Below are 72,089 nucleotides of genomic sequence, written 5' to 3' on the forward strand. Positions count from 1 at the left end.
AATTAGAAAGAAATTTGGAGACAAAAAATATTTTATACCTCACAAACCATGCATTGTTAGTGGCTGACTTTTCACTCTATGTCTAGAAATACGCTGCTTGTGCACTAGATATAATATATGCATGGATGTGAAAATACCATACAAGCCCAAATCTCTGCTTTTATTTTATTATGAAAATGTAGTAAATGTCATTTATTTGTTGGGTGAATATAAATGAGCTCTCTCAACATGCTAATTCTTCATTCACTGTATGAAGAACTTGTGGTTCTTTTATATCTCTGCTGTTAGTTTTAGAGCAATGTTCCATTGTCAAGAGAGAAATTTAAAAGCTGTAGACATAAAACCAGCTGAACTTATACGGCTTTTGTTTAGTTTACATACATTGGTATGGCAATGGCAATTCACCATCTGAACTATTTCTGGGAAATCAATTATTACTTTCAATATTTTACAGGGATTTTTAGTTTTCATTGGAAAATATTAAAACAATTTAGTGTATACTCCAATGCCATAGTGATGGCTATTCAGAGATTAATGTAGAAGGACAGATATTTTATAATAACATTTTTAGTAAAAGAAAACAATACAGATACTTGTTTAAAAGTATCCAAGATTACTGGAGCCATCGGCTATCCCTTTAGGTAAATTTTATTTACACTGAAAGAGTTCATTACAAAAATTGCCCACGTTAAAATAATGGGAAATATTCTTTCAGATGAGATTAAACAATTATCCAGTTCTTTAGAAATCAAAAGTAAAATGTGATATTAAGCCCACTTGGATAGAAAATTGATCTAAATAAATTTCCTTTCTCCTGAAAGTTCATTCAAAAACATAGTGATTTCGAAATGCGTATTTTGCATTTGCTCATTTTAAATCATTATCTAAAACATATATAACAATTCTGTAAATACACAAACAAATGGTAGAAACAAAAGCCTAAGGTGATCAAAGTGAAAGTGTTCTTTCTTATTTCTACTTTATATCTACCAATTATCTGAAGCATTTGTCTCCCTAAATGAATAGCCATGTTTGGAGCCAGAGGTCTGAAAATAATTAAAGCATATCAATCTGATATTTCCAAAAGAGGGAATTTTGCTGCCTTTAAATAGTCTAATTATATTTATAATCACCATCTGTCTATTCCTACTTTCTATTTGCTGGAACTTTCCCTAGAGTTTCTCAAAAACACTGTTCTAATTAGATATACCTACAAGGTAATTCTAGACAAGATAATTCTGTTGTAGGAATTAGGGTTGGGTTGGGGAGGTTGGTGACTAAAACCACCCTTATTAGATAGTGTCCTACAGTATTTTTGCAAAAGAGGATATTTCACATCCTATCAAATTTTAATTTTTGGATTGACCTCAATAAAATGAGTTTCTGGCACTAGTTGTGAAACAAGTGTTTTAGAAACAATCAACTTTATGTAGTAAAAACAAAACAAATAAAAAACACTATAATATAGCCTACTGTCCACCAATTGTGGGCTATTTCTAGACATAAATTTTATTACAGCTCCCAAATAACAATGACAATCAATTGCTCTTATGACTCCAAAGCTGCCTGGTGTCACACTTAATAATTTTTTGTTATGGTTCCTTTGCTTGGAAATTTTCATAACATTATAACATATTTTCTTTTTTTATTATACTTTAAGTTCTAGGGTACATGTGCACAACGTGCAGCTTTGTTACATATGTATACATGTGCCATGTTGGTGTGCTGCACCCATTAACTTGTCATTTACATTAGGTATATCTCCTAATGCTATCCCTCTCCACTCCCCCCACCCCACAACAGGCCCCAGGGTGTGATGTTCCCCACCCTGCATCCAAGTGTTCTCATCGTTCAATTCCCACCTATGAGTGAGAACATGCGGTGTTTGTTTTCTTTGTCCTTGTGATAGTTTGCTGAGAATGATGTTTTCCAGCTTCATTCATGTCCCTACAAAGGACACGAAGTCATCATTTTTTATGGCTGCATAGTATTCCATGGTGTATATGTGCCACATTTTCTTAATCCAGTCTATCATTGATGGACATTTGGCTTGGTTCCAAGTCTTTGCTATTGTGAATAGTGCTGTAATAAACATACATGTGCATGTGTCTTTATAGCAGCATGATGTATAATCCATTGGGTATATACCCAGTGATGGGATGGCTGGGTCAAATGGTATTTCTAGTTCTACATCCTTGAGGAATCGCCACACTGTCTTCCACAATGGTTGAACTAGTTTACAGTCCCACCAACAGTGGAAAAGTGTTCCTATTCCTCCACATCCTCTCTAGCACCTGTTTTTTCCTGACTGTTTAATAATCGCCCTTCTAACTGGTGTGAGATGGTATCTCATTGTGGTTTGGATTTGCATTTCTTTGATGGCCAGTGATGATGAACATTTTTTCATGTGTCCTTTGGCTGCATAAACGTCTTGTTTTGAGAAGTGTCTGTTAATATCCTTTGCCCACTTGTTGATGGGGTTCTTTGTTTTTTCTTGTAAATTTGTTTGAGTTATTTGTAGATTCTGGATGTTAGCCCTTTGTCAGAGGAGTAGATTGCAAAAATTTTCTCTCATTCAGTAGGCTGCCTTTTCACTCTGATGGTGGTTTCTTTTTCTGTGCAGAAGCTCTTTAGTTTAATTAGATCCCATTTGTCAATTTCGGTTTTGGTGCCATTGCTTTTGGTGTTTTAGACATGAAGTCCTTGCCAATGCCTATGTCCTGAATGGTATTGCCTAAGTTTTCTTCTAGGGTTTTTATGGTTTTAGGTCTAACATAAGTCTTTAATCCATCTTGAATTAATTTTTGTATAAGGTGTAAGGAAGGGATCCAGTTTCAGCTTTCTACATATGGCTAGCCAGTTTTCCCAGCACAATTTATTAAATAGGGAATCCTTTCCCCATTTCTTGTTTTTGTCAGGTTTGTCAAAGGTTGAACCCATTGCAAAGAAGCTAAAAACCTTAAAAAAAGATTAGACAAATAGCTAACTAGAATAAACAGTGTAGAGAAGTCCTTAAATGACCTGATGGAGCTGAAAACCATGGCTTGAGAACTACATGATGAATGCACAAGCTTCAGTAGCCGATTCGATCAACTGGAAGAAAGGGTATCAGTGACTGAAGATCAAATGAATGAAATGAAGTGAGAAGAGAAGTTAGAGAAAAAAGAGTAAAAAGAAATGAACAAAGCCCCCAATAAATATGGGACTATGTGAAAAGACCAAATCTAAATCTGATTGGTGTATCTGAAAGTGATGGAGAGAATGGAACCAAGTTGGAAAACACTCTGCAGGATATTATCCAGGAGAACTTCCCCAACCTAGCAAGGCAGGCCAACATTCAAATCCAGGAAATACAGAGAATGCCACAAAGACACTCCTCGAGAAGAACAACTCCAAGACACATAATTGTCAGATTCACCAAGGTTGAAATGAAGGAAAAAATGTTAAGGGCAGCCAGAGAGAAAGGTTGCGTTACCCACAAAGGGAAGCCCATCAGACTAACAGCACATCTCCCAGCAGAAACTCTACAAGCCAGAAGAGAGTGGGGGCCAATGTTCAACATTGTTAAAAAAAGAATTTTCAACCCAGAATTTCATATCCAGCCAAACTAAGTTTCATAAATGAAGGAGAAATAAAATCCTTTACAGACAAGCAAATGCTGAGAGTTTTTGTCACCACCAGGCCTGCCCTAAAAGAGCTCCTGAAGGAAGCAATAAACATGGAAAGGAACAACCAGTACTAGCCACTGCAAAAACATGCCAAATTGTAAAGACCATGGATGCTAGGAAGAAACTGCATCAACTAACAAGCAAAATAATCAGCTAACATCATAACGACAGGATCAAATTCATACATAACAATATTAACCTTACATGTAAATAGGCTAAATTCTCCAATTAAAAGACACAGACTGGCAAATTGGATAAAGAGTCAAGACCCATCAGTGTGCTGTATTGAGGAGACTCACCTCACATGAAGAGACAAACATAGGCTCAAAATAAAGGGATGGAGGAAGATCTACCAAGCAAATGGAAAACAAAAAAAGGCAGGGGCTGCAATCCTAGTCTCTGATAAAACAGACTTTAAACCAACAAAGATCAAAAGAGACATAGAAGGCCAATACATAATGGTAAAGGGATCAGTTCAACAAGAAGAACTAACTATCCTAAATATATATGCACCCAATACAGGAGAACTCAGATTCATAAAGCAAGTCCTTAGAGACCTATAAAGAGACTTAGACTCCCACACAATAATAATGGGAGATTTTAACACCCCACTGTCAACATTAGATAGATCAAGGAGACAGAAAGTTAACAAGGATACCCACGAATTGAACTCTGCTCTGCACCAAGCAGACCTAATAGACATCTACAGACCTCTCCACCCCAAATCAACAGAATATACATTCTCCTCAGTCCCACATTGCACTTATTCCAAAATTGACCACTTAGTTGGAAGTAAAGCACTCCTCAGCAAATGGAAAAGAACAGAAATTATAACAAACTGTCTCTCAGACCACAGGGCAATCAAACTGGAAATCAGAATTAAGGAACTCACTCAAAACTGCTCAACTCCATGGAAACCAAACATGCTGCTCCTGAATGACTACTGGGTTCATAACGAAATGAAGGCAGAAATAAAGATGTTCTTTGAAACCAATGAGAACAAAGACACAACATACCAGAATCTCTGGGACACATTTAAAGCAGTGGGTAGAGGGAAATTTATAGCACTAAATCCCACAAGAGAAAGCAGGAAAGATCTAAATTTGACACCCTAACATCACAATTAAAAGAACTAGAAAAGCAAGAGTAAACACATTCAAAAGCTAGCAGAAGGTAAGCAATAACTAAGATCAGAGCAGAACTGAAGGAAATAGAGACACAAAAAACCCTTCACAAAATCAATGAATCCAGGGCTGGTTTCTTGAAAAGATCAACAAAATTGATAGACTGCTAGCAAGACTAAGAAAGAAGAGCCTCATAGGTGCAATAAAAAATGATAAAGGGGATATCACCACCAATCCCACAGAAATACAAACTACCATCAGAGAATACTGCAAACACCTCTACGCAAATAAACTAGAAAATCTAGAAGAAATGAGTAAATTCCTGGACACATACACCCTCCAAGACTAAATCAGGAAGAAGTTGAATCTCTGAATAGACCAATAACAGGAGCTGAAATTGTGGCAATAATCAACAGCTTAACAACCAAAAGAAGTCCAGGACCAGATGGATTCACAGCCAAATTATACCAGAGGTACAAGGAGGAGCTGGTACCATTCCTTCTGAAACTATTCCAATCAACAGAAAAAGAGGGAATCCTCCCTAACTCATTTTATGAGGCCAGCATCAGCCTGATACCAAAGCCTGGCAGAGACACAACAAAAAAAGAGAATTTTAGACCAATATCCCTGATGAACATCGATGCAAAAATCCTCAATAAAATACTGGCAAACTGAATCCAGCAGCACATCAAAAAGCTTATCCACCATGATCAAGTGGGCTTCATCCCTGGGATGCAAGGCTGGTTCAACATACGCAAATCAGTAAATGTAATCCAGCATATAAACACAACCAAAGAGAAAAACCACATGGTTATCTCAATAGATGCAGAAAAGTCCTTTGACAAAATTCAACAGCCCTTCATGCTAAAAACTCTCAATAAATTAGGTATTGATGGGATGTATCTCAAAATAATAAGAGCTATTTATGAGAAACCCACAGCCAATATCATACTGAATGGGCAAAAACTGGAAGCATTCCCTTTGAAAACTGGCACAAGACAGGGATGCCCTCTCTCACCACTCCTATTCAACATAGGGTTGGAAGTTCTGGCCAGGGCAATCAGGCAGGAGAAGGAAATAAAGCGTATTCAATTAGGAAAAGAGGAAGTCAAATTGTCCCTGTTTGCAGATGACATGATTGTATATTTAGAAAACCCCATCTTCTCAGCCCAAAGTCTCCTTAAGCTGATAAGCAACTTCAGCAAAGTCTCAGGATACAAAATCAATGTGCAAAAATCACAAGTATAAGAATTTATACACCAATAACAGACAAACAGACAGCCAAATCATGAGTGAACTCCCATTCACAATTGCTTCAAAGAGAGTAAAATACCTAGGAATCCAACACACAGGGGATATGAAGGACCTCTTCAAGGAGAACTACAAATCACTGCTCAACGTAATAAAAGAGGACACAAACAAATGGAAGAACATTCCATGCTCATGGATAGGAAGAATCAATATCACGAAAATGGTCATACTGCCCAAGGTAATTTATAGATTCAATGCCATCCTCAGCAAGCTACCAATGACTTTCTTCACAGAATTGGAAAAAACTACTTTAAAGTTCATATGAAACCAAAAAAGAGTCTGCATTGCCAAGTCAATCCTAAGCCAAAAGAACAAAGCTGGAGGCATCACGCTACCTGACTTCAAACTACACTACAAGGCTACAGTAAACAAAACAGCATGGTACTGGTACCAAAACAGAGATATAGACCAATGGAACAGAACAGAGCCCTCAGAAATAATACCACACACCTACAACCGTCTGATCTTTAACATATTTTCAATAAATAAAAGTGAAAGCATCTTTGGTAACTCAGTAATCCCATTCAGAATAAAGGCCTTATGCTACTATCAAGGGAAAATTTTACTTCATAATTGCATTAAACCAGTGTACAAATGGACTGGATCAGTCTCAGCAAAAGCTGAAAATTTGTGAAAGCACGAATTTGCCATCTGAAGCCTTCTTATCAATGTTATACTGTTGTACAGTGATACCCAATGCTGTATGTTTTATCCTCATCTATCACCATATCCACTTTGCTCCATTAAAGCCTGCTTCTATCATCTACACAGTGAATTGAACATGACAGACAATAGACAAGATACTTATTGAATAAAGTAATGATTAAAAGATAGATCCTGATACCTGACATGAATACTCTAAATTTGAATTTGAGTCAATGTAGTATCTCTCCTAAGGATGCTTGTATGTTAAGAATTATTTCTAATTTTAAATATTTAATGTGCTGATCAAAGAATTTTGGACAACAGAAACAAAGTAAAAATATTTAGTAGAAAGGAGGCTTTTTAAAGGTTGTTTGAAGGCCATAAGTTACGGTGCAAAGCATCAGTCAAGAGTCTGAATTCCTCACATGGCAACTTTAAGAAGATGATTCTGAGTTACTGTGAATCTGAGTTTTTTCCATCTATAATACAATGCTAATAACAACCTTCAAGGATGTTGTAATGACTAAATGAAAGAATAGTCTAAAAGATGAACAAATGTCTAAAAGATAAAAAACACTTAATAAATGCAGACTTCCTTTCCTTGAAGTGATATTATATTAGCAACCACTATCACAATTAACATGTATGATTATCCTTATCCAGAGTTTAATAGGCAAATATAAATGAATATAATTTTACATTTTATGTTATTTTGAATTATGTAGATGAACTTTACGGAAATGATAGGTTTTTCCAAATCTTTTTATTCCCATTGAAGTTTTGGCTATCATCGTTGTCATCAAAATATCATTAGCCAAAATGCTTTGTCCTACACTAGTTTATTTGTTGGCACAACCTGACAGAGAGCAGCAGCTTTTAATTCCTTGTAAGTCAGTGGTCCTGACAACATTAATCTCAGTATTACTAACTTAAAATAATTTTAATGTATATTTACTCACAGCCATACTTTTCGTGGTAAATTATGTCAGCTCAGTAAATTACAGTTGTTGGTCACAACTCAGGGAAGGTATCTAGGAGATTTATACTGTTTAGGAAAGATTAAACCCTTGTCTTACCATGACCCAAAAGAGTTACACACTATTTTTAATAAAAAAATAGGGTATAGAAAACCCGTCAGACAACAAAAAAATACTCATAAAAGGCATTTTAGAAAAACAAAGACTAAAGAGAAAGATGATTCTTACCTATATCTTCAATGATCATTAAATGAACTATGCAACATTTACCAAATCCTGAAAAACTGTTGAATAGACACCCTATGCATGTTGAGGCTCTTCAGAGTGAGCAAAAGCAGGCAGATTTTGTAGGGGGATGGAAATTTGGAAGAAGCAATTGACATGGATTGAATTTCTCCACGTTATGGCTTTATTGTGAGAGCAGATTGCAGTACAGCAACAGCAACTATATTGAGATAAAAGCCTACCATTGTATTAACCTGATGAACTAGAGGACAGAGTCTATGACAACCACTACAACCACTGCCACACGAAAGTGATAAGACTGCAAACTGTGCCCAAACCTCTGCCTGATTCTGGAGCTGCTCATGCACCAGGGCACAAGGGAGACTTAAAAAAGACTAGCTAAAGAAAACAGAATTGGTAAGATTTAAGCTGCTGCCCATTGCATACAAAACAGAGTTTTCAGTTTGATTCTAAATAAGTTATTGTCTTGCTAAAACCAAATGAAATTTTTCAGGGAGATGAAGAAGAATCTATATTCTCCATGGCACACCCTGTACAAGTTCCAAAGTATAATTCAAAAATATTAGATGAAAAATATTTTTAAATGATGCTTCTTCTAAACAGTAAAGGCAGTTAATAGATGTCAACCTCAAGATTACCAAGATCTTGAAATTATCAGACAAGTACTTTAAAGTTGCTATTATTGCTATGCTCAACTAGACAGATTTGTAAGCTTATAATGAATAAAATGATAAGATATATCAGAAATTAAAGCTATAAAAAGCTCCAAATGAATACTCTAGAATTGAAAAATACGAGTGTTTTAAAAAAAATCACTGGAGAGGCATAATATCAAAAATTCAGTAAACTTAAAGATACAGCAATTGAAATTATTTAATCTGAAGAAGAGTAAAACTGAGAGCTATAGCTGTAGTTAATATTATGATATTTACATATTATAGTATATATTATATTGCATTTTATATTATATTGTATTATTATGCATACATTAGAGAGAGAAAGATTGACAGATTGCCTCAGGGACCTGTTTGACAGTATCACATGGCCAGAAATAAACACAATTGCAGTTCCAGAAGGAAAAGTGAGCAGGAAAGGGGAAGAAAACAATTATTTGAGGAAATAACAGTCAAAACTTTCCACATTTGGTGAAAGACATAAATTTACACATTAAAGAAGGGCAGCAAACCCGAAAATAGATCAATATGAAAAAAAATCCTAGATTCCCACAAATTGCTGAAAATAAAAGGTAAAGAAAAATATCCTGAGAGCAGCCTCAGAAAAAAACAGCCATTATATAAAAAAAAAAACCATAGAATTTAGAGTAACTGCAGACTTCTCATCATAAACCATGTATAACAAAATGTTTAATGTGTCAAAAAGTTAAAATCTGTCAATACTGACAGATAAAATAATGAAGTCTAAATAAAATAAAATTCTACTTCACACACCATGTAATAAAAATAAGGTTTTTATTACAGAAGGATGTTATTGAATTACACATCTTGGCAATCAGAGGTTGCAGGGTGTGCTATCAGAACTATAGTAGATTGCTTGGAGCAAAGATCAACCATGCAATTTCCATATTACCTTATTCGCATTTATCATTGATACATATTCAATTTTAGACTGTACTAATTTCATGCACATGTATTACCTTTCCTACATAATAAATTGCATGAAGAATGAGCTGTGTCTTCTTTTTACCCTTTATGATCCCATAGAACTTTGCACTTAGTAAGTATGCAAAAATAACAGTTGAATAACTAAACCTCATAAATAAATACTATCATTATGTCATGGTGAAATAGAGAAATTATTCTCTAATATTGACAGGTATTTGTGCATGTGTGATTTTCCTCTCTAATGTAAATATCCATTCAGATGAGACTAAAAGGTAAATTATTTGTTTAAGTAATTGATAGTCAATCAAAGATGGATTTTATGCATTTTCATTAAATCACAGGTGTGTTAGTCTGTTCTCACACTGCTAATAAAGACATACCCAGGACTGGGTAAAGGAAAGAGGATAAATTGACTCACAGCTCCACATGGCTGGGGAAGTCTCACAATCATGGTGGAAGGCGAATGAGGAGCAAAGTCACGTCTTGCATGGTGGCAGGTAAGAGAACTTGTGGAGGGGAACTCCCATTTATAAAACCATTTGATCTCATGAGACTTATTCACTATCACAAGGACAGCACAGGAAAGACATGACCTCAGGATTCAATTACCTCTCACAAGGTCCCTCTCACAACACGTGGTAATTATGGGACCTTCAAGATGAGATTTGGGTGGCAATACTGCCAAACTATATCAGTTAGTACCCTAAAAGTATATGTCACGAAACAAAGAAATATTAAAAACCCAAGAACAAGTGGTTAAATCTTCTAACTAGTTTTATTCATTCCTTCAGCTATGTTCAGTGGCTCACACTGCATACATGCATTTACCTTCTCAACTTTCTTTCTTTTTGCTAATGGAAGGCAATCATAGTGCAGTGACTTAAAGACTGGGCTCTCAAGTCAGAATGCCTGAGGTAAATCCTCAGTTTATAACTTCCTCATAGCACTGCTTGAATCATTTCCCTAATATATATGCCTCAGTTTTCCGATTTGAAAATAGTTATAATAATGGTACCTACTCTGGAGGGTTGTTGTGAGTACCTGGTACAAAATATATATGTAAAGCCCTAGAGAAGTGCTTGGCATATGTTAAGACTTTAATAAATTTTAACTATGGTTGTGAGAGTAGAAGTAGTGATAACAGTAGATTACCTACAAGAGCAGAAGAATTAGTTGAGTTCATTTCTACACTTGCAGAAGCAACAAAATGCAGGTTCTGTTGGCTTTACCTCTCTTGCTTTTTTTTTTTTTTTTTTGATTCGGAGTCTCGCTCTGTCACGCAGGCTGGAGTGCAGTGGCACGATCTCGGCTGACTGCAAGCTCCGCCTCCCGGGTTCCCACCATTCTCCTGCCTCATCCTCCCGAATAGCTGGGACTACAGGTGCCCGCCACCATGCCCGGCTAATTTTTTTGTATTTTTAGTAGATACGGCGTTTCGCTGTGTTGGCCAGGATGGTCTTGATCTCATGACGTCTTGATCCGCCCGCCTCGGCCTCCCAAAGTGCTGGGATTACAGGCGTGATCTCTTGCATTTTTAAAAGATTTCTTTTAAACTACAGGCTGTGTATATACACACTACATACATGACTCTTGGGAAAACATGAGGGTTTTTAAAGATGCTTTTGTATATATCTTTCTAATTTAGTATCTCTTTTGCCTATATTTTTAAAGTATAATAGAATAAGTTTGAGAGCATGAAAAATTAATTTTTACTTTTTAAAATTTATTTTACTAAGACAGAGTATTTTTGTATAGTCAGAGTTTGTTTTGGTTTGGTTTGGTTATTAATGCTGAAGTCTCTTTGAATATTTGTGAATTCCTTTTGTATTTTTTGTGTGAGAAAATACAAGCTTCCACACCATGGAAAGGAGAGAAGTGATTCCCTCCTTGCAGATAACTGGAAAGAGGATTTATGAAAAAGAATTAAGTGAAACAATATGTAGTGCACACATCTTAAAACCCTGTTTATGACAAATTTGGTTTGGGAAAAAACAAGAGAAGCAGACTGTGAACTGTTTATGAGAATTTTTCTTTCTTTAGAAAGAAAACAAATCAAACTGATGATGGTCTGACTCCGATATTGTGAATCAAAGATTATTTTGTGCTAGCCAACACAATCCAGCCATCCATCTATTCTATTTTATTAAACATCTTCCATAATTTAGGTAAATTATTTGAGTCCCTACTAATTAGACCTCACTTTCCTCTGGAAATAAGCCAATGAGAGTTAAGAAAATTATCATCATCCATACACAACCAAACACTCACACACACACACACACATTATATATATATATATTTATTTATTTATATATAAATATATATATATTATGTAAATAAGAAAAGCACAGGAGAAACATGCTCTCATGATTCAACTACCTCTCACCAGGTCTCTCCCATGACACATGATAATTATGGGAGCTTCAAGATGATAATTATGGGTGGGGGAATAGCCAATCCATATCAATAGGTAACCTAAAAGTATACGCCATGAAACAAATAAGTATTAAAAACCCAAGAATAAGTGGTTAAACATTCTAACTAGTTTTATTCATTCCTTCAGCTATGTTCAGTGGCTAACATTGTATATATGCCTTTACCTTATCAACTTTGTTTCCTTCACATATATATATATATAGAGAGAGAGAGAGAGAGAGAGAGACAGAGAGAGAGACAGAGAGAGAGACAGAGAGAGAGAGAGGGAGATTTTGCTCTGAAGTCCTGATATAGGCAAGGGCTTCTACAAGTGGCTTTATATTACTTTCATCAGGAGTCATCCTGAGAACTAATCTCAGCCCTCTGACCCTCTCCAGTGCAGGAAGAGAGTGACCCATACAACTAAGGCATTGCTCAGAGGGAGGCATTGCCATCTGGCTCAGTTAAGGGGAAGTGGAGCTAGGCCCTTGAGAAATTTCTGTTTCAAGGCCAAGGGTGAAGGGATGGCAGCAGGAAGATGGAGGAGGTGGATATCTACTGCTATTGCCTCCCATTTTTTCCACTCATTCGATAAGCTTTTATTTCATCTTCATTAGGTACCTGATGATACGAAGGAGGGAGCCTGTAAATTTTTGAAGTAAATGCTCAGCAACAGTTTTACAAAACAAACTTACCTAACCAAATAGTTAAGAAAAAGTATATTTTCTTAAAGTGAATAGAAACTGATGGTGAATATAGATTAAATTGCCTTCTTGAGGTTATGCTGGTGTGTGCTAGCACATGCAAATACTAAGAAAGGGATTGATAATAAGGAGCCTTATCTCAGTGGGACATACAATGAAAAGTAGTAAGGCCAGGGTCACATGTAGATGAAGAGACAAATTCAAGCAAGCATGGTCTTGCATCTGCTTCTTGACCAACTCCTACTCATCTCATGCCACTTTCTCCTCCTTTCATCTCCCTAACCTCAGCTCTTCCCTTCTTCAAAGCTTACAACTCATCAACCTTGGGCGTTTATTTCATTTTCTAGAATGCCTGGAACTCATCTTGAAAAGGATTCTCAAACTTTTGTTGTCTTTCCTTAGATTGCTCTTCCCCTTTTCACCATTTTTCCAGCTTATTTTCAACAATCAGGTTTCAGCTTACGTATCATTTTCTTAACCTCCTTCAAAGGGTCCTTCTCGAAACACCCTTGCTACAGAAGCCTCCCTCCTTGATATTATATACTGCAGATCTTTCTTCTCTTCTCTATAGCACTTTTCACAGATTTCCATTACTGTATTTAATTTTCTATTTATTTATACTTTTTCCCCATAAAAAATAGCTTTATCTCCACAAGAAAGGCAACATTTATGCCTCTTCACCATTATATCTTGGTGGTTATCACCATACCTAAAATGCAGAGAATGCTCAATAAACATTCATTTAATTTACAAAGTAAGAATATAGAAAATCCTGATTTATAGTAAATATAGTGCCAATTCTAGAATTAAGAGGGATTTGAGGATAACATAAAAGCTCCAAATATAACATTATTGTGGTTCACTCTCATATTGATTTAACCAAATAGCAAACTTTGTAGATTTAATTCTGAAATGTGTTTTTAATCATATTCAATTAATTCTTCTTTTTCACAGAATTATAGGACAAAGAAGCCTTTTAGCCATTTTTATAGATGACTAACTGCCCCCACAAATACATCAAATAATTTACATTAGGTATATCAGGTAAAAAATATTCCTTTGAATAATGTTTAATTAGCCAGGTTTGTTTTTTACAAACATTTTACAAGGATATCTTCTCCATACTTGCTTGGTTATTACCATTGGTCTTTTAAAGAAATATCTAGGCTAAATGATAGATCATAAAAGGAAAAGATAAAAGAAATACAAAGTATTAAATCAGTGATCTCATGCTATGCCCAGAAAAGATGAAGACTTGATCTTTACAAAAAGCCTGAAAAGAGATGATGGCTAGAATATGTTTCTGAGTTAGAACTGAGTACCCAAAAGGAATTTTTAAAAGCAAGGAACTAAAAATTAATTTTGAATACATTTTTAGAAAGATGAAAGCAGCACCAAATGCCAAGGAAAAAGAATGGATCTTCCTGTCTACCAATGAGCAGGCAACAGATGCCTTTGTACTGTTCATGTCTTCTTACCCCAGTCCCATGTGGACTCTCTGCAGTAAATACTGTTTAGCTTAACAGTCCATCATTTTCCCCAATGAAGCCTCCATTTAGAAAGGTAAGATTTTGCCCCTGGCTTGCCGGACTCTTGCCCTACATAAAGACAATGAGATTCTAACGGAACAGAAGCTAATTTGTGGGTTTAATATAGTGCTGCTTTTAGATAGTAATAAAATCCTTTTCTAAAACACTAAGTGCACATCAGCATTAACATAAGTCAAACAGTTTCCAGCCTCACATCTGAAGGGTGTTTTTTATTATTTAACTCCCTAGAGATGGCTTAATATCTACAGTGACCTAATAATGACCTGTTTTAGATTCAGATGATACTACTTTACATTTGAGTGGGAATCTAAAGGGTCTTTAGGAATTAGAAAATGTGGCCTGACTTGATGGGTTTGTCTGAGCTTTTCACTTTTAAGTCTTAACAGGAAGGAGACCACTGAATCATTGAATTACGCAGAGTTAAATTTGCTGTATAAACTAGAGACCTTATTTATGTAAAATTAGATCACATATTTCTCCTTAGCAATATAAAAAATTTATTTCTATACTATACAATATAATATTGTGTATCCAATATATGAAAGTTATCCTTCAGTTTGCACATTTTTTTATGATCTAACACACAAAAGGTATGAATTCAAGTCTCTAATGATATATGAGAGATCTATAACATCCAGAAAGACCACTAGATCCATATTCCATTCATAATGCCAAATAGCTAGGTCACTGATGAAAGAAGAAATAACCTGTACCCTGTCATGCAAGGAAGACAGGTGGATGACTCTCAGATGAGGATTTTCCTTTTCTTTTCTTTTCTTTTCTGTCTTTTTCTTTCTTTCCTTTCATTTTATTTGATTCACTGCATTTTTTTCTCATTATGTTTTCTCAGTTTTAAACCAGAGGCTACACTACATGGTGAATATATTTGGACTGAATTGTAGGTTTTGGTATCACATGATCAGAACCATTCTTATTTTTCATAAAATGATAACTTTCCTCACCCACAGAAAAAGTCAAATCTTTGATGGAGAGAGCGTTTGACAAGAATGAGCTCATAAATGGTGGCATGCAGCTATCATCCTAGAATATTATTGTTTGGAAATGTAAAAGGAAAATATAGTCATATGACACATGCTGTTTATGTCTAACACATTTAATTTAAAATGCTGTACCAGTCTACTCCATCTTTGAACATACTTCATTGTCTAGGAAGTTTTTTTTGTTTAACAGCTTCATTGAAGTATAACCAAATTCAGTTAACTACACATATTTAAGGTGTACGATTGGATAAACTTTATTATTATTATTATCATTATTTTATTATTATTGTTATTTTGAGATGGTGTCTTGCTCTGTCACCCAGGCTGGAGTACAGTGGTGCAATCTTAGCTCACTGCAACCTCTGCCTCCCAGGTTCAAGCAATTCTCCTGCGTCAGCCTCCCAAGTAGCTGGGACTACAGGCGCAGGCCACCACGTCTGGCTACTTTTCGTATTTTTAGTAGAGATGGGGTTTCACCATGTTGTCCAGGCTGGTCTCGAGCTCCTGTCCTCAGGAGATCGCCTGCCTTGGCCTCCCAAATTGCTGGGATTACAGGAGTGAGCCACCGCGCCCGGCCGGATAAACGTTAAAATAAGTACACATCCATGACACTATAACAATCAAAATAATGAACATATCCATCACCTACACAAGTTTCTTAGTACTTCTTGTGATCCTTTCCTCCCCTCTTTTCCCTACCCGATTCCCAGGCAGCCAGTGATTTGCTTTCTTTCACTAGATGATAGTTTGTACTTCCTAGATTTCATGTAAATGAAATCATAAAGTATGATGTTTTTTAGGCTTGCCTCTTTCATGAATCATAGTTATTTTTTTGTATATCAACTGTTTATTACTTTTTTATTGCTAAATAGCATTTCATTATATGAGCAGATAACAGTTTATTTATTCATCTGTGGATGAGCCTTTGGTTTGTTTCTTTTTTCAGCTATCATAAAAGTACTATGAATATTTCTGTATAAGCCCTAGTATGTACAAATGCTTTTATTTCTCCTGAGTAAATATCTCCAAGTGGGGTGATGTAAATCATATGATATGTTATGTTTAACTTTTCAGGAAGTTGCCAAGATAATTTCCAAATTAGTTTCAACATTATACATTCACCAGAAATGTATGAGAGTTCCAGCTCTTCCATATCCTGGCCACATTTGGTATGTACAAACTTTTTATTTTTATTTATTTAATAGTTTGTTTTCATACCTCAGTTTTGTATTAATTTGTGTTTCCTCAGGTTTAATGAAGTTGAGTATCTTTTTATGTGTGTACTTGATATTCTAATATTTCCTTTGTTAGCTTCCTGTAAAATCTTTTGCCTGTTTTTAATATTGTATTCTGTTTTGAGAGTTCTTTACCTAGTATTTACAAACTTTTTCACAGATATGTGATTTGCAAATATTTACTTTTCTTCTATGTCATTCTCATATATTTTATAGAGCAAAAGCTCTGTGGCAATACTTTTGGTGTTATAGCTAAGACACTTTTGCCCAGCACAAAACTATAATGGTTGTTTCTTATCTTTCATTTCACTTTGCTTTTCCCAATTTTAAGACCTGTGATCCATTTTCATTCAATTTTTGTATATGCTATGAGAAATGAATTAAAGTTCTTTCTTCTTGCATGTAAATGGTAAATGGCCAATTGGTTCAACATTATTTTTTCAAAAGACTATCACTTCTCCACTGAGATGTTTTTGCATATTTATGAAAACACTTATCCACAAATATCTATTTCTGAACTCTCTATTTCATTTCATTCATTTGTCTACCTTAATCTTAATTCTGCATTGTTTTGATTACCAGAGGTTTGTAATAATTTTTGATATCAAGTTGTATTAGTCCTCCAACCTCATTCTTTTTCAAAATTGTTCTGGATATTCTGGGTCTTTGCATTTCTATATGAATTTTATAATCAATTGCCTAATTTCTACAAAAAGAGGCCACTGAAATTGTTATTGGGATTTTGTTGAACCTATAAATCAATTAGGAGAGAATTTACATCTTAACAATAATGAATCTTCTGACACATGAACATGACATATCTCTACATTTGTTCAGGTACACTTAAGCTTATCTAAACAGTGCCTGGTGTTTTCTGGTATTATATGTCTTTTATATATGTTTTCAAGTTTTTCCTAAGTATTCATTTTTTGATGCTAAATAATATTTTTCAAATTTCAAATTTAAAATGTGTGTTCCTTATACAAAGAGATCAAATGGATTGTTGTATATTAATGTATCTGGCAACCTTACTATACTCGTTTATTAGTCCTAATAGTTTGTTTGTAGATTCTGTTAGATTCCTAAGAAAGCATTCATATTGTCTAAGAATAGACAATTTTACTTCTTTTTTTCTGATGAGGATGCCTGTTATTTCTTTTCGTTACTTGATTGCACTAATTAGAAAGTCCAGTACAATAATGAATAGAATTGAGAAAGCAGATATTATTGTCTCATTGCTAGTTTTTAGGGTAGGACAGTCTTTCAACATTAAATATATTAGTTATGGGTTTTCCATAAATGCTTTTTATCAAGTTGAGGAAGTTTCTTTCTATTCCAAGTTTGCCATGAGGTGTGTGTGTGCGTTTGTGTGTGTGTGTGTGTGTGTGTGTGTGTTTAATCAAGAATTGATGTTACATTGATTGATTTCTAATTGTTAAACCAACATCTTATTAAAAAGCATACTTGGGGTCGGGCACGGTGGCTCACGTCTGTAATCCCAGCACTTTGGGAGGCCGAGGCGGGCAGATCACGGGGGCAGGAGATCGAGACCATCCTGTCTAACACGGTAAAAGCCCATCGCTACTAAAAATGCAAAAAAAAAATTAGCCGGACGTGGTGGCAGGCGCCTGTAGTCCCAGCTACTTGGGAGGCTGAGGCAAGATAATGGCGTGAACCTGAGAGGCGGAGCTTGCAGTGAGTCGAGATCGCGCCACTGCACTCCAGCCTGGGCAACAGAGGGAGACTCCGTCTCAAAAAAAAAAAAAAAAAACAAGAAAAAGAAAAAAGAAAAAAAAGCATACTTTGTTATGATGTAGTATCATTTTTATATATTGTTAGATTTGCTAAAATTTTATGTAACTTCTTTTTTTTTTTTAATTTTTAGAGAGGGGGCTCTTTCACCCAAGCTAGAATGCAGTGGGGTGATCACAGCTCACTGCAGCCTACAAATCCTGGGCTCAAGCAATCCTCTCACTTCAGCCTCCCAAATAACTAGGACTACAGGCACGTGCCACCATGCCAGGCTAAATTTTTACATTTTTCGTAGAGACAGAGTCTCTTCATGATGCCCAGACTAGTCTCAAACTCCTGGCCTCAAGCAATCATCTCTCCTCAGCTTCCCAAATTGTTGGCATTATAAGCATGTGCCACCAGGCCTGCATTCATATTTATAGGATATATTGGTCTGTACTTTTCTTCGTTTGTAACGACTTTTTATAACTTTGATATCAGAGTAATGCTGATATCATACAATAAATTATAAAGTATTCCCTCTTCTTCAATATTCTGGAAAAGTTTGTGTTGAACTGGTATTATTTCCTCCTAAATGTTGCATAGATTTCACCAATAAATACATCTGGCCCTGAAGTTAGATTTCTTCATTTGCCCATAAGGTAATAGAATTTTATTTAGTCTTCCAATATTTGGGGTTTTCTAAGCATCTTCTATTATTAATTTTTAATATAAATCCATTTTGGTCACAGAATATACTTTGAATAACTTGAACTCCCTTAAACTTATTACAACTGGTTTATAGCCCAAAATGTGGTCAATCTGAAGTGTATTCATTAGAAAGTAACATATATTTTATCCTTGTTGAATACAATGTTCTGTGAAGGTCAATAAGGTCAAGTTGCATAATAGTGTTGCTCAAATCTTTATGTTTACTAATGTTCTATTTACTTGTTTCAGCCATTATTGAAAGGTGCTATTTAAACTTCTTAGTGTAAGTTTGGATTTGTCTGTTTCTCCTGAAAGTTCTGTTTTAATTGCATGTATTTTGAAGTTCTGTTATTAGGTACATAAACATTTAGAATTTTTATGTCCTGTTAACAAACTGACCTTTTATCAGGGACATTTTTTGTCTCTGTTAATATTTTTTCCTCTAAGATACCTTTTCCTGATCTTACAGGCATGCTAGCTTTCCTTTGATTGGTGTTGGCATGGCATTTGTTCCATCCTTTAATTTTTAATATATTTGACTCTATATTTAAAGTGCATTACTTGTAGCCAGTATAGGCTTGGACTTGTTTATTTTTTTAATCAAATCTGACCATCTCCAAATTCGTTGGAATATTTAGACATTTTCTATTTAATTGATTTCTTGGTATTGTTAGGTTTTATTCTATAAGCACACAGTTGTTTCTATTTGTCCCAGCTGTACTTTGTACAGGTTTTTATGTCATCTTTGGAAAGAAATTGAAAATATTTTATAATTCTGTTTTATCTCCTTTCATAGCTTATTTGCTATAAATCTTTGTTATGTATGTAGTTGCTTTAGCATTTATATATGCATCTTTAACGTTTCAGTCTACTTTCAAGTGATATACCATTTTACATATAACAACTTTACTATAATGTACTTCCATGTCTCCTTTCCACATGTCCATGTTGTTACTGGGATACATTTTACTTTTAAATGTATTTTTAAAAATCCCATATTACATTTTCTTTTTTGCCTGTTTGTTTAAACAGTATATTGCCTCTGAAGGCCTTACGCTGGGGCAATCAGAGCTTACCTGATGTGTTTCCTGTCTTGTAGTGACCACTGTCCTTTGTTGTTTCATTTACCTTTTCTTACAAACCACTGAATAGTTATTTTCGTTGGCTTTTTGGTTGCTTCGGATGTAAAAGCGAAAAGGCTCTCTGTTACTCCGTTCTACCAGAAGCTGAGTGGCTGAGGCAATTTGATTCAGCCACAGAGGTTTGGAACCATTGTAATTCAGAGCCATTATTTTTCTCTGTGCAACTTCCCCTGCTGATCTTAGCTTTATCTCCTGATACTATATGCAAGGACCTAATCTGTCTTCTGTGTACTAACCTTTAATTTTTAAAATAATATAAGTTAGGTTTCAGCTTTTAGATCTTCTACATTTCTCACTTGTATAATTGCTTACATTGGTCCTAGTTTGAAAGTGTTCAAGGTGATCATCTGCATTATATCCTACTTTATAGTAGACTCTTTGGTTATATTCCTCATCTGAAAGATGTATATTTTAGCTGCTGTGCTTCTGATATTGTACCAATTTTTGGTATACATTTATTTAAACAATTTTCATAATAATTCTTCAGGTGATTGTTCTGTCTTCCTTTTAGGAATGTACTTTACCTAGTGACATGTAATGGATAATCTAAATGTACATCATTAAAAGAAAATTTCAGTAAATTATAATTTAGCCATATAATGAAATAGTATGCAGCTATTTAACTGATGACAAAGATTTATTTTTATTGTCAGGCAAAAATATTTACTACCTTTAGTCAAAAATCAATTTGGAGAGCAGAATTTTATGTATACTAAGAGCAAGCAGTATATTTGTTTGACGTAAGTTGTGTTATCTGAGAGAAATAGATGGACATATAACAGTGCTGAACTGCTATCTCTGTATGTGTACCTATACAAATAAGTATCTGAATGATACGCAATATGCATAAAGTTTTACTACAGTTTTTAATCTCTTATTTGATTTTTTAAATCAAACAACAAATAAGAGATTAAAAACTAGTCTTATTTACTATTAATACTTAGTAAATATATTCCATATAACATAATATATATTATATAAATACTTAATAGTAAATATATTATATATAATATAATATATATTATATTATATATAATATATATTGTATTATATATAATATATATTATATATAATATAATATATATTATATATATGCATGTGTGTATATCTGTGTGAAAGTGTGGTTACATAAATACCTATCAATTATATCGACAGGGAAAAACAAATATTGATGCCATTTTTAACCTGTAATTAAAAGTAAAAACATAAACACTTTCCAGCTTATAACTTAATTCATATTTTAATTTATATTATTAAAATGCCTTTAGTAATAATGGCACAAATAAATTCAAAATTCTATAAGAAAAAAATGAGTTTAACTATACTTCTGGCTTTTATCTACTCAGTTCAGCCATATTTTATCTTCCGTATTACAATATAAACCTCAGAGGGTTAGATGATACGGGTTAAGTTTCAATTGCACAGCTGAATATTTTGGGGCTTATCCAACCTGAGCCTTTCAAGACTCATTGAGTATTGGTGTAAGTTGACCCTGTGGCTTGATCGTCTTCCTTCTCAGCAGTATTCAAAGCTAGACTCATGTAGGCAGAATATGAAGGTTATCTAGCCAAGTTTTAGGTTTTTACATTTGTTTTGTGTGCTTATTTTAAGTGTTTAAATACTATCTATTTTTATTATAGAAATCACACAAATGTAAGAAATGAATTTAAAAAACAAATTTGGAAAATACATGAAGTTATAAAGCAAATAAATATTATATACAGGCTTACCATCAGAGATAATTATTGTAAAAATTTTTATTTACCTCAGACAGCAAAAGTTTGATATTCTTTTTGCTTTTAATCTGCCTTCTTTATTTACTACCGTGTGATATATTTAACCACCATAAAGCACTTGTCTCACCATAAATACATATAGAAGTGGACAACATTTCAGTTTCTTCATCTCCAAAAAGAATATAGGCATAGAAACTAAATGATAAGATGATGGTAAGAATTAAATGCCTGCAAATAGAATTATAAGTTTCAAGAACATAATAAATAAGGTATTAATGCTAGCTACTATTGTTAACCAATATACTGGAATATACTAAGATCTTTCCCACCTCAATCTCTTAGTACATTATTCTTCACATAATTTGGTCTCTCTTATAACTCAAGGGGCTCAATAACACTAGTTGAATGAATGAATGAATGTGTGGATTATCATTATTCATTTTCTTAGTAGTAATATAGTAATAATATTAGCATTAGGGTTTATTAATTCAATACTCAAGAATTTTCACGATTTCTTTCTAGATACTTAAAGTCCTCTTATGAAGCATTACTGTTTTCTCAAAAATCTGCCATTAGCATTGGAAGGAATTGTAATTCAGCCCCCATCTTGCCTGTGGTAAAACTCATTTACATCATTTTCCAAAAGACAATTAATGATGAACAGAAAAATATTACATTCAGAAGAATCTGTTTCAAAAGGCTTTAGGCAGGACTTTCAAATCTGAAAACAATTCTCAGACAACATTTTAAAGGGAAAACACTAAACTGTTCATTGCAACACTGCACTACTGACTTTTGCAGACCTTCAACTGATTCAACAACTGGTATTTGACCCAGATATCTTTGTATGATTTGTCTTCACAAAGGCCATAAGTAAGAAAATTCACTATAAAAATGGATCTGCAAGTAACTGTGTTAACTTCTAAAGAATTTGTTGCGGCAATTTGTTTAACTTATTTATTTATTTTATACCTGCCTTATTCAAGCAAATATTTCAAGCAACTTCTTCAAGATATAAGCAGAAATGTAGCACAGGATGAAAATATCAGGTGTGAAATACGGAAATCGGAAAAGCACAACAGTGTGGTGGAAGGAGCACTAGATTAAGTACTAATTCTGCTGCCACATCGTTGTTTAATGTTTGAAGAGTCACTTTCACTCCTGGCCCTCTGGTTTTATACATTTTATTTTATTTTATCTTATTTTATTTTATTTTATTTATTTTATTTTTTTTGAGACGGAGTTTTGCTCTTGTTTCCCAGGCTGGAGTGCAATGGCAAGATCTCAGCTCACTGCAACCTCTGCCTCCCAGGTTCCAGTGATTCTCCTACCTCAGCCTCCCAAGTAGCTGGGTTTACAGGCGCCTGCCACCACACCTGGCTAATTTTTGTATTTTTAGTAGAGACGGGGTTTCACCTTGTTGGCCAGGCTGATCCAGAACTCCTGACCTCAGGTGACCCACCCACTTCGGCCTCCCAAAGTGCTGGGATTATAGGCATGAGCCACCACATCCAGCCTGGCTCTATACATTTTAAAAGGCAGTACTAGGTAGTATAACCTTAGTTGCAACTAACAGTAAAGCTCACTGAAATTAAACAATGTGGGAAATGTAGCTGTTCATATACTTGTAAGTTTCAGACACAGTGTAGCTCCAGGTGAAGTTTTCCAAACAGCTCAGCAATGGCATGAAACAATAGTTTCCTTACTTACCTTAGTTATTTCCATAGACACAGTATCATTTTCTGGTTGGGTGTCTTCACTGGCCCTTAACAGCAAAGGCATTTTTAAACTTCTTTTATTCACACTACATCATTTAGAATGGAAAGTTTTCCTTTGGATTCTAGACAATTTCTTTGAAATCAGACAATGATTCTAACTGTATTTTTATGGTTAATTGCTTGTCTTGTAGTAAATTAAAGCTAGTCACAGATACTCTGATATTGCTCCTATTGAAAAATGGGGTACCTGTCCTCTCCTCTTGAATCACAGGCAGGAGCTTTGCAACTCCCTTGACCAACAGAATATCCCACAAATGATACTGAGCCAATTTCTTGTCCCCAAAATGAAGATACTGACTGTTTTTATTTCTCATCATTTGGAACAGTCACTCTTGAAACCCAGCTGCCATGCTATGAGTAAGTCCAATTAGCAAAAGTCCCTGATAGAGAGGATTTGAGGCCTGCTGACAGCCTTGACTGAGATTTCAGCCAACACCCAATATCAATTTTGCTAACCGGGTAAGTGAACCATGCTGGAATTGGATCCTTCAGCCCTATTTGAAATGCTTTAGCTGATGCCGTGTGGAACAATGAAAGCCATTCCTTATGAACTTTACTCAAATTGAAGACATGTGAGTAAAATAACTTATGGCTGTTGCTGTAAGCCACTGGGTTTCGGACTGGCTTGTTTTGTAACAAAAGTTCACAAGAAAACCACTCCATCATTAGGACAGATTCAATATTTATTTTTTCCTAATTGTGTATGCTTCTTCCTGATGTGTGATGTAGGAACTTCCCTGAGTAGTGTTGAAATAACATTTTCATTGTTGGCTTCAAAATTTATTGGCATAATGTTTCAAAACATTAGCTTGTTTTATTTTTGATGAAAGAAACCAAGAGATTTATTTTTATGTTCACTGTGTTTGCTTCAAAATGACATTGTACCTTGTCAGGTATCACAGATCTATTGTTCAAATGTGTAGCATGAATCACATTGAAGATTGTATAATTTTTATCAACAGGAAAGTTAAGCTTTAATGGCATGTAATCAGGGTTGCCCCTAGAGTATTCAAGACCCTGGACAAGAACTTTTTGTGGTGTTCCTATCTACATATACAGTTTGAGCCACATAAGTTAACCTTGTCAGAACCATACTGGTGACTCAGTCTTAACATGGTTCCGTCAAAGTGGTACTGTACTACAATTGAGACCTGACTGCAAGGTCTTTGGACAGCCCCAGAGGAATGAATGTGTCCCAGAGTTCCCAGGGTAGCTGGCCAACTTTACACACGGGACAAAGGGTTGAAGAGCTCCCCAGGGCCCATGTGGCTCCTAGTCCAAATATGAGGTACCCTATCCAGAAAGTACCACTAGCCTGGCCCTATCCCAGACACTGAAGGGGAAGGAATTTAGAAAACTTCAAAGAAGGTATTCTGAAACATGAAGCCCCCAGAGGCATACGATCCGAGACAGAAGTCCTGCTTGCCTAGGTCTAAGGGCAGAACTGCATAAAATCTACAGAGCACACATGCTTGCTTTGAGAGACTGTGCAGAAATATGGGATTTATTGTGTTCTTTCATTTTATACAGATTTTGTTCTATCAGCACTCGTTGAAGAATTAACAGGTCTTCGTAGTGTCACTTTATACAAATTTTAATTGACCTTACCCCCTCATTATTTTTTAAATCTTGTTCAAGGAAAATTATTTTATTTACCTCGGTGAAATATCCTCTTTTAAAGTAATTCATTGCACACATATTTTTAAACTTTAAAAATAATATTTATATAAATATTTGTAGATAATACATATTTAGATAAGAAGCTTCTAAGGCCAGGCGCGGTGACGCATGCTTGTAATCCCAGCACTGTGGGAGGCTGAGACAGGAGAATCACGAGGTCAGGAGTTTGAGACCAGCATGGCCAGATGGTGAAACCCAGTCTCTACTAAAAATACAAAAATTATCCGGGCATGGTGGCACGCACCTGTAATCCCAGCTACATGGGAGGCTGAGGCAGGAGAATTGCTTAAACCCGGGAGGCACAGCTTGCGGTGAGACAAGATCTTGCCACTGCACTCCAGCCTGGGCAACAGAGCGAGACTCTGACACACACACACACACACACACACACACACACAAAAGCATGTAAAGCATCTAAATAAAAAGCCCCAAACGTTCTATAATATCACCTTATCACAACGCAACGCAGTCTTGTTATTGTACAACCCACACTGATAAGTATTCTATTCATCAAAGTGCCATGGCAGATATGCATTAATCTTGCCTGGCATCAACTGAGCCTGGAACCAAAGCCTGGAGTCATGTCCCCGTTTGTATAGGTTACGACACAGATTCTCGTTCTAGATTTTTAAAAAATCAGTACAGTGCTCATCTTTGACCATGTACAAATTATTTAAAAGTGTGAGAGTTGTGAAAGCACATTCAGGGATTATTTTAACAGAAGAAAACATTCTAGAATAATTAATTCATGCTTCTTATTCAAATATATTAATATTTGTTAAATGTATATGAGGGAAAATGTTCATTAACATTAAAAATAATGACAAATATATTTTTAAAAAGTGGTAAATTAAAAAAAGATAAATTCTAACTAATTTGCAGATTGATGTACCTTCCTACACACTTCATAACATGAATTATTCTGCAAAACATTGTATATCAGATCCTATCTCTCTACGATGTCTATTTTTCTCCCTTTGATATATGGAAGGGCACTGGCATGAACAATTCACTGCTTTGCCTAATGTTTTCACTTGCTGTTCGTGAAGAGGGAGCACTAATAGCACCACAAAATATTCAGAGAGAAAACTGTGCAAACTATAAAAATAGTTATAATGTCAAGAGTCCTAATTTCTTTTCTAAGTTTCATTACAAATATTGATGAACATTCTCAATTCTAGAAATATTTGTACCTGAGTAAAATGTTGACTTCAATAGCATTCTGATTGTGATTTACAGCAGTTAATACAAATTATCCTATTTAGATGTTTAAGAGGCTTTTCTCATTTCCTTCATCAGGTTCAATCATAAATGGCTTAATCATTCAGAAGACATTACTGAATTAGATTGCATTAACCGCATAATAACAGAAAAAAAGAGCAATATGGAAACCAGCCGAAATGCTATTAGGAAGGAACTAAGTTCATTCCCTGTAATGCCTTTGTTGATTTGTTGAAATTGTTGATGTGACCTCAATCACAATTTCTGTTCTACTTTGTTCATCGGTTTCTTTTCACTTTAGTAAACATGCATTTATATTTTTGAAACAGAAATCTAAATGTTATACACATGGACAGGGTTTCTAGACTACTATATGAGTTTAGAACTTAGCGCAGGTTCAAATATTAATATAAAGAATCATAAAACAAATATGAGGTCATACACTAGGCATAGAAATTTTATCATTGTCTTCCTACGAGCCATACATAAGAAGGTGCTATTTTATAATAAAAGGAATAACCAGTTGATAAACATTAATGAGATACAGGAAGTGAAAATCTGCAAGGATGGTTAAGATTAGACAAAAGACAAAATATTCATTATCATTTATTTGAAAGTTTTTGCAAGAAAGAATGATGGGCAAGTGCTAGACTGTACTGTATATGTCCAGAGTTTTAAAGCAGAATATAAACTTTAAAAATCACCGATTCAGTTGCTTATTCCTTATACATGTGTCTGAAATCCTTAAGTGACTTACTCAAAATCACTTGTTTCTAGCAGAGTCAAACCCATCATCTCAGTAGACTTTGCTGGAACCAATGTTATTTGCACCTCTCTTTGCTTCTCTTTCCTTCTAAAATGAATGAATGCCTTACACTTAAATCATTTTTATCTTATCTGAAGTTATTTTAACATCTATTATTCGATGCTTACAGGTAACCCCATGACTCTCATTTCCCTCAGCTTATTCTCCAATATCAATTCATACTATGTCCCCTCTCCACTAACATCCTTCATCTAAGCTAAATTCTGTAATTTCTCATATTCATCATAGTCTCTCTCATCTCTCTTGTCTCCATAGAAAGTTTTTGCAAATGTTTCTCCTGCTTGGGAAACCTTTTTCCTTCCTTTTGGCTCATTCACCTTTTAGACTTTTAGTATCTTAAAAACAAAGGAGTAGAATTTTTCTTGATCAAATCGCTTCCCATTCTGGGGTTAGAAAAATCTGAAGTGTGCTGTGGATCCCTTAGTTTGAGAAATTTTATAGCTATTGGCACAGGCCTGCCTTTTGTCTTTCACCTTTTAATATATTATTAATGAGTAATGACAGCAGAATATCAACCAATAAAAAGTACATGATTATAGATTATGATGAGTACCACGAATGTAACAAACAAGTTGGTGGGTCAGAACGAACTAGGAAGTCATTGTATTTGCACAGGCAAAAAAGGCATCACTAAGGATATGAAATTTGAGTTGAGATCTAAATTTTGTGAACTATCCAGACATGGAAAGGACTAAAGGAAGAGCATTTTAGAGGAAGGGAGAAACAAGGGCACAAGCCCTTAGGAGAAAAGGAACTTGATAAATTTGAAATGCAGAAAGACATCCAGAGAGGCTGTAAGACAGTGCATGGGACAGTAGTACATGGCAGGTTTGGTAAAGTAAGGGGGTATCACATCACACAGGTCATTAGGCAGGGTGAAGAACTGTCATTTTGTTGTGAGCACCAAGTGATGTGAGTGATATATTTTAAGTTGCAGGGGAACAATCTGCTTTACATTCTTTTCTTATTCAAATGAAGAAATAGATTAGAAATTTAATGATTAATAGGCTTGGATGGAGACAAAGAGTAACAGTAAAATGTGTAACACATATTGAAAGCTTATCATATGCTAGGGATTTTAGCAAATTGCATAATTTAGAATCCCTACAGGGACTTATGAGGCAGATATTATCATTTACTTTTAGCAAATGGAGAAATGACTCTCAGAGATGTGAAGTAACATTCCCAAGATCACACATGACTTCAGCTGAATGGAGTCATGTCAGGATTTGACTTAGATTTCAAGGACTTCATACTTCTCATTATACCATACAGTTTCCATGGATCAAAGAGCTCTACTGTTAAGGTATTCATTTTGTTTCTCCACCAGAAAATATTCTTCGATTATTTAAAAGATATGATAGAAAATTATGCAGAAAATTGGCAGAACTAATGCTATTTATGATGAGTTCTCTTACCGTAGAAACATAAATTCTGGCCTATGATTTCAACTATTGTATTACAGTTATTAACCTATTAAAATAGGCCTGCTTTATATACATAATACTTGTCTAGTAGCATTATCACATTTTATTACGAATGTTAGCATGACATAATAAACTCTATCAAGTAAAACCTGCAAATGAAGAGAGACAAAGCCTGACTTAGTTCCCTTTGGAATAAAGTAGACTGTCTTACTTCATTGGATTTTTGTTTTTTCTATATAGAAGAGTAGTTTACTGGGAAAGAGGCAGAAAAAAAACCTATGTAATTTAATAATTGAGAAGATTTTCCTCAATATATTTACACTAATATTACCTCATTGCTTCCTCTAGTCCTGCATTGAATGTTACTCCATGGAAAACATGTTTCTCCATTTTCTCTTGCACATCCTCCCCTAATTTTATGATCTCTACTTCTTCCCTTGATTCACTTATTCCTCTTTTCCTCCATTTTTCCCTTTCTCTTTTCCTTCTCCATTTCTCCTTAGTTCTTTCCTTCCCATACATCTTAAATTTGAGCTTCTTAAGATCAAGGACTTTTATCCAATTGTGCAACATGCAATGCCTAGCATATGCAAAAAATAGGAATTCAATAACTGCTTGTTCATGGCTTTGGGAAAAACATTATCTTCCTGTTCAACATAAAACTTTTCCTTCTAATTTCTCCACAGACCAGCGCAAATAGTGACATTTTCTGCTTCTTCTGCTACTTCCTTCTACATATTCCAGGATCTCTTCAATCTGTGCGTCATTCTATACCGTGTCATTATGATATACATTCGCACACTTAGCACTGCCTGACTAAGCTTTTCCTCCTCTTCTTCACTGTCTCTTTTTCTCTTTCCCTTTCCTTTTATCTTATAAGCTCCAACACCTCTCTTTATGGGTAATAAAGATGGAAGAAAAACTCTCCATCCTATGTTTTGTAATTTTAAAATTTAGGTTGTCATAGCAATGTGATAAAATTTTTAAAATAGAAAGGATTTTCCTTATCCACAGCAGAATTTTTTCTGTTTACACATACAAAGAAGTATTTAAATGGAAAAATTTTATGAAAAATCAGTTTCTATGCAGAACTTTAAAAATCCACAGTACACCTAAAGAAAAGGAACTTAAAATACCAAAGTTCAAAATTTAATTTAAGAAAGTTAAATTCAGCTGTTTGTATTTTAACAACTAATAGTCAGTATGTTTTTATTCAGTCATTTATTTACATCTAGCATTATTGTATATATGAATTGGATTCAGGAGCATCATAGAAACAGACTTTGAAGTAAATTAGGCTTTAAGTCCAATTGTTTAATTCTCTCAAATAACAGATTTAAAAAAACTGTTACTTCAGGAAATTGTACAACTTCCATTATTTTATTTTCAGACATAGTGCCATCCTACAAGACTCTCCACGTCAGCCACTGTACTTATTGATTTATATTATCTCAAATTTTTAAAATCCCCCAAAGTAAGAACATTTTTCCCTAATATGTTAGGCAACTGAGGCCCAGAGGAAATGAGACATTTGAAAAATGTCTTTCCACTAGGACTTGATGGAGCTGGATTCAAACCCAGCAAATGTGTCACAGTCTGAATGTCTCCAAAGTTACCACTCTTCCCATTACTCTGCCTCTCCAAAGAGACCAATTTGTAATGTTTGTGGTGAGAAAACAACTTATTTTAGAAGAATACACTAACTGTGTAGTGCAGAAATAAATCCGTAGAAGAATTAAACATGGTTAGATTAATAAATCCTGGAGCCACTAGGAAGACTTTCCCAGGGAACAAATTTTGGAACAGATATTAACTACATTTTTTTCTTGTTATTTCCCATTTTGTTGGACACAATTGTAAGACAGACCTTCATCTGATAGCTGGTGCACTTCGCTTTGAGGAGCATCTTTAAATGTCTTCAAAAAATTATTATTTTTACAAAACACCTCTAATCAATATTTACTTGGTAAATTACACACTTTCTTATCTTGGTGGCGCTAGTGAGTAATTCCATTGGCATCCAGTCTCCACAGTTTTGCCACTAGCTGAGATCCAAGACTTTGTATCTGCTAAGACACCTGGTAAGGTTAATTCTGATTCTGTAATAGAACTAAATAGTCTATGCCACTGTAGTAAGAAAAGACCTTTGAAACAGCTCACACTTATCATGATTCAATTGAACACATAATTTACTTCCAAAAAGCCCTCCTGCTAAATTTAGTATAGCCTAACTACTACGTGATATTTTCCAGAAATGTGGATTCAAGATAAAGTGTTTAGTTTCTTAGGGCTGATGCACCTGTATCTCTGTACTCGAAAGTGTTTGATTCTCTAGGACTTGTGTCCTCTTCTTCATTTCATCTAACCCAGGTTTAGTTTATACTCTCAATAGCTCTTACTTAGACAATTGAATTTATTACCTAAATTATCTCTCTTTCTTCAATCGCTAAGTGTCTATGTAACTCTTTCTACAACAGTCAATGATAATTTTTCTAAAACATAAGAAACATGTGCAAAAAAAAATAATTGTTGCCATGGTCAACAAACCAAAGTTAAAAATTGACTTCCAGACTTCACTTTCTAGTAATACAATGAACTAGGTACAAAGGTAGACTCTCTTTCTTTCTTGCTTTCATTTTTTTTTTTTTAAGTCGGAGATTCACTCTTGTTGCCCAGGCTGGAGTGCAGCAGCATGATCTCGGCTTACTGCAACCTCCACCTCCGAAGTTCAAGCGCTTCTCCTGTCTCAGCCTCCCAAGTAGCTGGGATTACAGGGGCATGCCACCATACCCGGCTAATTTTTGTATTTTTAGTAGAGATGGGGTTTCATCATACTGGTCAGGCTGGTCTTGAACTCCTGACGTCAGGTGATCAGCCTGTCTCGGCCTCCCAAAGTGCTGGGATTACAGGTATCAGCCACCGCGCCTGGACGACTCTCTTTCTTTGAAAACAACTAAAATTCCTGGGAAAAATATTTTAAATATTTTTCATTTCAAATGTATCAATGAACTAAGAAAGTAAGGCATGCTGATGCTATAACTAAACAAAGATATAAACCCACATAGATAAGCAGGACATATAAGCAGGACATAAAAGCATATTTACTATTGAAAGCATTTGCTGAATCAGGTTAAATAACCTGAAAGTAACAAAAGGCAACAGACAAAATTCAAGATATAGCCAAAATAGAAACTCCAGGAGGAAACCACCATTCAGGAGATCAGTACTCTAAATATGAACCAGAAATAAATCATCACTACTTTCTCACTCCTCCCACAAGGGACACAAGGAACATGGCCTATTTAGGAATTTAACATTGAGAATTAGGAAGAAAGAATGATCTCCTTATAATTTCCTTGACATATGTGGCCACAGCCTAAAGCTCAAACAAGTAGTTACTTCATTAGCTTCTTAATTTCAATATTTTAGCAAATGTATTAAAGGTTATTGTATCTTTTCACTGGAATCAACAACATATTTTAACATTTAAATTAAACAACTAGTCACATAAATTAAGTAGTGGACATCTATTGATTAGCTTAATTATTTTTCATTTTCCATTATTTTGGCCTTACCACTGGTTTATTTATTTATTTATTTATTTAAAAAAATAATTTCTCTCCTATTTGTAATCCCTGTGTTTAGAATGCGACTTCTTTTATGTAACCAATCACTCCTATCCCAACTGCAGTTCCAGATCTGGGTAATCAGAAAATTCATCAATAAGCCTTTTAAATGTGTCAAAACTTAAATGGATAGTCTTTCAGATAGAAGTAAAAGAGAAAGAGAGAGAAACAGAGACAAATTTTGCTGCTAGATAAAGAAATATTATCTTACTCTAATTTTTATTTGTTAAATGTCAAAAATAAAGCCACAATTACTTAAAAATGTATTCTTGGTTTTATTGCAAGTACCCAAAAAGATAGGAAGTCCTGATATTTTTCCCCTGGGAGTGAGAAAGGGGAAAGATCAAGACAGTCTAAGACTAAGATTTGATATTCTTCCTATTTATATATTGCAAGGTTATGTGGTAATGTCTCTGATAATATTCCAGCTAAAATCTGGTTTTAATCTAAGCCAGTTGATTTGTTGGCAATAACCACTTGTTCAGATAAAAGATAAAAAGTGGTCTATAAAATTTTCTGTAACTATGGCTATAGCTCAATTTATAGTCTATGTTTCCACAGCATCACAGGTGAATCCTAACACAACTGTAGCCTTAACTTTCTCTAGGAATGATCTTACATCCATGGATGTGACTGTCTGAGCAAGTGGAAGAAGCCATGGTATAACACAGATTAAATTATCTCAGTGATGATGGTAATCATTTCCAAAAGAAGGTAGTGGTCCTCTTCCCTGAACTGTAAGGTAAATATACGTTTCTTTTCTTTTCTTTTCTTCTTTAAGAGAAGCAGCTTGGGACCACAGGTGCATGCCACCATGCCCTGCTAATGTTATTTTTGTATTTTTTGTGGTGACAGAATCGCTCTGTGTTGTCCACACTAGTCTCAAACTCCTGGCCTCAAGCTATCCTTCCAGCTCATTCTCCCAAAGTGCTGGCATTACAGGTGTGTGCCACTGCACCCAGCCCTGTACTCTTAATATTGTTTCCCTTCTTAATGCACTGATTGGTATTTTCATCCTTTAATTAATTTTAGAAAACTGGTGCCTATTGGAGTACTTGGAATATGTTTTGACTGTGTCAATTGCAAAAACGTTTCCAATTTAGGCTTACCATTACTATAAATAATCAACACAGGTTTCACTTGTAGAATTTTCATTATGTGAAAAACGTTGTGATAAGCGATTTAAATATTCGCATAGGCATCCCCAAATCCTATGAGGTAAACCCCACAATCATCATAACTTTATTTTTTCCTATGTACTTGATACACGACGTTTACACAGTGAATGAGCAATATATAGAAAATAGTGATGTAAAAACTTCACTCCGCAAGTTCATGAACTCCTTAACTTCTTTCAACAGAACTGTGATTTCATGCACTCCAAGTTGAGAACCCCTGCAGGATCCTGAGTTGACTAAATCCTAATCAGTACGGCAGTCAGAGATTCCGTAGTGCCTGGCCATTGTATGGAAAGATCAGTCTTCTCAAGGTTATTAAAATCTCCCATAATATATTCACTGTGTACTTACATGAATACAATGATGTCAACTAAAATACAATTTATTTCAAATTTTTAATTTTGTGTTGTCTATTAAGTATGCTTACATTTTTATGTCAACATGGTTTCACTTTTTATGTTAGAAAATGCTAAGCAATAAATGCTACAGCTGAATGTTGAAAGGTATTAGCGTTGCTTGAAGCTCACCAAATAAACACCCAGATACTCCACGGGTATAGCCCAGTCCCGACCTTCAGTGGATAGGAAACTATTCAGTGAAATGTAATGCACAGTACTGGATTATGGTCAGTGGAATTTTTCAAAATAAATTATCCATATCTGTATTACTTGATTCGGCTTGACTCCTCTTTTAACTAAAGTATGTTTTAACTGTTTTTTTTCTTTTTTCTTTTTCTTTTTTTTTTTTTTTTTTGAGACAGAGTCTCCCTCTGTCGCACAGGCTGGAATGGAGTGCAGTGGCACGATCGCGGCTCACTGCAAGCTCCGCCTCCCGGGTTCACGCCATTCTCCTGCCTCAGCCTCCCAAGTAGCTGGGACTACAGGAGCCCGCCACTACACCCGGCTAATTTTTTGTATTTTTAGTGGAGACGGGGTTTCACCGGGTTAGCCAGGATGGTCTCGATCTCCCGACCTCGTGATCTGCCCGCCTCGGCCTCCCAAAGTGCTGGGATTACAGGCGTGAGCCACCACGCCCAACCCAACTATTTTTTATTAATTACTGGCAAACTCCTATTTTCCAGCCACTTTTGTTATTCTTATAAAACACTTTTACACTATTTACAAATGAGCATTAATACAAAATTATTGGTTTATGCAATTTCTCAAAAAAATTTCATCATGTACCTCAAAGCTTAAGGTAGTTGGAGGTTCAAGTTCCAATTAGAACTTAGTGCAAATCCCTTCTGCAGATACAAGTATAGTAAAATAATTATTGCCTGGGAATTTCAGAAACCTTTTATAGCTCCTGCTATTGTCTTCTTACCAAAATGAACTATCTGCTCATTTATTCTAAATTAGAATTGTGTAGTTAACAAAGATCAAGAAGATTAAAAACATGGTGTGAAGCCAGTTTAGCATAACATTTAGTATTTCCTTTTGTAAGTACTGCTCTCCTGTGCTTAGTTAAGTATTATTTAAGATACTATTGGATCTTTATAGAATGTTCCCATCATTAAAATTTAATTTTGACACTACAACATGTACAAAGTTCTGTCAAGTATTATTAATGATTAAACAATGAGGAAATATGTTATTACAGTGTGTTCAATCTTTAATGTCCATTAAATCCACTTGGTAAGTGTAAGTGGAAATGATACTAACTACAATTCTCATTCTCTAGTCCTTTACACATTATAAAGAAATGAGGATCTTACAATACCAATCAATAAGTGATGAAAAGAAACTGTGCGTGGTGGCAGAAATTTGAATGGGCCTTTCACAGAAATCTTATTATTCTCCTACTAGGGACAGTGCTGAACAGACATTCCACTTCCCGCTTTGTAAGCAAATGCCTAGGCGTGTAGCACTGTGATTATATTTCTATCTTCGGCCTTAGATCATCTTCAGCATCAGAGAGTTCTGAAAATCCCATTAAGAAGTCATTTCAAGGAAACATAAATGTTCTTTGAAATAATCTTCAATGCTTTTCTAATTTTTTATATTAATGTCTCCTGCAACCCTCTTCCCAGAATGGGTAATAAATCCTCTTATATTTATGCACAGAGAGATATGTATATACAGTTTATTTACTTCCTGTTTTAATTGCTGTCCTAACTAAATACAACACATGTAATGCAAATGTTTGCCAAACTTTGTATGGGTTGTACTTAACATGTATAACACTGGCATTTTAGCTGAACTGATTGTGACAAAGCCTTCCTGAATAAAAATTACTTTTTTAGAAAGGAAACAGTTCTGTTGCAAAATCAAGTTTTTTACTTTTTCTTATGGTTTTGTAGCCTAATGAAAAATGAATACATGATGAAATGTATCCCAATTTCCTTCCACTTTTAATTGATCTTCATAGGCTTGAGGGAATTTGTCTTTATATTCATCTCCCAGGGAGAATTTCCACCAAATTATTTGAGTGAGTTATCATCATTCAACTTTGCCTGGCTAAAAGCCCTAAAATAGGGACAAAAATTACATTAAATATCTCATTTTCTATTTTAGGGTGCTGTGAATCAGCAGAAGGTTCAAGCTAACATACTGATTGTAAGCATAATGTAGGCAACAGATAGTGAAGGCCTTTATTATCTTCTGATAAGTTTGTTTTGAGAATCATTTTTCTCTTATATGCTTATTTTTGTTTCAATTGTGGAGACCCATGATTTACAACCATAATCTTCCCAACTAAATTTAAAATTATTGCATGTCAAAAAGTATTGGCATTTGACCATTTATTAAATTAGTCCTGATAGTCTGACATGATTAAAAGCACAATCATTCTACTCAAATTACAAGAAGTCTCAATCATTTGAGGTTCCTGCCCTCTGCTAATAATACTCTTTCTTCTGATAACAGATTCACTCAACATGCCCACTATCCCCATGCTCCAGGAAAATAAAATAGAGTACTACCAGGGCTATCCAACAGGGCCATTCCTGCTCCCTGGCCATAGATGATCAAGGAGAGGCAACTGCCCTGGGCTAGTTGGAAATTCCTTCCAAGGAATTTAGAAGTGAGAAAGAGAAAGACTGCAATTCCGTCAGGACTGCTTGTTTGGACTTAGGTGGATGCAAACCTGAGAAGTGAAGGTGGAGAGTAGCTGCTTTATGGAAAAATGGAAAAAGCCAGTCTATGGAGAGAAGGAATAGCTGTACAGAGAAGCCAGAGAAGACAGAGCAAGAGCATGAGACCAGGGTACCTTGGCTAGTCTTCCTACAGCTTTCCAGTTCTCAGTTTTACTTACCTAAGAAAAGAGATGATTTTGAAATTTCTTGGATTTTTTTGTATTAAGGTGACATCATCAAGTTTCACAACTTTGTAGCCATCTATAATTATTCTTAAGGCCAAGGTCAGATGGCACACTTTTGTTTAACTTTGAAGTACACAAGAGAGACATCATAAGTCTAAACGCTGTAACTCTTCTTCCAGGTTTAGGAAACATACTTCAGGCTTCTTTTTACTGGTGTTTGTTGCATATGCTACATGGCTTGGTTTCCTAGGTAACAGTGCGTGTAGACTTAGTTGTAAATTTTCTCTTTCCTTGAACTCATACTTAGGGGTGGGGGGGGAATTCTAAAAAACATATGAATTTCAGAATCAAATTTTCCTCTTATCCTTCACTACCTCTTGCCACCTGCCTCCTCACACAATCTGTATCTGTCGACTTTTAAGCAGGATTTGCTGCCTTCCAATTTTCCCACAGGCCTTTGGGTGCTTATTTCTAGCTTTATGACACTCCCAGCTTATGCTACCTAATGAGTCATAGAAATGATTTTTAAATGTATGTATAATGTAAAAGAATAATTATGAACCATTCAAGGAACAGTCATTGAACAACAAACACTTTGCTAAATGCATTATATGCATTATTTCATTTGATACATATGACAATAATGGGCATTAAGAAATATTAGCATTTCTTACAGGTAGGGAGGAAACAAGTTTCATGAAGTTAAGTGGCTTAATCAGAGGCAAAAGCTAATACATTAATGAGATAAAGACTTGAATTCATTTCTGTGAATGCCAGACTCATGCCCTGAGTTATTACCCTACACCAGGTAACCTAAAGCCATCATTTTAGGTTTTATCTTTGTATCAAGGCATATGCAAAAGCAGGATGAGAATCAGGCTCCTTCTGTTTAGGGCCACAGGGCATGCATGGTAGAGCTATATATTGATAAATACGGAGAAATTTGACTCATAGCTTTTGTCATCATGTATTTATGTTTTAAGGGAAGGGAGAGTATTGCATATCTTCTGTCTCACCCATTACATAATGTCTTTCTAGTGGCAAGCTTTCAATAACAAGTTGATTGATTAATACTTGAAACAATGGATGCAGCTTGCACTGCCATTGCCAGCGCAACTGCTCTAAATTGTAGTTTGTCGTTTTACCCCCCTAATATATTTTAAAGCCTCTATTAATAATATTTCTCTTTTATTTTTCAAATTTTCTGTATGTAGCCAGAAAGATCCTTGAATGTGCATCTAATAAAAAAAAAGAAAACTAACTATATGCTAGAAAAGCTGGGATTGCAAATCCTTTCTCAGATATTTCAATTCACAATAATTTTCCCCAATTCCTACCTTTTGTAGCACTTTTTCTGTCATCATGCCACTGATTAACCTTCTGAGAATATTAGGGATAGATGAAATCCTGCCTTGTGTGATTATTTTTGGAGTAACCACTGAAAGTCAAAAAGATAGCGAAGCTCAGCTAATGATCCATGTCACATACAACTGAGAACTGCAAAGCAAGAATTACAAATAAGGCTTTCCAATCCCAAGTCTAGTGACAGGTCCACTACATCTCCCATAGCCATTATTGTATTTAATACTTTGGTCATCTCTATTAGCTATGATTTTGGTTACAAACAAAATAAACCAACATTGGATTATTCAAAGAGGATGAAAACTATTTGAAAGGGATGCCAAATTGAAAAAAAAAATGGTGGAAAGTTGAAGAGTCAAAATGCAAAAATTGGTGGAAAGTTGACACCCAGAATAACTGCCAAAGTCCTGTCGCCATTCAAGACCACATCAGAGTTATGGAAACAACCATGGCCACAGGGTCACTGGTGACACTCCTGCTTCCAGACAAGTTACAGTCTTTCCTTTCACTGCGTCTGCTACTGCTCCTAGAATGGTTTCCAGAGTGGCCCCTGCTTATTTATATAAACCACTCCAGATTCAAAGCCCCAGCAAAGAGTAGCCCAAGGTGAGGTTAGGTCAGAAGCCCACACAGAGCTACCAAACACCTACCTAGACAACAACAAATATGTCCCTCTCTTCAGTTTTCACTGTGGAAGGTAAAACCCTGTCTGTCTTCCTTGAAATTTTCCCAAATAGAAGGCGTTCAGAGATTGTGCAGCTGCAAGTAAGAAATATCCACTAAACATTCTAAAAGTGTTTACTGCATTGTCAAATAAAAAAATTCATTGGACAAGAGAAACAGTCAAGGAATACTTTATTCAAGACTATAAAAATAAGGGAAAGAGATTGAACTCAACTTCGCTGAAACAAAAGGCAGGAGAATTTTTAAGCACTGGGATGAGGCAGTTGCAAAGTACTGGAGAAAGTTAGCAGGGAAGTTGGTTAGTGAGATGAGGCCTTCTACGGCCTAATCTGTTTGCTAATTGATGTTTATCAAAGTTAGGTTCCTACCTTCTCACATAGACTGGGAGATGGGGCTCTGTCTTTCCTCTTAATAAATACATTTCAAATGTTGGATCCCAGGTCCTCAAGAAAGATATTCCTGTGTTGTAAAACTGGCAAGAAGCTAGAAGAAGATTTACATCTCAAAAGGACAGAGAGACAATTTAGGACTGCAATTTTTCTAAAGTAAATGCTCAGATGCTCTGAGGAAAGGAAGGCCTGGGGCCTTTAGTCATGAAGAAATCTGTCTAAATTTAGCCAAGCCGAGGCCATCTTGGTCACGGATATGTTCATGTTTTGATTCTTGAACTATAGAGAGAAACCTTTAGAAGACTTCAGTTTATGCCATTACCATTTTCTAGCCCAAATAGCTTTATCACAATACGTTTTATATGTGGCAGTGGTAAAAAGTGATTAAGTGATTGAATGTACACAATGGAAAGTCACAACAGAAAGTTATTTTATTTTTCTCCTTTCCGCCAACAAAAATTCTTTGACAATACCTTACTCAATGATTTCTCAAATAACCAGAGGATAAAAACAGAACAGTTTCTAAGACTATGAATATGTAATCAGATTTAATGCATTTCAAATTGAAAGACAGAGTTCCATGACTAGGTTTATTTTTGGTTGTCTACAGTTATTGACAATGAAAATTTGAATTCTTGTCAGCAAATTTATTTTGGGAAATGGTGGAAAATAAAATTCTAATTGCAACTCAATTGGCTGTTGACTCCTTTTGCAGTTTCACTGGAAATACTACTCCCATATTTAAGTTTAGATTTTGTTCACCACTGGTATATTAACAGAACACCTCAAAAATATGTTTCCTCTAACATTGTAAAAGAAGGAAATGTGAACTCTTAAGAAATAGGACTGCTGTATTGGGTAGCAGTAAAAGAAGCAGGGGATAAACTTGATCTTCAACAAAACTATCCTTTATGTTGCGGAAACTACTCTGGGCTGACCTTATTTTAAATCACTCCACTAAACCACTATAAGAACTCAGAAATAACACCAATACTAAAACCTCCTACATACATATTTGGAAAAGTAGAATCCCTCTTTCTAGAAACCCTCACTGCTACACAAACATTTTGTTCACTCCGCACCCCATTAACTTTCAGAGCAACAATAACAACAAATTCAGGAGGCTATTGAACTGAAGAACGCCTGGGTAGATGCAATTGAATTATATCAATGTATTTCAGATCCAAAAGGAAAGAATATTTTTAGAATTTTTTTCTGTAACGGTTGAGTTATTCAAGGAAGCTAGAGATAGGTGGTGAATAAACTTGATTTAAAATGTGTATGTGTGTGCATGTGTGTACGTGTAAAATCCTGGGCAAAGAAATATAAAGAATCTTCTTTATATGTGTTTGCTTTTTGACTAGCCAAATTTCTAAAACAATCATGTCCATCCCTCTATCCATTATCAATTGTGAATACAACAACCTCTATCAAAAATGGCACTCATGAAAACGTCTATAAATAGTAATATACTTTAGAACTTGGCCAAAACAAAGCATCTTTTATTATACAAAGATATGGTTGCAGGTCTCGTGGAGACTAGAGAACTCTTTCTGGTCATCATAGAATGTCATGGAAGAAGGGAAGTTTGAAATAATGAGTAAATTCTCTTAGAATTTCTTTTCCTTTTTTTTTGTCAGCTTTGCAGAGGATTGCTTGGAGGGTAATATTTGAGACTTGGAGTTTATTTCTCTTTGGAAATTATTCAAAAATTGCTGGAGACATAATTGGAATATAAAAATGACAATCATCATTCTCTTTATTGGTAGCATTTGTAGGAACAAAAAGGGTATAATACTTTTCCTCCACATCATAAGGGTCACAGCCAACACTTTTATAACAAAAGACAGGTTAACAAGATAAAAACATAGCTCTTTAATCAAACTTCTACATGACAGAGACTTTAGAATGAAGACCTCAAAGATTCACGGAAAAACTGTCTATTTTTATGTTTGTGTTCGATGAAGAATGGGCAGCTGTGTAGAAATGTGATTGGACAAGAATATAACCTAATGGTAATTGAGTGGGAAAACCCAACAAGGCCTACGTGTTCAGATTCTTCTTGGCCTCTCTGTGTAGCATTCTTTCCTCACATGTACATAGAGCAGGACACCTCTGGAATGAGCATCTTATGACCTACAATCAGACAAGGTAAGTCCAAGAACTTATTCTCAGCTCCTACACAGAAAGGCAGAGGAAGGTAAAAGTAATATTTCCAGATTTTATAGCTGGCTTTGCGGGAAACAGGTCCTAGTTTCTATGATTCACCTTGGTGAAGAAGCATTCTGGTTACTATGACTCACTTCTAGAAAGAATGAGGGGCCAATGACAGCCAGGAAGGAGAAGGTCAGATAGACCCTAGTCCTGAGGCTGCTTCTGAGGCCTTCCAATGTCCTTTGGTTGAAAGTACTCAGCATGCCAAAGTACATACTTTGGAGCATCATTTTCTGAGCCCTAACATGTGTGTTAACATTTACTGTGTGTGGGGTTGTTTTAATTTTTTATTTTTTACATGCAATATATGTTTGAACCTTGTTGAAGCACTGAAGTCTGTAGAGTAGGTTTTATCTCCATTTTACAAGATGAGAATATTGATGTCATTAACAAGTAAATGGAAGAGCGCAGCTTGCAATTTAGGTTTTCTGATATCTACTTCAGAGTTAATAAATATACAGAACTTAGCACAATATTTACTGTATGGTAAATGTTCAGTAAAATGCTAGTCATCAGTATTGCTACTAGTCTTTTCATAAATATTTTACAATGTCCTTTCTTTGAATCAAATCATCCATGAGAAGAAATACAATATACAAGAGCTTTGCCATGGGAAAGCATTTTCACTATTCCTTTTTCATAAAATCCCTTTTATTAAACTACTTTAAAGGAGATTGCTGATTCGTCTTAGGACATCAGGACAGTGTGTTAGGTATAGCATTGTTTGTTAGTAATCTCTGAATGTACTAGGCTAATGTCCGTGGTTAGCCTAATAAGAAAGTCCCTGATTATTTTCTTCCCATCCAAACCTGTACTCCCACTATCCCACTAGAACTCCTCTTTTACCACGACTGTACAGAACATCTGTGAGCCAGGGGTTCTATTGTTATTTAAGATGGCAATCTGCTGCAATTGTCTGCCTTCATTCATAACCAATCCCGGGGGAAATCTCAACCACAATTAGATAACAGAGATGTTAAGCAGAAAGGAATCATTTGCTACGGTGGAACTCAAAGAGGAGAAAAAAAAAATAGATGAACTTGACTGTCAAGGAAGTAATATCCATTCTATAAAACCAAATAATGTCTTATGATCGACAGCTAATTTTTATAGACTCTGAACTATAAAGATTGCAAATTAAACCCCCACCAAGCCAAGAAGCAGATAAAATCTCAACTGGATTAGGCCTATCTGATTCTTTAGGAGCTGCATTCATTAATGAGCCTTCTGGCCTAAAATAAAGGTGATTTCAGTGGTCTTTAGTCACAAAAAGGTTCTTTAAAGGAATATATAATTAACAATCACTAAACACAGTGTGCTAGCCATGTTCTTTTGAATAGAAATAAATCATTTTAGTGTTTATTTTAATTTTACTTATAAAGTTTTAAAATTATTTTTAACTTTAAATATTCTTATATTGTTTTCTTCCTAAGGACTGTCACTGTGGGATTAAGAAAGAAACCAAAGAGGTAGTTTGAAGGATAATATATCCTAAAGCCTACATGCAAGAGGTACTCAAAAATATGTAAGTTCAGAAATATTTGTACTGTTATGAAGGTGGTTAATGGATTTTTTGTTATTGTTGTTGTTGGTAGAGTTCACCATGGGTCCTAAAAGACTTCTGTGACTTAAAGAAAAGATCAGTGAGAGAGCTAGAAGCAGCAACTCAATTATTCTGTAGTACATCTTCATTTAAAATTAAACTGGTAAGGATGAATGTGAAGATTAGGAAGTCCTTTTGTCAGAGGCATTTGAACCAGAGCAACTCTATCTTGAATAGGAATGGGCAAAATGAGCCTGAGACCTACTGGGCTGCATTCCCAGATTGTTAGGCATTCTAAGTCACAGGATGAGATAGGAGGTTGGCACAAAATACAGGTCAGAAAGACCTTGCTGATAAAACAGGTGGCAGTAAAGAAGTCAGCCAAAACCCACCAAAACCAAGATGGCAACAAGAGTGTCCTCTGGTCGTCCTCACTGCTACACTCCCACCAACACCATGACAATTTACAAATACCATGGCAACATCAGGAAGTTACCCTATATGGTCTAAAAAGGGGAGACATGAATAATCCACCCTTTTATTAGCATATAATCAAGAAATAACCATAAAAATGGGCAACCAGCAGCCCTCAGGGCTGCTTGGTCTATGGAGGAGCCATTCTTTTATTCCTTTACTTTCCTAAGAAACTTACTTTCACTTTATTCTATGGACTTGCCCTGAATTCTTTCTTGTGTGAGATCCAATAACCCTCTCTTGGGGTCTGGATTGGGACCCCCTTCCTGTAACACTTTCCTATGAACAGAGTAAACCTGTAGCATACTTTATTAGTCATGGTAAAAATTCTGCGACATGATTTTATGCACATGTCAGCAATTTGAGATAATATGAATAGACACACAATTTTCTGGGAACATGGGTCAATACAAAACTCTTTGGGTACTTTTCTTCTATTTTTATGGTTTGCATTGGTTTTTCAATTTATTTCTTGTGTCTATATGATAAACACCATGCTCAGAATTGATCATAAGTCATACATAGAAAATAGCCTCCTTAGATAACCTCAACATCTATTTATTTCTCAAAATTTACATACAAATTGTTCCACAAATATAGCTGCTGTTACACAAGTCATGGATGGAATGTTAATGCCAGCTGAGGTTTCCTAATAATGTGATTTATCATCCTGGAGGCTGTTAATGAAACTTATATGTTCCCATGATTACTTTAACACTCCTTTGAAAGGAAAACATGCATTAAACAATTAATTTCTGCTCTTACCACTCAAAACCCATTTGGAAAAGTACACCACCAATGAATTTAAAGATGCCAATAAATAATTAAATTTTAGCTTGATAGTCTATTGTGACATTTCTATTTTCCTTTTTCATTCATACAGTCATATATCTTATATAAAGAATGTATTTTGGGCCAATACAACTCCTGTATATTAATATATAAAAGAAATTATTTCCAAATGTAACATGTAAATAACATTTTCAGTATGCACCAACAGAAAGCGCATAGTTGCTAAGGAACTTTATACTACTTGTGATGCATTGAATGATTTTATGGTTGAGTAGTGTCATAATTAAGCCCAACGATTTGGGTTCCTGACTCCCTAAATCCTTGCACTGTCATTACTATTGCTCTAATTTCAGTCATGTTACTTAACTTCTCTATGCCCCAGGTTTTTACATCTGTAACATGGGGACTGTATTAGTACCTACCTCACATGAATTTTTGAAGATTAAATGAGGTAATATTTGTGAGGCACTTAGAACAGTCCCTGGAACACAGTAAGTGCTACGTAGGAATTTGCTAAGTGAATAAATAAACTAAGCCTTAATGTAAATAACCATGATCTACAAAAGCAAAGCTGTGCATGTAAGCATGAGGCAATTATCTTATTATATACCAAGCTAACTGAAATTAATAGCTTTAATTGACAAAATGCCCAACATATTATCCATTTGTTCTTAAGAGTAGGCAGAAACCTCAATCTTATGGCTACTTCCGTATAAAAGATAGCTTCAGAATTTTCTGTTCCTTTTTCCAATAAATTAAAGTCAAATCTCAGTTGTGGGAAGGAATTGCAATTCATGTATTCAAATCCACCTACATATTCCATATTTAAACCCACAGTAAAAGCTACTGAATGGCCACCCAGTCTATGAGTAAAAACTTTATGGTTGAGAGAGTCACTGTGTCTGCAGGCTGTCTGTCATTCCATCTTTCTGTAGTGTAGACCATGCAAATTGTTTTCCCTCATTTAGCCAAACTACAGTTCTCAATTTCAACACAATTGAATTAAATAAATCCCTTTGCACTTGACACCCTTTCAAATATCTAAACACTGTTTTTCAGGACCCTCCATTCCAAGCCTATTTTTTCTGGACTAAATGGTCTCAGTTTTCAGTTGTTTTTCAAATAGCATGCTGTTTATATTCAGTATATTTTATTACTAAACAAATAATGTAAGTAGAATATTAGTGCCCTCAAATAGGAAACTACACAAAATAATAAGCATTAAAAAGGAGGGGATAGAAGAATTCTAGTCAAGATGGCATGTGAATTTCTACTATCCTTCTACCCCACACCCACCTTCAAAAGTATAGTAATGACAAATAATACATAAAAAGAGAAAAAATAAAGAAAATATTGGGGTCAAAAACAAATATTTGTTTGTTTTGTACCAAAACTATACCAAAACACAAAGCAGAGACTAGATACGATGCTGTGGGCATGTTAGGCTCTGTATCTGGAATCACACAGTGTTGTACAGAAGAAGATAAGCTCCATGGGGTAACATTCACTTCTAATCACAGAATCAGAAGTAGACTTACCTCTTGAAGTCAAGCATGGTAAGAGAGAAACACTAGAAAAAAAGTCAAAAAATATTTTTTTAAAAAAATTAAAATATACAAACTAAAAAAAAATCTGTTGACTGACTTATTTTGCTCCATCATATTCAAAGTTGTAGATGGAGAGTGGTAGGAGGGAAAAGGACCCTACTTAGTGGCTAGAAAATGAACCAAATGGCTCACTGACTCAATGACTATGTCTATGATATCCCAGACTATTGTTACCGAGCAAAACCCAGAAATATCATCAATCTAACTTAGGCCTGGGAGTTCCTAGGGCTAATTAGAGGTTACAAAAACCTGCTCTGTAGGGCAGGGTGAACACAGAAATAGAGACTGGAATTCATCTTCCAATCCAAAAACATGAAAGTCTGCAAACTATAAAATGCATGAACAAATCTTCCACTTAAAAAAATAAGAAATTATGAAACAAAAACAAGCAGGAATGAAACAACAGACTCAAAATGATTAGAATCCTGCAAATGAAAGAGGATATAATTGAAATGACTGAAAGATAAGATAAACTCTAAACACGACAGGACTGAAGAGATAGTAAAAGACACAGAAATAGAAATGGAAAGGAGTAGTAAAGAGACATGGTTTCAGAAACAGTAAGTATATTATATATATATATATATATACACACATATATGTCTGGGTGTGTACACACATGTATATGCATACATATATATTTACATCTAAGTACTTATACATTGATAGATATTTAATCCTCTGGTAAGATGGGCATTTCCCCTACTTTGTCTATGATGCAACCAATGCACAGAAAGTTTACATAACTTTACATATATCTATCTTCTGGTTGTCAAAGAGTTAATAAGCAGACAGAATTTGAAGCCAGTCAATACCATTCCAAAGCTTCTCTCAGGACAAGAAAGGAGGAAAAAGAACGAAAGAAACCAATATTTGAAAAGATAATAGCTCTTAATTTTCCACAACTGAAGGAAGACAATGAACCTCAGATCAAAAGTACACTCTGTGCAGGGAGCAGGATAAATAAACTCAAATCTGTAACTAGACACTTTGTAGTGAAACTGCAGAATAGAAAAGCTTGAAGACATCTTAAAAGCTAACAGACACAAAAGAGATTACCTACAAATGAGCAACAATTAGATTGACACAGACTTCTGGAAAACAACAACGGAAGCCAAAGAGAATGGAATGATACCTTCTCAGTGCAGAGTGAAATTAACTGACAATCTGGAGCTTTTACTGAGGTGAACTCTCATTCAAGAGAGAGGGCAAAATAAAGACACATTCAGACTTATAAAGACTTTACGAGCTTGCCAACATTTTGCATACATGTTAGCAAAATCAGAGCGAACTCAAAAGAAAGTCTAAAACACACAGTATGAAAATAAAACAGAAATGGACAAATATGAGAAAATAATGGTTTTTAAAAAGATAAAATTAAACTAGCTAATGTTAATAAAATGCATTCTTTGAAAGTTAATTAAAATTGCCAAAATCTCATATTTAGGAAGAGATATATTCTGAATAATTTTATTTTGAGCACCTCACGTGCATACAGAGGAGTTAAGCACACCGAACAGGTCATGACCATCCATAGCCATTCATCTGGACCATGTTCCTCTCATTTATCTTGTATCATTACTATTTTTCCCCTTCACCTGTAGCTTAATTCCTACTCTCTTCTCCACACCCCTTTCATAGTTATTCAAATGAGTTTTGCATATCAACTTGGATGTGAATGATGAAATGTAATAATTCACTGCTTAGGTTAACAAAGAAACACAAAAGAAATATAATGCATTGCTTTTAACTCAGCACAGGCATGAAAAGTGGGGTAGAGAAAGGAGTGGGAAACAGCATATTTCAACATGCTAGTACAGAACAGAAGTGGAAAAATAAACACACAAAAGGTGACATTCTTAATAGAACACACAAGATAATATTGAAGAAATAATCTCCCGATGGCCGAATAGGAACAGCTCCGGTCTATAACTCCAAGAGTGAGTGACGCAGAAGACAGGAGATTTCTGCATTTCCATCTGAGGTACCGGGTTCATCTCACTAGGGAGTGCCAGACTGTGGGTGCAGCGCACCGTGTGCGAGCCGAAGCAGGGCGAGACATTGCCTCACCTGGGAAGCGCAACGGTTCAGGGAGTTCCCTTTCCTAGTCAAAGAAAGGGGTGACAGACAGCACCTGGAAAATCGGGTCACTCCCACCCTAATACTGTGCTTTTCCAAAGGGCTTAAAAAACAGCACACCAGGAGATTATATCCTGCACATGGCTCAGAGGGTCCTATGCTCATGGAGTCTCGATGATTGCCAGCACAGCAGTCTGAGATCAAACAGCAAGGTGGCAGCGAGGCTGGGGGAGGGGCGCCTGCCATTGCCCAGGCTTGATTAGGTAAACAAAGCAGCCTGGAAGCTTGAACTGGGTGGAGCCCACCACAGCTCAAGGATGCCTGCCTGCCTCTGTAGGCTACATCTCTGGGGGCAGGGCACAGAGAAACAAAAAGACAGATGTCCCTGTCTGACAGCTTTGAAGAGAGTACTGGTTAACCCAGTATGCAGCTGGAGATCTGAGAACGGGCAGACTGCCTCCTCAAGTGGGTCCCTGACCCTCGAGCAGCCTAACTGGGAGGCATCCCCCAGTAGGGGCAGACTGACACTTCACATGGCTGAGTACTACTCTGAGACAAAACTTTCAGAGGAACGACCAGGCAGTAGCATTTGCAGATCACCAATATCTGCTGTTCTACAGCCACCGCTGTTCTGCAGCCACCGCTACTGATACCCAGACAAACAGGGTCTGGAGTGGACCTCTAGCAAACTCCAACAGACCTGCAGCTGAGGGTCCTGTCTGTTAGAAGGGAAACTAACAAACAGAAAGGACATCCACACCAAAAACCCATCTGTACATCAGCATCATCAAAGACCAAAAGTAGATAAAACCACAAAGATGGGTAAAAAACACAGCAGAAAAACTGGAAACTCTAAAAAGCAGAGTGCCTCTCCTCCTCCAAAGGAACACAGCTCCTCACCAGCAATGGAACAAAGCTGGATGGAGAATGACTTTGACGAGTGGAGAGAAGAAGGCTTCAGACGATCAAACTACTCCGAGCTACAGGAGGAAATTCAAACCAATAGCAAAGAAGTTAAAAACTTTGAAAAAAAATTAGTTGAATGGATACCTAGAATAACCAATGCAGAGAAGTTCTTAAAGTACTTGATGGAGCTTAAAGCCAAGCCTCGGGAACTAAGTGAAGAATGCAGAAGCCTCAGGAGCCAATGAGATCAACTGGAGGAAAAGGTATCAGTGATAGAAGATGAAATGAATGAAATGAAGTGAGAAGGGAAGTTTAGAGAAAAAAGAATAAAAAGAAATGAACAAAGACTCCAAGAAATATGGGACTATGTGAAAAGACCAAATCTACGTCTGAGAGGTGTACCTGAAAGTGACAGGGAGAATGGAACCAAGTTGGAAAACACTCTGCAGGATATTATCCAGGAGAAATTCCCCAATCTAGCAAGGCAGGCCAACATTCAGATTCAGGAAATACAGAGAATGCCACAAAGATACTCCTCGGGAAGAGCAACTCCAAGACACATAATTGTCAGATTCACCAAAGTTGAAATGAAGGAAAAAATGTTAAGGGTAGCCAGAGAGAAAGGTTGGGTTACCCACAAAGGGAAGCCCATCAGACTAACAGCGGATCTCTCAGCAGAAACTCTACAAGCCAGAAGAGAGTGGGGGCCAATATTCAACATTCTTAAAGAAAAGAATTTTCAACCCAGAATTTCATATCCAGCCAAACTAAGCTTCATAAGTGAAGGAGAAATAAAATACTTTACAGACAAGCAAATGCTGAGAGATTTTGTCACCACCAGGCCTGCCCTAAAAGAGCTCCTGAAGGAAGCACTAAACAATGGAAAGGAACAACTGGTACCAGTGACTGCAAAAACATGCCAAAATGTAAAGACCATCAAGGCTAGGAAGAAACTGCATCAACTAACGAGCAAAATAACCAGCTAACATCATAATGACAGGATCAAATTCACACATAACAATATTAACTTTAAATGTAAATGGGCTAAATGCTCCAATTAAAAGACACAGACTGGCAAATTGGATAAAGAGTCAAGACCCATCAGTGTTCTGTATTCAGGAGACCCATCTCACATGCAGACACACACACATAGGCTCAAAATAAAGGGATGGAGGAAGATCTACCAAGCAAATGGAAAATAAAAAAAGGCAGGGGTTGCAATCCTAGTCTCTGATAAAACAGACTTTAAACCAACAAAGATCAAAAGAGACAAAGAAGGCTATTACATAATGGTAAAGGGACAAATTCAACAAGAAGAGCTAACTACACTAAAAATATATGCACCCAATACGGGAGCACCCAGATTCATAAAGCAAGTCCTGAGTGACCTACAAAGAGACTTAGACTCCCACACATTAATAATGGGAGACTTTAACACCCCACTGTCAACATCAGATGGTTCAACGAGACAGAAAGTTAACAAGGATACCCAGGAATTGAATTCAGCTCTGCACCAAGCAGACCTAATAGACATCTACACAACTCTCCACCCCAAATCAACAGAATATACATTTTTTTCAGCACCACACCACACCTATTCCAAAATTGACCACATACTTGGAAGTAAAGCACTCCTCAGCAAATGGAAAAGAACAGAAATTATAACAAACTGTTTCTCAGACCACAGTGCAATCAAACTAGAACTCAGGATTAAGAAACTCACTCAAAACCACTCAACTACATGGAAACTGAACAACCTGCTCCTGAATGACTACTGGGTACATAACAAAATGAAGGCAGAAATAAAGATGTTCTTTGAAACCAACGAGAACAAAGACACAACATACCAGAATCTCTGGGACACATTCAAAGCAGTGCATAGAGGGAAATTTATAGCACTGAATGCCCACAAGAGAAAGCAGGAAAGATCCAAAATTGACACCCTAACATCACAATTAAAAGAACTAGAAAAGCAAGAGCAAACACATTCAAAAGCTAGCAGAAGGCAAGAAATAACTAACATCAGAGCAGAACTGAAGGAAATAGAGACACAAAAAACCCTTCAAAAAATTAATGAATCCAGGAGCTGGTTTTTTGAAAGGATCAACAAAATTGATAGACTGCTAACAAGAATAATAAAGAAGAAAAGAGAGAAGAATCAAATAGATGCAATAAAAAATGATAAAGGGGATATCACCACCAATCCCACAGAAATACATACTACCATCAGAGAATACTACAAACACCTCTATGCAAATAAACTAGAAAAATCTAGAAGAAATGGATAAATTCCTCGACACATACACTCTCCCAAGGCTAAACCAGGAAGAAGTTGAATCTCTGAATAGACCAATAACAGGATCTGAAATTGTGGCAATAATCAACAGCTTAACAACCAAAAAGAGTCCAGGACCAGATGGATTCACAGCCAAATTCTACCAGAGGTACAAGGAGGAGCTGGTACCATTCCTTCTGAAACTATTCCAATCAACAGAAAAAGAGGGAATCCTCCCTAACTCATTTTATGAGGCCAGCATCAGCCTGATACCAAAGCCTGGCAGAGACACAACAAAAAAAGAGAATTTTAGACCAATATCCTTGATGAACATTGATGCAAAATTCCTCAATAAAATACTGGCAAACCAAAACCAGCAGCACATCAAAAAGCTTATCCACCATGATCAAGTTGGCTTCATCCCTGGGATGCAAGGCTGGTTCAACATACACAAATCAATAAATGTAATCCAGCATATAAACAGAACCAAAGACAAAAACCACATGATTATCTCAATAGATGCAGAAAAGGCCTTTGACAAAATTCAATAACCCTTCATGCTAAAAATTCTCAATAAATTAGGCATTGATGGGACGTATCTCAAAATAATAAGAGCTATCTATGACAAATCCAAAGCCAATATCATACTGAATGGGCAAAAACTGGAAGAATTCCCTTTGAAAACTGGCACAAGACAGGGATGCCCTCTCTCACCACTCCTATTCAACATAGTGTTAGAAGTTCTGGCCAGGGCAATTAGGCAGGAGAAGGAAATAAAGGGTATTCAATTAGGAAAAGAGGAAGTCAAATTGTCCCTGTTTGCAGATGACATGATTGTATGTCTAGAAAACCCCATTGTCTCAGCCCAAAATCTCCTTAAGCTGATAAGCAACTTCAGTAAAGTCTCAGGATACAAAATCAATGTACAAAAATCACAAGCATTCTTATACACCAATAACAGACGAACAGAGAGCCAAATCATGAGTGAATTCCCATTCGCAATTGCTTCAAAGAGAATAAAACACCTAGGAATCCAACTTACAAGGGATGTGAAGGACCTCTTCAAGGAGAACTACAAACCACTGCTCAATGAAATGAAAGAGGATACAAACAAATGGAAGAATGTTCCATGCTCATGGGCAGGAAGAATCAATATCGTGAAAATGGCCATACTGCCCAAGGTAATTTATAGATTCAATGCCATCCCCATCAAGCTACCAATGACTTTCTTCACAGAATTGGAAAAAACTACTTTAAAGTTCATATGGAACCAAAAAAGAGCCTGCATTGCCAAGTCAACCCTGAGCCAAAAGAACAAAGCCAGAGGCATCACACTACCTGACTTCAAACTATACTACAAGGCTACAGTAAGCAAAACAGCATGGTACTGGTACCAAAACAGAGATATAGACGAATGGAACAGAAGAGAGCCCTCAGAAATAATGCTGCATATCTACAACCATCTGATCTTTGACAAACCTCAGAAAACAAGCAATGGGGAAAGGATTCCCTATTTAATAAATGGTGCTGGGAAAACTGGCTAGCCATAAGTAGAAAGCTGAAACTGGATGCCTTCCTCATACCTTATACAAAAATTAATTCAAGATGGATTAAAGACTTACATGTTAGACCTAAAACCATAAAAACCCTAGGAGAAAACCTAGGCAATACCATTCAGGACATAGGCATGGGCAAGGACTTCATGTCTAATACACCAAAAGCAATGGCAACAAAAGCCAAAATTGACAAATGGGATCTAATTAAATTAAAGAGCTTCTGCACAGCAAAAAAAACTACCATCAGAGTGAACAGGCAACCTACGAAATCGGAGAAAATTTTCGCAACCTACTCGTCTGACAAAGGGCTAATATCCAGAATCTACAATGAACTCAAACAAATTTACAAGAAAAAAACAAACAACCCCATCAAAAATGGGTGAAGGATATGAACAGACACTTCTCAAAAGAAGACATTTATGCAGCCAAAACACATGAAAAAATGCTCATCATCACTGGCCATCGGAGAAATGCAAATCAAAACCACAATGAGATACCATCTCACACCAGTTAGAATGGCGATCATTAAAAAGTCAGGAAGCAACAGGTGCTGGAGCAGATGTGGAGAAATAGGAACACTTTTACACTGTTGGTGGGACTGTAAACTAGTTCAGCCCTTGTAGAAGTCAGTATGGTGATTCCTCAGGGATCTAGAACTAGAAATACCATTTGACCCAGCCATCCCATTACTGGGTATATACCCAAAGGATTATAAATCATGCTGCTATCACACATATGTTTATTGTGGCACTATTCACAATAGCAAAGACTTGGAACCAACCCAAATGTCCAACGACAGAGTGGATTAAGAAAATTTGGCACATATACACCATGGAATACTATGCAGCCTTAAAAAAATGATGAGTTCATGTCCTTTGTATGGACATGGATGAAACTGGAAACCATCATTCTCAGCAAACTATCGCAAGGACAAAAAACCAAACACTGCATGTTCTCACTCATAGGTGGGAATTGAACAATGAGAACACATGGAGAAAGGAAGGGGGACTGTTGTGGGGTGGGGGAAGGGGGGAGGGATAGCATTAGGAGATATAACTAATGCTAAATGACGAGTTAATGGGTGCAGCACACCATGGCACATGTATACATATGTAACAAACCTGCACATTGTGCACATGTACCCTAAAAAAGTATAATAATAAAATTTTAAAAAAGAAATAATCTCTCTTCATATCAATACTTATAAAAGGTGAATGAATGAGATTCACCTATATAATGGCAGATTTTATGTCTTGTCATATCACAGCACACATTTTTTAGTTCTAATTGTATTTTGCTAGATTCATTAAGATTTTTGATATACACAAAATGAGATCATCTATAAATAGGGATAGTTTTACTTTTTCCTTTCCAATTTGTGTTTTCTTTGTTTTTCTTGCCAAATTGCCTTGTCTAAAACCTCTACTACAATTTTGAAAGGAATCGGTAAAAGCAGACATCCTTGTCTTCTTCCTGATTTTAGGGAGAAAGAGTTTAGTATTTCATCATTAAGTATGATTTTAGGTGTGAGGTTATTGTTTGTTTGTTTTTATTTTTTGCTTTTTTTTGAGACGGAGTTTCGCTCTTGTTGCCCAGGCTGGAGTGCAATGGTGCAATCTCGGCTCACTGCAACCTTTGACTTGCGAGTTTAAGCAATTCTCATGCTTCCGCCTCCTGAGTAGCTGGGATTACAGGCATGCGCCACCACGCCCAGTGAGGGTTTTTTGTATTTTTAGTAGAGTCGGGGTTTTTCCATGTTGGTCAGTCTGGTCTCGAACTCCTGACATCAGGTGATCCACCCGCCTCAGTCTCCCAAAGTGCTGGGATTACAGGTGTGAGCCACCGTGCCTGGCCAGGTGTGAGTTTTTTATATATGCCATTTATCAGGTTAAAGAAGTTTCCTTCTATTCCTAGTTTTTTGAATATTTTAAATATGGAAGGGTATTGGATTGTACAGGTACTTTTTATGTGACAACTGAGATGGTTATATGTTTCTGTTAATATTGTGTATTACATTAATTGATTTTCAGAAATTAACCACTCTTGACATCCTGTGATACGCTGTACTCAGTCATGGAGCATAATCATTTTTATATGTTGCTGGATTCTTTCCTTAGGATTTTGTTGAGGCTTTTGCATCTGTATTCATAAATGATATTGGTTTAAAGTTTTATTTTATTGTAATGTATTTGACTGGCTTTGATATGAGGGTGGTACTGGCTTTATAAAATGAATTTGGAAGTATTCCTTTTTGTTCTATTTTTGGGACATGTTTATAAAGAATCGGTATTAATTACTCTTTAAATGAGCTCTGTGTGTCTGCACTGTTAGAGGGAAGTTTTAAATTACTAATTCAACTGCTTTGCTTATTATAGACCTATTCAGATTTTTTTTCTCCTTGAATCAGTTTTCGTAGTTTGCATGTTTTAAGAAATTTGTCAGTTTCATCTAATTAATCTGATGACATACCCCTTGCTGTTCGTAGCATTCTTTTATAATCCTTTTTATTTCTATAAGGTTGGTAATTTTTCCCCTTCTGTTTTTGATTTTGTCATTTTGAATATTTTCTGTTACTTTCTGGTCAGATTAGCTAATAGTTTGTCAATTTATTTTGTCTTTTTAATGAATCTTTTTTTGTTTCATTGATTTTTTGTATTTATATATATTTCTATAATTCCTTAATTTTACTATCATATGTATTATTAACAGTAGTATTATTTCGTTCCTTTTGCTACCTTTAGGTTTAGTTTGCTCTTCTTTTTTCAGTGTCTTATGGTAGCAGGTCAGGTCATTGATTTGAGATCTTCTTAACTTTTTTATATATAGACATTTACCATTTTCAAGTTTCATCTAATCACTCCTTTTGCTGTGCCCTGTAAGTTTTGTTATGTTTTGTTTTTATTTCATTTCATTAATTCTTCTGAAAGTATATTCTAATTCTCTTCGTGATTTTGTCTTTGACCCATTGTTTATTTAGAAGTGTAGTGGTAAATCCTCATTTTTTTAAATTTTCCAAATTTATTTTTATTAATTATTATTTCATTCCATTGTGTTCAAAGAACATGCTTTATGTGATTTCAATTCTTTTTAATTTATTGACATTTCTTTTGGCCTCTCATATTCTGGAGAATGTTCCATGGACACTTGAGAGGAATGTATAGTCTGTTGTTGTTTGGTGATGTGTTCTACAGAGGTTTGTTAGATCTACTTGTTTATAGGGTTGTTCCGGGCTTCTGTGTTCTTGTTGATCTCCTGCCTGGTTGTTCTATCCATTATTGAACGTGCAATTTTGATGTTTTAAGCTATTATTTTTGGTTTTCTATTGTTCCCTTCAATTCTGCCAATTTTTGCTTCATGAATTTAGAAGAATTTTGCTTCTTTTTAGGTGCATATATAGTTATAATTATTATATCTTTCTTTTGGATTAACCCTTTTTCATTTAAAAATGTCCTCCTTTATTTTTGTTTTTTGTTGTTGTTCAAATCCATTTGTCTAATAAAATATCCACCCCAGCTCTCTTATGTTGGCTGTTACAGAGTTTCCTTTTTTCTATCCTTTTACTTTCTGTTACTTGCTTTCACCCTGAAGAATGAATTCCTATTACAATTTCTTGTAAGGGAGGTTGGCTAGGGAAAAGTTCTCTCACTTGTTAGCCTCCACTAATGCTAGCTGATTGCTCTATAATTTTTGAAAATAAATGTCATTACCTACTCCACAGTCTGATCAAATTAAATTTGATCTCTCTAAAAGAGTACTGTTTGAGCATACTTTTTGAGCCTTGTTCTGACCCCAGGAAGATTGTTTATCTGTCTCTTTTCCTGATTCTCTCTGTTAAACCTCTAGTGAACCTATGCTTTTGTTTGCTGCCCAGTGGAAATACCAGCCCCTTCTTAACTGCTTACCATTAAATTTTCCATTCTTTACTACAGTGCCCTTAGACTAAATCTACTCCACGTTTGATAAAATCGGTCCCCTTAGTGAGAACTGCGAGCTGTGGAGCTCTCTGCTCTTACGATCTGCCTTCCCCCAGGGAGAACTTTCATGTCACTGCTCTTGAGTTGGCGGCAGGGCCAAAGTGACACTGCCAATCTACAAGGGGGCACTGTTTGGGGAAGTAGCCCTTGGCCTTCTCAAGTCGTTTTTCTTGTAAAACTTCTGTTTTATGAGTAAAATGAATTAGGGCAGTTTGAACCCAGTATTATCTGGCATGCCTTGAGTAGCTGATTGGTATAGCCTGTTGTGATGGTTAATTTTATATGTCAACTTGACTAGGTTAAGGGATGCCCAGAGAGCTGGTAAAACATTATTTCTAGGTATGTCTGTGAGAATGTTTTGGAAATGATAAAACATAAAATAAGGGAAAATTATCTCTCTCTTCTTGAACTGGGACAGCCATCTTTTCCTCAAACTTCTGTGCTCCTGGTTCTCAGGCCTTTGGACTCTGGGACTTGGCACTCATTGTTAAGATAATTATGTGATAAATTTTCAATTTTTTAATTGAAATTGTTTAAATTTATTTTTCTTTTGGGTCAATACTGGAAAACTACTTTTCCTTCAAAATTATCCGTTTCATATTGTATTTTTTGATGTAGTTGTGTATTTGTGCAAAGTAGTCACATTTGGAACTTGATTTTTGTCTGATAATATCAATGGTATTGATATTATCAGACAAAAACCACATGCATGTCTGTAGGACTTATTTTTAGTACACTCTAACTGCAAAAAGTAGTCATTTTTTTTCTAAATCAACTGTCTCAATAGTTTTTTCCCCTTGTCATGTTCTCTTATAGTTATGTTTTCTCCCTTTTTAATTAATTGGATTAAATAATAATGTACATATTTTGATTTTTTTATAAAGAATTCACTTTTTAAATTTTTCACTAGTTCCATGAGTTTTCATCCTCGCTCATTGCTTTTATCTTTATTATATCATTACTTTCATTTTCTTTCAGTGTAATCTTTCAATATTTCATTGAAATGATTAACATTTTCTTTCATTTTGTATTTTCATTGATCTAAGTAATTGCTGCTATAAATTTTTGTATAATGTTTTTTAAAAATATGATCTTATAGATTCTAGAATGTACTGATTTTTATTATCATTGTTTTTAAAATTATTTTTTAAATTTTGGTTTGCACTTCTTTGACATAGTATTTTATTATTTTTTTCAATGTAAAAAAAAGTCTTGGGCCACGTCTTGTGGCTCACTCTTGTAATCCCAGCACTTTGGGAGGCTGAGGCAGGTGGATTGCTTGAGCTCAGCAGTTTGAGACCAGCTTGGGCAACATGGGAAAATCCCATCTCTACCGAAAATTAAAAAAATTAGCCAGGCATGGTGGCGTATGCCTGTAGTCCCAGCTACTTGGGGGGCAGAGATGGGAGGATTGCTTGAGCCCCAGAGGTGAAGGTTGCAGTGAGCTGAGATTACACTACTGCACTCCAGTCTGGGTGACATAGCCAGAAACTGTCTCAAAAAAAAAAAAAAAAAAGTCTTTTTGTCTATTGTTATTGATGTATAGTTTTCTTGCATTGTGATAAGAGAGAGCTGTTTTTATTTATCTTTATGAAATTTGTTAAGTTTGCCTTTGCAGGCTAATATATGGTCAGTTTTTATGAATGTTTTATACATATTTGAGAATGTGAATTCTCTCTTATAGGTATCATTTTCAATATATAATCATGATATCTACATTTTTACTTACCTTGTTTCATTTTTCTATATCCTCACATTTTGTCTACTTACCTGTTTTAGATTGAGAATAGTATGCTAAAGACTTCTAGTACTATGTATTTCCATTTGTTTTTTCCTTTTGCCTCCTGTGGTCCTACTTTTAGAAAGAAGCTGCTATGAAATTTTATGCATAGGTACCTCATTTGGTACTTAGGTACTGCATTGTGATTTGTAATAATATTGCCGTGTATAGTAATTTTATTATTTTATTTTTATCAATTTTCAGTAGTTTTGTCTTACCACTGTAAGTGGGGACCAAACAGTTACATCATAGTTTTGCATTCCTTATAAAATCTATTTTAGTATTTCCCCTATGAAAATTAATAGGTATTTACATATTTCGATGTAATATAAGAACATATATTTCCATATGTATTGCATGTAATAGAATATATATTTTTATATGTATCACATGTAATAGAATATATATATTTTTATATGTATCATATGTAATAGAATACATATATTTTGATATGTATCATATATTATATATTTTATATGTATCATATCTAATAGAATACATATTTTTATATGTATCATATAATACATATATTTTGACATATCATATGTAATACATATATTTTGATAAGTATCATATAATACATATATTTTGATAAGTATCATATATAATACATATACTCATATATGTATTATTCAATTTGCAGTTTGAATTATACTCAAAATAATTTCTACAGAAGTATATGTGGTATTTATCTGATAATTTCTATACCTAAAACAAGTTCCAAACATGATTATAATATTAGATATCATTTGTTGAAACTCCTGAATATTTTGCTAATATAGCCAACTAGTCCAACTACCCAGATATACCCAAACTCTGAGTTTATGACATCAAAATGCATTGCAAATATATGTACTCAGAACTCAGCAGACACAGAAACACTGCCAAATTCATTCAGTGCAGAGATTAAAATGAACTCTGATCTCACTCTTTGAAATACGGGCATTCCACTATAATTACCATCAAAATCATAGTAATGGTCAGATTGACACTTCAAAAGAAATACCTCTAGCTTCTAAAACACTAAGCACAAGCACTTTAAACATAGTGTTTAAATAGAAATCTTGATAGAATAGATTTTCTGCCTTATTTTTCAAAGTTAGTTTTTAAAAATGGCCTTTTTGGAAGAAACAGAGGCATCTCTGACTTTTTAAACAAAAGATGCACAGGTAAAGAGAATCTGCTTCACTTTCAAAAATTAAAAAAAAAAGTAAAAGCTATCTCAGCAGATGTTCTATTGAACATAGCATCAGGGAAAAAAATGACAAATTTCAAGCTGGAAAGATCATATATTGATTTAGTGTGTTTGTTTTTATACAACTCAGTTACTTATTTTTAAGTATCAACACCTACATAACATGGCTCGCTAGAATCACAATATGTTTACCAAATGCCGCTAATGATGTTAAGAGAACTTGCCTTAAGGTTCATTCATACATGTCATCCATATTAGCAATCAGAATATCAGAGTGGGCTCATTAAATCTACCACTTATATAATGGCTTGTATTTCTGAGTGTGCATGGTAGACTGCTGTCGAGAATTTTTCAAGATTACACTCAAAATATTTACTTACAAATAATCACGTTTTCTCATAAAATATCTATGTCAAGAATGAATTATCTTATTCTATATCTGATTTTAATAACTTTATGTTAAATTATCTCCATTATTACTTACTACCATTTTTTCAATTCAATATTTTCTCATTAAGACTAAGTTTAATACCAATGGATTTTCCCCAAATGGTAAGAGTGTAGTCTCTATACATAAAGGTGATAAAGGCCAATGGCTCATCAGGTGATGGTTATAACAGTAACATTTAAAATAACTTCAAATATGGGCTTTAGGATTATAACAAAAGGAGGAGAGAATTACAAGCTAGCAAGTAAGGGGTGGAGAAAAATATTAGATTGAGGAATAAAGATCATAATAAAGGTAAAAACTGATTTCAGCAGAAATAAGGAAATACAATAAGTGAAATATTCAGGTAATCATTCAATAAACATCTAATGAAGCCCTAGAATGTGCCAAGTACCATTCAGTAAAGAAAGGGATAAATACCTCTTCATTTTTTCATCCAACATAAGTTGTTCTTATTATTTTTAATTAGAAACTACTATATGCTTAGAACTATGCTGGACATAGGCACTAGTGATAAAATCATAATTATACCCAGGCATAACTCTTAGACTTAGAGTTACAGTCTGGTTGAGGAGAGACATTAAGCAATCACAAAAATAGAGGTAAAAATTACAACCGTGTTAAGAGAGGAAGAAGTAAGTCGTGCGCAGTGCGCACACAATAATACCTCTGGATTCGTCTGGCGTGCAGTGGGGATCAGGGAAGATCTCTTCAAGAAAATGACAGAAATGAGATCTTAACTTTGGCAACGGTGGCATTGAGAGTGTTCCAGGTGGAAGAAAGAACATGTCGGAAGTCCCTACTGCTAGAGAAAGCAGAGCATACAGCACATTTGAGAAACTAAATAAAGGTCCAGAATGGTCAGTGGATAGATTCTAAGGCAAGTCATGGCTTATAGGTCAGAGGGAACAGCTGAAGCGGGGACGTAAACTTCAAGTTAAGGAGTTGGCCTCTACTTGGTGATCGGCTAGAACTGATCTCCACTGGCTTTCCAGGGCCAGTTGGGCACATCTTTCTCCAACTCAACACTCAGAGATATCACATTGCTAGCTTGAAATTATCCACCACAGGAATAGTTATACTGTGGAAATTTGGCGAATGCTACAAGGGTACAGGTGGGAGTTTTTCATCATCCACCCCCCTCTTTCTGCCCTCCTCCCCTGCCCAGCCGATTGTTAAGCAACTTACCCTCATATCTGATGCGGCAGAGCAAGAGATGAAACACACCATCAGTTAGTAGAGCACAGCACTAACTCCATCTATTTAAGAAAGAAAAACTTGAACCACTTTAAAATGGAGGTGGGGCATGAAAAAAAAAATGCTCCAGGTGCAGGTGCAGGGTAGAAAATGGATTGGAATGGAGGAATGGGCTCAGAGAAAACCAACAGAAATATATTAGCATTCCAGCATAAAGATGATGGTATTTGGACAGCGTGATGGGATTAGAAACAGAAGAGATTTTGAACATTGTGCTTTTTCGGGTTGAATCAAGAAAAGTTTCAAACGGTTGTGATACAGAGTTGTGATTATTGTGATTTGAAAAGGTAAATTAGGATATTTTGAAGTGAGTAGTCTAAGTATACATAGGCTGTTAGGTGAGTCGTCTGTGCAAAAGCTGAAGTCAGATGACTGGATGGAAATGAAGTCAGTTAAATAGATTCTGCAGAAATGAAAGATAATTCAGGAAGATGGTAGATGAAATAAAGATAGAGAGTTGTATAAGTAGATGCCATAGACTTCAAAATGAAAAAAAGTGTTTAAATTATGCTAAACAAGTGAAAGCTGGAAACAAAGAAAAGGCTGGTTTCTTTAATTCACAAATTGGTAGGCATGACTTTGGAGCAGTTGGGAAGGAAGAGGGACCACTAAGAAAAAAAACAAGTTGGAAAAAAAAAATGCTTTGATTCAGACAAATGTGTATTGGAAGCAAAATATCGAGGATGTCTCCATGGCAGCTAAGTCCTAGCCAAATTCTCCATTTCACTTTGAAGCAAAGCCTTTCAGAATCTGTCCAGTGCTTGGCACAGTGAGGGCTGGGAAAAGGGACAGCCATTATTGAAAATTGGCTGGGAGGATGTGCAGGTGGAGAGAAAAGAGACAAATGAGCAGCTGAAAAACACTAATGAAGTGTTTGTAATGAAGTGGTAGCTAAGGCTTTAAAAATACTGTCTTACATTTCCCCAGATGGTGACTCCAAGAATGAAAAGTGATTACTTTTACTTCCTTTAGCATCCCAGGCATTTCTTGCTAGAAGTTTCTTCTATAAACATATCTATGCTCCAGGACTTTATCAATGGTAATTTTGATAGAAACTTACCCTCATATCTGACACCCTCATATCTGACAGAGTAAGAGATGAAACACACCATCAGTTAGTAGAGCATGCATGGTCCTTGGTTGTTAGCATTTCCCCTGTTAGAATTACAGGTTACATGTCTGGCATTTTCCTGAAACTCAGCACACTTTTCAGACTTTTTGGAAAATGAAAATGTTTCACCTTCTTATTGGGTACTAATTTTTACTACAGAAATGTTTTAGGCCTCTATTTCTTTATTTATTTTTGGGACAGAGTCTCGCTGTTACCCAGGCTGGAGTGCAGTGGCGTGATCTTGGCTCACTGCAAGCTCCGCCTCCCGGGTTCAAGCATTTCTCCTGCCTCAGCCTCCCGAGTAGCTGGGACTACAGGCACCCACCAGCACACCTGGATAATTTTTGTATTTTTAGTAGAGAGGGGATTTTGCAATGTTGGCCAGACTGGTCTCGAACTCCTCACCTCAGGTGATCCACCCGTCTCGGCCTCCCAAAGTGCTGGAATTATAGGCATGAGCCACCATGACTGGCCTTTTAGGCGTTTCAAAAGCAGATCACAGTATATTAGTTGATCTGAATATACAAGCTCTACATTTAAAGTATGGCTACCAAAAATCACTAAGTACTTAGTTAATATATTTTATAATGACAGCCTCACAAACTTGGTCAGAAATGCAATTGTCTATGCATAAACTAGTCATTCTTTTTTTCTAAATAACATATGTGTGTGTGTTGAGAGAGAGAGAGAGAGAATAAGAGTCTGATAATGTGGACTTAAGCACCAAGATAATCTGTGAAAAATCAAGTATTTTAAAATAGATTTTGTCAAAATTGTCTTGGCAAGAGAGAAAACAACTACATAAGACATTTTATGTGTGGGCTGCTTCAAAATATTAAGAAAAGGAGTTATCAACCTAAGGTTTGTAAAACAATCTTCCTCAATGGGTTGCAATCGTTTGTGAAAAATTCCTGAAGACCTTTCAGGAGAATATTGTTGTTTTATATTTTTAAATGTTTATTTTTTTCTTCAATAACGGCAATGCTGCAATACTAAGGGAACATTGTAGAAGTTGGCCAAACTTTAATCGAAGTATATCTGCTTTCTAGGACGGAGTGTGGACAAACTTACTTTTATGCCCCTTCACGGGCCTATCCTATAACAATACAAAAATGTTCAATCAGAATATTTCATTTCTAAGACTTTTTAAAATGGAGAATTATTATTAAATATTAGATACTAACAGATGTAGTTGATTTGGAAGAAGGGACTGTCATGAATGTTTATTTATTCCATTTAATATATTGACAGCACTGTGATGATTAATTTTACGTGTCAACTTGACTGGGCTAAGGGATGGCCAGATAGCTGGTCAAACATTATTTCTGGAGAATTAATGTTTGTGAGAATGTTTTTGTGAGAATGTTTCCAGAAGAAACACTCACTCATTCCACAGATTCATTTGAATCTGTGGACTGAGTAAAGATGATCTCCCTTAAAAATGTGGATGGGCATCATCCAATCCTTGGAGACCCTATTATACATTTTTAAAAAGGCAGAGGAAAAGGTTAATTTGCTCTCACTGCTTGATCTGAGACAGCTGTATTCTCTAGCCCTTGGACGCTGGAGCTTCCAGTGCTTGGGCTTTTGGATTTAGATCTGAGTATACACCATCAGCCTTGCCTGGTTCTCAAGCCTTTGGGGTGAGACTGAATTGTACCACTGGCTTCCGTGGTGCTCCAGCTTGCAGCTGGAAGCTCATGGGACTTCTTAGCTTTTATAATCATGTGAACTACAACCTAGAATAAATACACAAGCACTCATACACACATATATCCTATTGGTTTTGTCTCTCTGGAAACTGCTGACTGACAAAACCATTTTGAAAAGACTTCTCTAAACATTTTTTTCTACAAAAACTTAACCTTGGTAAAGACAGATTTTATCCACACATGATGAAGACATTTCAAGAACAATGTCCCTGAGATGTGAGATATTATTGCACAGGAAAATTAATAGTGACTTTTTGGTAGAGTGATTATATGGTTAATTATTCCTAATCTTTTTGTTTAACTGGTTTTCTATTTTTCCATAATAAGCATTTTCTACTTATTCAGGAATCTTTAACGTACAATAAAATAATACAAGTCATTTAAAATGCTTCTCCAACTTCTGAATGTTGTTTCCTAGAACCACATTTAGTAAGTCTACAACTTCTTCTCATAGCCTTCACTTAAATAATTAAAATCAGCAATTAATCTGCTCCTATTCTTAGTATTTTCTCCTACTATTTTCATCCTATCAAGTACTAGTGTTTATCAACCATTCCTAATCATAAAAATTACCCTGGGAATATATTAAATGATAGATTCTTGGGCCCCACTATACCTGTAAAAATAGAATATCAAAGAGAAGTCCTGGCCATCTGCTAAAAAAAAAATGTCCATCTCAATAACCTTTATACTAAAACTAATTTGAGAATACTATCTTACAAGATGTTCCAGACCCCGAACCCAGTGTCTTCCTCTCCTGGTACCTTTTGTAGCTGTAATCCTTTAGCATACCAAACCAGTTTGTTCTCCTATTTCTTGACTGCTTAGGAATGCAGCAACTCATACTGGTGCATTCTGAGCAATTAAAAAGTTATGGGAGACTAGGCACGGTATCATCAAATTAGCTGGTGTCCTAACCCTGCAGCAATGGGAGTAGGGTTGGGATGCATGAAAGGATCAGGGAAATATATTCTTACGACAGCTCTAAAATTTTCATCGCCTGGGCTGTCTTTCCTGCTGATTTTTCTGCCTTTGCCTTGCTCTAGCTTACTGTCCAACCCAGGAGGCTTCCTCTTATAAATTTCATCTACTATTTTTTACATCATTATCTGTTTGACCTCTGAGTTTTAAATCTGAATATGATAACTTGATCCTCGTTTCTGATTTTTTTTTCTTGACAGTCTAGAATTAGAACACTCAACCCTCAAAATCCTCCTTTTAAGATCAATACTCCAGAGAGTTTCTGCTGAAAGATTCAAGTTATCTATTCTGGACAGAGAGTAATAACAGTGAATTTATTCAAGTTGGGAAACACCCTAGTTGATCCAGTTGTTCTTCTTGACCAGACTGGTTGAATTCCTGCATAGACACAAAGCATCAGACTAGGATGAAATTCATTTAAATTGATTTGTCATAATTAGGTGGACATAGCTTATTTTCTACTGTGTCTATTTAGAGATAATTAGACGGAGTGTAATTTCTAGTAATGAAATACCTAGACTGCACACTCTCATTCTTATTAATAGAGAAAAGCCATAGCATTGAAAAATAAACTATCTTTAGTAATATGTGATTCAAAGGTAAAAAAAATAGTACGATTACAGTATGGAAATTAACTGTTCCGTAGACACATTTCTAACTATATTCATTTTAGAGTGATAAAAGCATAAATATAGTTATTGTATAGGAACAAATATTATGTTAATTGATAAATACTTAGAGATTAATATCATAAGTTTTCTAGGCATGTAGTGTAGAGAACCTCAGAGTCAAATAGTTTCACGTTCAGAAACTGGCTCTGCTATTTATTAGATGTTTACTCTTGGGAGGAAAAAAAAAACAACCTGTCTATGCCTGAAGATTAAGAAGAATTCTATGCAGAAAGTATTTCTTTTGACCCACATAAGTACTATAAAGATTTCCACTTCCAGTGTGGCTATAATTCCCTATATTCTAACCACTTATATATGTGTATGCCTTATATATGTTAATGTTATTGCATAGGTTTTACATATTAAGCATATATTTAATTCAGAGGCAAAAGTAATTTCCTATTTTTTTAATTAAAGTAATAATTAAGGGAGATAGATATTCAAATATATGTTTTTTTAATTCACTTTAGACAGACATAACAATCCATGGCTGCACTTTGTTTAGTTATTTTTGTTAAAAATTTAATAGCAAAATCAGGATTATATTTAAAATAAAGTCACATCTCTTGTCCTCTTTTACTCTCCTCTTAATTCTTCTGCTATACATGTTTAGAGAAGATTTGTCCTAGGTTTGGAACCATATTTTTAAAATCATTAGTAGAACCTGCTAAACTCTAATAAATCTGGCAGGTACATCTAACACACTAGCAATAATTACAGGAATATTGGTTATCCACCACCACAGTTTCTAGTCCTTGGGTGATGATTTTCTTAGAAGCTGAGGTTAACCTTATATATAGCTTTCATCCTACTCTATTATCTGAAACAGTTTTTTCCCTCAAGATTGTCAAAATTTAAGAAACCAAAGATCAGGATTTTCAGAAGTGAATATCAGTACAAGTTTGATGTTGACCATATCTTACTTTTGCTCAAGTCCCAGTAACAGAAATCTTGCTGGTGATCAAATCAGTGCTTTGCATTCAAGCATCACTACCCTTTTTCCCTTTCATACTAGAGAGCCCACTATCATTCCCTCCATATGATTTCAGCTTCTGTGGAACTGGGACCTGTCATCTTTCTTTTTCACTTAATGCTTTCCAAGAAATGGATGTTTCCCCTGCTACTTGGAACCCAGACTAACTTTTCCTCTCTTTTTGACATCTCCTTCAATTGTCTGGCCTGTGAAGTTTGCAGTCTCTGAGTTCAGCTACTCCTTTGTCTGTTCCACTGCCAAATCATGGGATATGTTTCTATGGTGGCTAACTATTGTTTGCTGTATCTATTGCAAAGAATAGACAGTGAGCAAAACTTTGTGCAGCACGGAAGAATTGTGTCTCCTCACTAATTTTACAAACATTAATCATGTGCCAAACATGTTACAAAATTATTCTGTGCAAGAGGACACAGAGCTGAACAAGCCCAAGGCCTCTACTCTCTTGATGTTTTCCAAGTTCTAGTAATTTAGAGAACAAAAGAAATAGAGACAGACAAACTTCAAATTGAGAATTTGGATGCAGGGAAAAAATGGCAACCTTGCACCATACAAGCATCTCTTAATTGAGATGGTGAAAACTGATTGCCAATATTCTTGTTTCAGCAAAGTAACCATTTTTAACATGTATGACAGTGTGTCTTAAAGCTATTTGAATATTTTATTGTCCTTTGATATCATTTTATAAAAATGAGTATAGAAAGGAAATGTAAAAGTGCTAATTTTATGATGATTATTTGAGAGAAATATGGATATCATTAAGTACTTTAAAGGTAGTAAATTTTTGTCATTTGCTATCATTTTGACATTTATTGATCAGAAATTGATTGAATATGTTTGAAGGAAAAGAAAAGACTAAAACTTGAAAACAGGTCACTGAAGATCCTAGCAGAGGATTGGTAGTAGTGGAAGGATTAAAGAAATCCTTAAAATTATGAAATTAAAAAACAACTTTAGATGTAGGGTTTGTATGTCTGTTGAACATTTTATTTGGGAACAAAATATTTCTGCCTTTTTTATTAGTAGAAAGAAGTTCACATTTATTTTAAATGATGCGTCCTATTTATGTGAAGCTGTCAAAATCAGCCTCACAATATCTTAGTGACTCCCTTCTTCAATCACTTACAAGAGTCTTCATCATCAAGTTCTTCTTTTGATGCTTAAACCAAATTATTTTCTGGTAACTATTTTGATGGTTAAACCAAATAAGCATAACTTCAGGTAAGCTAAGAAGAAATTTAGGCAAAAAAATTATTTAGAAATGTGTTCTATTGTTTCACTCATATTTCAACAATCATTTATTCATTGTGTAATTCTTGGGAAAATATGCATTTTACATGTTAAAGATTTTATAGTATTTTTAGTCCCTTGGAAATATCTAACCCATAACATATGTCTCTTACTTGTCTGTTTATATTTACCTTTCAGACAAGTTTTCATTAAAGGTTGAAAATTCTGGTGTTACAAGTAAAAATATTTTATAAAAAGTTTAAAGTGTTACACAAATTTTGGCTGTTCATAAGTATTTTTAAATAAAAACTAAAATCAAAATATGACTTGATCAAGGCCATTTAGATAATATTCTGGACTTGCATCCCCATGTCAAACTTGTTATATCTATACGTTCGTTGGGTAATTATATGAGAAAATATACACTGCTTTTAGAGAATGCAAATATATTTTATCTCTTTATATAATCTATGTCATTCATACACACACACATGCACACACACACACAGAGAGAGAGAGAGAGAGAGAGAGAGAGAGAGAGAGAGAAACACACATACCAGCCAAGCACAAGGAAATACAATCCAATCCAGCAAGAATCTAAATGTTATCTGTTTTTACACAGAAATAAATCTTTTCCTTTTTCCACCCCCTCAGATATATTCTGAAGTTGTGATGAAGGGATCTAAATGTTCCTTCACCACAGTTGAGATCAAAGAGAAGGCAATTATTCTTCTGCTCACTCCTGACTCCAGGCCACTTCCCTTATCACATCACATAAATACCCACAGGGCTGAAGAGATGCTAGGAACTTCTGCTCACACAGCCCACCTGCACCCTCCCTTCCTCCAATATTGCTGTGCTGGACTCTGAGTCATGAAAAAGGATACAAACATGTGATCTAGAAGACATGTTTCACTATTTGTACTTGGGAGTTGCCTCTCTCATCATACAAAAGGAAAGTCCCATAGTTTCTGCTGTTATACTTTGCTCTTTCACTTCACCTTCTTCAGGCTGTATGGGTTCAGGATTATTTTGGTATTTTCCAGCTCAGCTCTCATATTGTAATGTCTCAGAGGGAGGACAAAATATCTTCTTCCCACTCTTCTGCCTGTTGGCTTGTGCTTGTATTGGCTTAATGTCTTAAGATATTAAATTGTCATGTTTACATGAAACACATTTGATCTTTCTTTTCTATGTTTATCAACTAAACTCTGTTTTCTAGAGTGGATCTGAGACTAAGAAGATAGTTCTGTATTCCTCATAAAGGATTCTGGTATTTATTTATTACTTTTTAATCTTTTTTTTCAACTTATATTTTAGAATCAGGGAGTACACGTGCAAGTTTGATTAGTATATATTTAAATATATGTGGCTATATTGATGTTTTGGATAATGTGAATTCATTATTGAAAACTGAGATATCTGCAGTTCCGTAGCTTAATTATGAGGATGAAGAACAGGGTCTCTACATCAAAATGACTCTATTGTTTGTTATAGAAAATTTTTACCAAGAAGATAAAGCAGTAAAAATGGTAAATACTGTTCTTGCTAGCCTCAGGAACTCCCTCACATTCCATTTACCCAAACAATAAACTGTTAAACCATTTTTTTTCGTTGGGATACAATTTGCACATCAGGTAAAGAGCCCTGCTTAGGACATTAGATCACTTTACTGAACTAACTTGCTTCCTTATCAACTATTTACCCATAAAGACTATATCATCACTGTGTTCACCAATGATAAATAAACTATTATAATACAAAGTTTGGCCAAATCAATTACATCCACACATGGAAAGACCCACCTTAAAATATTCCAACCCAAAACCCCTACACCCTATGATTATCCACTCTTGATCTCTCTTATCTGAGCAACTATTAAGACCACAATAATAAACTAGACTTTGCTTGATTAACAGGTTATTCTAATGTGTTAAGGAGGAAAATAAATCAATTTATTTATGGGGTCATGTGAATTGGTATTACAAGCCACTATTCTCAAGCTGCTCATAAATAATGACATTCGGCGGATTTTTGCATTCTAAAATTTGAATCAAAATATTTAAGAATGGGGGGAAAATCAGGCCCCAAACGGAAAAACTTCCTCTGGCCCAGAACTCTCAGACAGTCTTATGTGATATTGGTTTTATCTTGTTTTTCAAGAGCATATAACAAATTATGGGAATTTAGGCAAGATTTTGCAAAAGTATGGTCTAAATAATAGATTCTGTGGAGCCTAACTGAATCAAAATAAATTTTGGCAGAGTGTAAAATCACAGCTTCTCTTTTTCATTAAAGAAAATCATGCCAAGAGAAGAAAAATGACCCTTCGAAATCCTTTCCTGACGTACTAATGTTTTATGTTCAGCTTGTGGACACTGACCACTCATTGAATTAGCAAATCTGACCACTACGCTAAGCTTTATCTCCATTAGATTTTGAAGACATAAAAAGATAGTTTGACAGTCTGCTACTTTATTATTCATTTGTATCAGCCTGAGGTTCTTTACATAGACTCTGATATTATAAACAAACACCACAGCAATATCAATTTCTCCCTCAATATTTCAGCTCTTTGAGTATTTTGTTTCTTATACTCTCCTGGAGGCTTATTGTTTCTCTAGGTAACAAAAATGCATTTGAACTCTCTCTCTTTCTCTCTCTCTCTCTGTGTGTGTGTGTGTGTGTGTGTCTGTGTGTGTGTGTGTGTGTATTCTCTCTAATAGGCTAGAATCCTGTGTTCTCCAAATCTAAAAATCTGTATTAGGGATGCTCTTGTGTTGTGAATAATAGGAAGCAGCTTTCTTGTTTGCTTATTTGATTTTGTTTTTAGATGTTCTTTTATGTCAGGTAAACACTAGCCCCATGCTCATTTCTGTCTTTTAAAAATATCTATTTCCTTTGGTCTTTTTTGAGTAATTTTCCTTGCCAAAGAAAATTAAATTATTTCTATTTCTCTTCCATCTTCTCTGGAAAAGTAAAATAATCTGAGGGTGGAGACTCAAGCAGAACATATTATTAACTTTGTCTAGATCACCAATAATTTAATTATTTAGTAAATTGCTACAAATATTTAGACTTATTAATGAGTTATATATTGATCAGTTTATATAAGTGGTATGTTTTGTTGTTTGGCTAGAATAATATTGTGGTCTCAAAATCTGTTGCTAGGAATGCACGGTTTCTACCATCTGCTTCCGTCTTCTGCTTGTAAAAACATGATCAAGTCTGGTTGTGTGTGAGTGTGTGTGTGTGTCTGTGTGTGTGTATGTGTGTGTCCCTGTGACTGTATGTATGCGTGTCTGCATGTATTTATTCTAGAGGGAGAAGGGAAAGGTAAGGTTAAAGGCTGTATTCTAAATTTTATAAACCAATATCAATAATACAAAATGAAAACAGTTTAAAATTATTTTCACACATATTCGCTCCATTTTACTGAACACATTCTGAAATGAATTCAAAGGAAGAAGATAAAGCACTGGGATATATCAGTTCTTCCCACTTGCTAATTAAATTTTAGAACTTTACTCCATGTACATGGTAGTATGTTCCTTTTGGAATCACCATTAATAAAATCCAAATAAGCAAACCCCAATATTTTTAGGGCTACCTAAAGAGGTTTATGTTCTCCCCATAGTTACCTGTCGCTTTATGCTCCAACCTTCTGCTGAACTCAATCTGAGATCAGGTCCTGGTATTTTGTCAATGCTATGTCAAGTTTGCCTACAGAGGCTAACTTTTGCCATCTCTACTTATTTAATTATTTACTTGACAGACTTTCCCCTTGATTTCTACTGAGTATTCAAATGCAAAAATAAAGTTTATGATATCGCAAATTTTGTTGAATTAGGCAATTTCATTGTCTTTTAACCCAATAGAAGTCTAGGTATAACGGCATAAGTAATCTTTTGCAGGTAGAGCCTTACCTACACATTTAAGTATTAACACTTGTTATGCTATATTGAAAGAGAATCTGAAGAAATACTAAATACCAAATATGGATATCAGGAACATACAGTTGTCCGTAAATAGATTATCTCTGTTGC

This window comes from Pan paniscus, chromosome 12, assembly GCF_029289425.2.
Source record: "Pan paniscus chromosome 12, NHGRI_mPanPan1-v2.0_pri, whole genome shotgun sequence".
NCBI lineage: Eukaryota > Metazoa > Chordata > Mammalia > Primates > Hominidae > Pan > Pan paniscus.